The sequence below is a fragment of the Semicossyphus pulcher genome, unplaced genomic scaffold, assembly GCF_022749685.1.
Source record: "Semicossyphus pulcher isolate SPU_LCO1_2020_fin unplaced genomic scaffold, fSemPul1.0.p SCAF_9, whole genome shotgun sequence".
Lineage (NCBI taxonomy): Eukaryota > Metazoa > Chordata > Actinopteri > Labriformes > Labridae > Semicossyphus > Semicossyphus pulcher.
The window spans coordinates 23920694-23988728 of record NW_027211770.1 but is presented as its reverse complement, the minus strand read 5'-3'; the positions used below and the strand labels follow the sequence as shown (position 1 = coordinate 23988728).

Sequence of the window (68035 nt, the reverse complement as noted above, 5' to 3'; positions counted from 1 at the left end):
TGGTTGTTTTCAATGTGCATCTAAAGGGTACTGGGTAGTCAGGGTTCCTTTTTGTGGAGTGTGCTCCCTTCATCTCCGTTCTGTCTAAGGCCAGAGCTAAGCCACTGATAGGCAAATAATGAGGACTGCTGTCTGGGGTATTTTGGCAGGCTCTTGGGGGGATTGAGGACGCTGCACTGGGAGGCCTGGAATCTTTGGGGGATTACTGAGCTCACCATCTTTCTCACCAGCCTCCAAAGAACGGGTCAACCTACTGTCCTGGACTCAACTTACAAGCTAAATTTGAGCATTTCTCACCGGATTCGATTAAAAATGCAGCAGTGAGGTTGTAGCAAGAATCACACATTTGTTTCCGCTCTGAAGACTAAATCGTGCCACAGTGTTTAGTGCGCCAGAGCTCTTAATTACCACTTCATAATTTATTTGATAACAGTAGAGCTCACTAATGAGCAGCAACTGTACACAAATGTTTACATGCTCACATGTATTTCTCACATGCACGCACCAATCAGGTCAGGGCCATTCCCCTCATTACTTCCTTGCACTTACCTCCACATTTATAGTGCAGTAGAATTGTTCAACGTGATCAAATGACAGCACGTTCTTCACATTGCTATCACTCCCCTGACTGCAGACGACACGTTACCGTGTTGGAATTTTACTTGTAATTAAATAGCATCATTACATTTTTGATTACCTCACAGCCTCTCGAGTCGTGTCAGTTTTTGTTTCACATAGTGAGACTGTCATGCACAGATTCATGCAGCTGTTAATCTCATTCACAAAGCTGTCGTATCTGCCTTCCTCAGGAGCATTCAGGAATTTGCTTATCTTCATGACCCTCAGGAGGAGGATGGAATCATCTGACAAGAAATGAAAGGGAAGCCAACAGTCTTATGTTATCTCTCTTGTTCCACTCTTGCTCATTTTAGAATAGAGAATAGCCTGTAAGTAGCCGCTAGTCACAGCTATGATGGTTACAGCTGGAGAGGAATATTCCATCACCAGCCCCGGGGTGTACAGAATTAATCCTGGCTGTAATCCAGGGAGGTTGAATTAAAACAACTAATCTTATCTGTGTGCATGTGTGTGTATACGTTTGTGTGTGACAAAGCTTCAATGGGGCTTGACCTAAAGACCTTTCACCCTTTGTTTATCTCTGTTGTGTTTGTGTCACTGTGACGGCAACCAATCCATAAGACAATGAATCACTGATTTCCATCACAGGCAGAATTATGACCTATAATGACCTTTACAAAAGTGAAAAAAGGAAGTTATGGTATTAGGGCCATTGTATTGAAAGTAGTAATAGTAGTATAGTATATTATTGTATGCATATGAACACAGTTTGTAACAAATATTTTTTGTCTCTTCTAATATGCTGTAATCCAATGTCAATGCTTTTTATAGCTTTATATTCGGTGGTTAATCTTTGCCTGCTTCTTTGTAGCCATGTTAGCAGCTGTTTTTCATGTTTATCATGAAATATCTCAATAACTTATAGGTTGATTGCCATTATATTTTACACAGATATTTATTGTCTAGAGACTTGAGAACTGAGTGAGGTTTATATTTCAGTTTATTTAAGAAATATATCGACAAGTGTTGATTCAGATATTTATGGTTCCCACAAATTCATCTTACTGCCTTTTGTGTCCCTAGATATTTCATTCAGTGCCACCAGCAGGTCAAAAGGTCCGCTTATGGGTGCCGGTTTGGCTCAGCGCTTAGATCGGTGGCCCATGTATAGAGGCTATAGTCCTCGATGGCCCCTTAGCCGCGCACCATCCCCACTCTCTCTTCCCCTGCTTCCAACACTATCCACTGTCCTCTGTCTCTAATAAAGACAATAAAGGCCCCAAAAATAATATGTAAAATGTCCACTTATCCAGTAAAATATCTTATCATCTACTTGAGGAATTGACACAAAATTTCAGACATTCATGGTTCCCAGACATGACTGTTATTACATTACTACTGCCCTACTACAGCCCCATCATCCGGTATGAATTCAAATGAGTTCAATATGTTTGTATGAGAAAATACTTGCACTACTAATGATGTAGCTGCCCTCGGCATCAATGACACAGCGGTAGAGTTTGACTGGTGCTCAATCTTGTCTTTATTTGTCACACCGTGAAACTAAAACATACAAAACATTGTCAATTCATACATACAGTTTCAGTTAAAATTGATCAAACGAACAGCGTCAGTAAGTTACAATGTTAAAACAATTACCTCACTTCGCATGCCAAGGGTGCAAATTTTGAGCTGGCGGAGGTATGCCTCCATTCACTCACTGCTCGCGACCAAATACACAAAACACAAATCAGAAAAGCACAAACAGAGTTAAATCATAACAAAATGATTTAACACCACACACCTTCTGACCTTCCTGCACACGCATACACACGAGCTCCTGGGTTCAATTGAAAAGTTGGCGTGTGACGACACACCTGACCTTTTATACAAGTTCCGGGGCGCGCTGCTCAAACCCTGAAACCTGAATACACTGACCAAATGCCGGTGGCCACCTACAAAAGACAATTAGTGGATATCAACTGTAATTTGTTAGCAAACTTACTTGCTTAAGATAATGGACATGGTAAACATTGTACCCTCTTAATCTCTATTTACACACTCTACATAGAAATGTAGAATCTGTAGGCAGGGACGTGGATTTCCGGGGCGGTAAGTGTTCTGGTTTCCGTTTGTAGTTCGGTTGTAGTCCGAGTACTATTGACCAATCACGTATCAGCAGGCTGCGGCGTATGCAGGAAAAACAGTCCGTGAGGAGAGCAAAAGCGGGCAGAACACAATGCGCCGTAATGACATCCCGGCTCCCATCAGCAGCTATCTGATGATGATTTAGCTTCTTATTAATCTCTATAAACAGACATCTGCATGCTAACAGCTAACAATCTGTTCTAGATCTAAAATTCAACTTGAGATAAATTCCCTTGACGATGTGTCACGAAAGCCGTTCAGCGCTCAAATTTTGCCGGCTACATGCCCCGGTATGTTCACAGGTGTCCCCAGAGGCTATATCATTGTCAGGCTATAGCCGATGGGATCCAAATTGGTACCCTCTAAACGTCAGCTTGCTAGCATTGTCACATTAAGGATGTTAGCATGCTTTGACTGCTTTAGCACATCCCTCACTCAGCTGCTATAATGGCTATCTCTGTTAATTATCTTGTAAAGTTCTTTGTAGCTTAGCTTTTGCTAAGTACTATGCTTAATTAAGTTAACTTGTTCAAGAGGCACTGATGACTGAGCAGGGCTGCTGCTGGTGCTCTCTTGATCAGCCAGTTTAACCTCACTGAAACTTTGGCTGTTATAGTGAACGTTTTCCTCCTTACAAATAGAACCAGGGGTCAAGGCAAGGCACTCCCACCCTCTCATTCACGTTTTTTTCCTGCCTCTGCTATTTTCCTCCCTCTCTCTCTCTCCCTCTCTCTCTCTCTCTCTCCTCATTGTGGGTTGTCATGGAAATGAAAGCACAGGGAGGGGGGACTTCTATTATTGAAGCAGTTGTGGGATTGGTAGTGGGCTGGGAGTTGGGTATAGTGAAATGGAGCGATTCATGCACTCATAAACAGAGAGTGCGATGGAGCAGAAGGGAGGTGGAGGGGCTGTGGGGTCGGGGGAGAGAGAAACAAGGAAAAGGAGAATAGAGAGGGGCCCTGGGGGTGAGCGGAGAGAGGAGCCAACTCCACGTGTTTTGGCCCAGCTTCTAACTGATAGCACGTTTTACACCATTACGTCATGGTCTGCCAGGCTCTGTGCTGTTTGAGACATACTGCTGCGGAATCACATTCCTCATGGAAGACGGCGTAATGAGCCCCTGGTAATGCCACCTGTTGCTGGAGAGGACAGAAAAGGCTGTTCAAGGAAGATCAGCGCATGAGGCGTTTATGACCAGGGTTGTGCTGTGTTTACTTCTGCTTGCCATGTGGGAAACAGTTTAAAGTCATTTAACTTGAAAGAAGACTTCACAGGGCTTCAATAAGGTAGTCTACAAACCTGTGGGTGACGTCACAATGGCAATGTTTTTTATATACAGTCCATGAGCTTATCCTATTCTGTTGCTGAGTACCACTTCAGTCAGTGCTGGGTCAAGTATTTTGATAGAAATAACAACAGGACACAGAAGTGTGATGAGACATCCAGAGTCAGATCAAACTCAGGACTAGCAATCTTTGTTATTAAGTGCAGCCTAGTCAATCTCAACTTTCAATACTTCCTCTACTGTAAAACATTCAAATTAAGTTACTCTTGGATGTTACATTTACAATACACACCTCCCAATGAGAGGCAGACTAAACTCAAATGATTCATAGCAAACAGTGCTCTTTTTCCCAGCACCCCAGAGAGACTCACAAAGAAACAAGGAACTCTCCCACACTCGATCTCTCCCTTCAGCTCCGTCTGCGCTTACACACGCATTTTTCCTGTGTGACATGTGATTCAGCGTCTGATTAAATCGCACTATAGAAAACAAAAGACAACGCCGTCGTAAATTATTTCAATCTAAGCCCCCCCTACAGGTGCAGCTGACCTTTGACCCTGCTGAGTCCAGACAGGGATGAGGAAGCCATCTCAAACCTGAGAGCAACTGTACAAGTAATCCAAACTCTACTGATGACATCATTTGAATGTTATGAGCAAATCTGTCTTTGGTAAATGTCTAAGAAAGAATACATCAAGTAAGTACAACCAAACATATTTCATCCGTTAGTTCATCGTAGTTCATCAGCGTCATATCCACCCTTCCCTCATGCTACCACACCCTTGCTGCTGCTGCGGCTGCCAACTATCATTAACAAAAAGTAGAGATAGTGTATTCAGAAGTCTATAACTACGCTAGGTCTTTACTCTCTGGGGACATTCTGAACATTCCTGCTATTGTTGTTTCATTACCAGGCCGAGGGTTACCCTTGCCATTCACAGTGGCTGACCTCTAGACTCACAGGCGGTGCTGCTGGGGACCATGTTCCTTGGGATTGACGGATCGGAGCTCTTTCTTTAGAAAAAGTGATGGTGCAGAAATGGTATGGTAGGAGCTGGGACTGCTTATGCTTGTGCAATTTGATTGATTTAATAGTACTTTTTTGTGTACGTTCTGAGCCCTTTAGATGCTGGGTGAAGCTTTTGCTCTGGACATCAGCTGCATTTGTAGTAGAACTGATAATACGGACTTTGTTAACTGTCCCGGGACTTCCTCTTTTCTAACTTTATACGTGCTTCCTTTAGATTAGAACAGATTTGACAGATTTCAGTAAAACCGTGTCAATTCACTGCACATACACAACGCCTGCATTTAATTATTGTTACGCCCGTTATACATTAACGTGTCATGATGGCTGCAGACACAGTAACAGTAACAGACACAGCCAAAGCTGTATCGTCCCATTGCTCTTAGAATTTTCACAGCTACAGTCCGTCTCAGTCATCAGTCCTGGCAGCTGTGCAAGAGCTCGGTTAGAGTAATAATCTCGAAGTTCTCAGTTTCGTTCCATTTGGCAGCACCTTATGGCGATAAAAGGCAATTGTGGGTGCTTACGTGCCAGATAATCAGACGTCCACGGTTGGCTCCGGTTGTAACTCTTGATTTTCCTTCCTTTTTAGACTGTTTGCCTTCATCTGAGCGTCAAATTTATATCTTTTCTTTGGATTTTCACTTATTTTTGAAGTTGTACCTGTAGTCATCGATCTTTTCTTTGTTTGTTCAGCCATAGTAGATTATTGTTTACTTGCAACACTCGCAGAGACCAGAAATGCAGCCGCTTAGCTCCGCCTACCCTCTCTGGCAGACCAACCACTGCTGGCTGATGGAAAACGCGTCACTTACTGGGCGCCGCTTGTGATTTTTTCTGCAAATGTCACCACAGACACCCAGTCTGTAATAATACTATATACTGCAAATGCAAAGGCTTTCATCAGTGGGCCACAGGCTCAATCACCATTGTGTTACCTCATTCGGCGACAGCAAGTGACTTAACAGACATTTATTTAAATGAAAATCTTTGAGATTATATCTTTAACTCACTTCACTAGCTTTAATGTTTCAGACCTGTGCATGAGCCAGCAACAACCAGCTGCAATCTACTACTTTATATATAACAGAACATTTACTGGATGGATTGTTATTACATTTTGTTATCACAACCAGGGTCCTCACAGGATGTCCCCTACTGACCTTCCTTTGGTGACACTATGAGATGACATTTCTGGTCTTGAGAAGAGCTCAACTACTGGATGGGTTTCCATCATATTTGGTACAGCCATTAATAGCAACCTCGGGATGAATTCCAATTACCTTGGTAACCCCTTTATCAAAATGTTAATTGATCAGAAGCTTAACCTGAGGACCAAATAGCATATATAATATGTTCAAAAATGGTAAGCTTATTTCTTGAGCAGGATATTGCAGGGCTCTTTCAACTGGAACAACTGGGCTTCATACTGTTTGTTGTTGTATTTAACTTCCTCCTGCATTCAGTTCCTGCTCAAAAAGTACAAAAGGGTTCAAAGAAAGGGAAAAATCAAGCTTCAGACTACTATCCTTAAACGGATAAGCCTTCATCATGAACTCTCCTTTCTTCTGCGGTATCAGTTGTCCCATGTTGTCATGTTCCCAACTTCACCTTTCCTCTTTTGTAGCTTTCCCCCTCTGTTTGTTTCCCCTTTGTTTTAGGATGTTTATTTATTGATTCAATCAAATCCTCTCAGTAGTAATGATTTCTGTTTACTCTTTTATTCCCAGTGTTCTCCGTTAACTGCCTTTTTTCCAGGCATGAAGTGCTTACGGCGATCAATGGCAGTTTAATGAGATGTGTGAGCGTGTCTGTATGGGTGTCTCTGTGTGTGAGGAAGAGGAGTGCAGCTGCAGCTCCAAAATCAAGTCCTTTCTTGAGCACTGAGGGATGGATAGAGGAGGAGGGGTTCCTCCACTTCCTGTGTGTGGTGAGGTCAAACAAATTGTTCGCAAACGGAGATGACACAGGTTCACAGAACTTGGCATAAATTAATGGAGAGAGAGCATAAGGACATCTGCGTCATTCACTTCTGCCTGCATAAGGTAAAAAGACATGCAACAACTCAGCACTGCAGCTCGTGGAGATCAACTGCCTTTTTCCTCTATCTGCATCCACCCTACTTTGAATGGCTCATTAGTACAGCATGGTACAGTGATGTGAGATAAATAGACACTCGCCTCCTGACTCTGAGGTATGCTTTTATCTGGAGCAAGCCCTTTAATTTTCCTATCAGACTGCTGGCTCAAACACCTGGACTACAGCCGAGTGTGCAAGGTTGAATAGTTTAACAATGTCACTTTCTATTCTTAAAAGAGCCACGGTTACCTTGTTTCTGGTAGGATATAAAGTATTAAAAATCTAAATTAAACATATATTTTTTAGTAACTTTGCATATATAAGTACATATTCTGTTTTAGATCTGTGTGATTGCTCAAAAATGAAATAAATAAACCTTTAAAGTTAAATGTTTCTTTTAATTTAAGTCTGCAGACATGTTGCATTGCATGTCTTGCAGAGAGTAAAATCTGAGAGTTATTTCTCCGCAGAAGCCTAATGCGTAGTGCGCAGTATGATTTTATAAATGAAATGGTCACTAGGATCAGTAGGACATAAGATATTGATTCAAGTGTTTCTTTTTCAGAACAGTTTTATTTGTGCGCACAGGTGTTTGTGTGCAAGTGTGTGCATGTGCTGGCTTAAGAGCCGGCTATAGAGATGAGAATGAATGGATGAAAGGAGAGGAGGGTTTCAATACGTTGGCTTAAGAGGAAGCACAAAAGATCTTCAAAACATGCTTCTCTGGAGCACTTGAAATGAAGTTCATGTTTTCAACTTCTCAAGCATTTTGTTTACTTTCCCAATATGTATATGACCTCCAAAATGAATCATTTGCTGTATATTTTCACAAAATATAATGAAAATTATGAAATTCAACTGAGATTTCCTTTTCTACGGACTTTGCTGTATTGTACTTACTTCTCAGACGTGAATCAAAGGAAGTAAACCCTTTACTTCTCTCAACATTTTTAGCTTCTTTAGCTCCAGAGAGTTTATACTGAGCACAAACACAAAGAAATGTATTCATTTGTCCAAAATATTACAATTTAATCTGTATTTTACCATGTATGATGCTGTTGTTTTGTTGCATTATCTGAATTTGCACTATAATGACAGACTTGTCAACAAGTCAACCTTGTAGGCCGAAAGATAATTTCAAGTATATGAGGTCCAGGAAAAGAAGAGGAGGCCTCTATTTTATGTAAATCTGTTATTTTGGTCAGTGATTACATAACCACTAAAAGATATCTCCTCCTCTCCTTCAATCTTTCCTGGACTTTAAAGTAGAGGGAATCTTTTTCTTAATCGCTCCTTTATTTTTATTTATCCTTTATCTATGATTTAATTACAGATATGTGACGAACACTGTAATGACTTTAGGGAGACTGGGCTCTTTGACAAATCATTTCTTTGATGGTGTGAATTCATCAAGGACAATTATATAAAGATTGTTATAACAAGTACAAGTAGACTTTGCACATTAAGCACTCTTTTGGCTTGAATTCTGCCAAACCCATCAACCACACACTCTACAGCACCCCCAACCCCCATTTTATTTAACATCCCCCACTTTCCAGTTGCAGTGACAGGTGGCTCTTGGGGGTTTGGGGGAACACGACTCAACAGCTGCACAAAAGAGCCCCACTGGGGTCCTTTTGAGGGGGTGTCCACTCTCAAGTGTGCCGGTCAGCCCCTGGCCCAGCCCCCACCTTGGCAGATGCTCCAAGAGATCCACAGGTGGTGGACGAGAGGACACGGCAGTTCTTAGAACTGTTATATAACAAAAATCCTTTCTAAGTTTTAGGTTTTAAACTGGGTTGTGTTGCCTCTGCCTCTGACCAAAAATAAAATATATGACAGTGGCTGTATCTTGGGTGGAGTAACTTGTTTAACGCATCAAACATCCATCATCTGAAACAAAACCAGGCTGACAGGAATATCAAGTGTTCTTGTTACGCTGAAATTAGGCTACATGCATGTAAAACTTAACAATTACAACAAACTATTGTCACTACAAATGGAAGAGTCTCAAAAGTTTATTCTGTTTAAATGACTCAAAAAGATGAGTGTCCCAAAAGATTTCAGGGTGATGTTTTCTAGTTTTTTCTAGTGTTTTCTAGCCCTACTTGTATGAGTTAAGAGGAAAGGTAATTCCAATGTTTGGACTATACCTCTCTCTTTTTTCCTGCAAATGTACCAAATGAAGTCAAAATAAGATTGCTGGTTTATTTAGTTGACTGCAGTGAAAGGCTACAGAGATTTTATGTTATTTTAAATAATGGGTTGCCTTCAATTTCTTTACATATTCTAAATTTAAACCAAGTTTTAAAAAGTACTTTGAGACACTAGCCATTGACAAAAACATAGCAGGACATATAGCTGATATGCTGGTCAAAGGTTTTCTAAGGAAAGGGTTTATATTGAATTTGAACTGTGAACTGGTTGGCTGTGATAGCATTAGTTTTGTGGGTGGAGGGACCAATCAGAACGGAGGGGGACAGCTATTTGTTTCACATGACAAAATTAATGACGAAGAGTAAAGTTTGCTTTTAAGATTATTACATAAGTGAACTAAAGCGTAGTTGCTTCCGTATTTTTTTATGTTACGTTAAAACTCGCTAGTATCAAAGGAACAATACACTAGCTAGCAGCCGCACCCCCCTCTCGGCAATGGTACGGTCCGATCCCGAGGCCAGTGAGGGACCATCCGCACGAGCGAAGCATCAGCTGTGGTGTGCCGGAGAGTGAGAAACTTCCCTCACTCCTCCTCCCTTGCTTTCTCTCTCCCAAATTCCCTCAGACACCTTTTAATTTAACTTCTCTCAGCAGCCGCCACCGGTGCCTTCGTTAACAGGCTGGTACTGGCAGGACTTCGTTTTATTTATTTATTTTTTTGGTCCTATTTTTGGTCTTATCAGGACGCTGTGAGGAAGGTTACCTACCCGGTTCATTTAGGACTTCGGGTGCAACTGGAGTGACTCGACCAAGTTTCTCCCCCCCTCCATTCTGCCTGAGGAATGAGAGGAGTGCCGGAGAGGAAGAGCCGAAACTCGCATGATTGAATGAACAAAAGAACAGAAAGCGAGGGTATTGCCGCCGAAATGGAGGAAAATACTCTTCCAGAAGCAACATGTAAGTATTTATTGGCGGTAGTTTAGTCTACCTTAGAGCTGTCTGTGCTATGTCATTCATGTCTTTTGTCACGTTTAAACTAAATGATTTAAAACGTTGTCTCGCTAACTTTATAGTTGCCCACCACGCTCATTTAGGGGCTAAAAAACACTGGTGCAATTAAGGTGAAGCAATACAGAGCGTGGTCTGGAAGAATTGTGTCTGATGAATTATGAATAATCCATTAGGAGGTGCGGATACAGTCACTAAATCATAAAGCTAACGCAACCCTGTTGTTGTCCACAAGCTTAACACCTAAACCTCAAGCCGGATTTTAATCTGATGACAATACAAGATGATTTAACAGATTGCAGACCTTCGGATGAGGAAAACAAACCACCAGAATGACCATCAGATAACTGCTGATCGCTGTCTCTTTAACAATGTGTTGTCTTTTCCCCCTCATAGAGCTCGCAAACAGGGTTATAATAACACAATTTGCGCTAGATGAGGTAATCTGACTAGTACCATCCCATCCCCCTCCGTATGTTATGTTTAGCTCACTACTAACGTGATGCAGTCCTATGAGGCGGTCTGGCATCCTTTTCCTATGTCCCCTCTTTGCTGCTCCCTTAACAGAGGGTGTTTTCCTAATATGTTGTTGTGCACTGCACGCAGGTGAAGTCAAGCCTGCTGGTGCAGAGATGCATCTTTAAAAACTCCTTAGAATCAAGAGCCAAAGTGCAAAATATAGAGTCCACCTAACACTCTGTCTAAGTTACTGTTTATGTGCAATTACACTGTGATCCTGTGATCATGCAGTTCAAGGACAATGTCATGTCTGCTCACTCAGTATCAGTTCAAGATTGAATGTTGGTAACCTGCCAATGTGAAGCTGCAAGACAACCAGTATTGGACTAATCTCCACGCTACAGAATTGTGTATTGACATGTTCCCCTATTCTGGAAATAGAAGGGGACACACAATGTGACCTCTTCCTTCTTGTGACAACAAAAAAACTTCCTTCCTGCCGACAGGGGGCTTCGTGAAGGGAGGTCAGCTTGTTTTGGCTCTGCGTCAAGCAGGAGGAGAGACGTACTCCACCCTAATCGTGGGAATCTTGACCAGCAGAAGAATAGTCCATAAACTGAATAACACGATGTACCTATATAACCATAAAGCTGGGTCAGTCATCGTACGTGTTGTGACTCATAATAGAGCCACTGACATCAGGGCCTCTGTTTTATATGATGTCAGCCAGCTTATATGCTTACTGCTTTGAAAATGAGTCAAAGCTGTTTTTTCAGCTGTTTCTAATAAGTCATCAGTGGTCAAATGTTCACCAGAGCTCCATCACTATTCATGCATAACTCAAAGTTCAACATTAAAGTTGCTCTTAAAGAAGATTTTAATTTTATGATATCAGGACTTATGATCTTATTAAGGGAAGGGAAAGACACTGACTCCTAAGGATATGTCTTTCCCCATGTAGAACATCCTTGAGCAAGATATTTTAACAGCACCTGGAAGCAGCAGGACAATGGGGAAACGTCTCCCTCTTTTGTTGAAAAACAGGCATAAAGAAAGCTCACTTGATCTGTCTTGCTTGAAAACTAGCCCTTAAACCGTAGCCGTTGAAAGCCTGGCCCAGCGTTGTGAAAATCTGCTGTCAGGACTTTTGGAGGAGATCTTCTAATCCCTCTTTTCTTCTCTATGTGCTCTCCGATCCGCCGCTCTCTGACAGTCGGCTCTTTTCGGTCGTCCTCTTTAATCTGCGTACCTGAATAGCTAAGCTGTGACCAGCTGAGATAGAAACTTTTTGCCTTTTATGGCACATTCACTGCCATTTCAGATAACTGTGACCGCCTGTATCTCTAAAATTCTTCCTGAAGGCACACAATGTAAAGGATACAGAAATGTAAATGAGCCATTATGCAAACTTTGCCAAGGAAAAAAAATAAACGCTGCCTTACTACAGCTTTACTGAGGATAAAGAGCCTGAGCAGACTGACAGGGATACAGACTCTTGTCCTTGTTTATCGTATAATAAAGGGGAACCCAGAAGCTTTGGCTGTCAAGCCCCTACTGTAGTGAACAGGATCAGTCAGCCTCACATCTTCAGCTGCAGGAGTTGTTATGTAATCAGGGGAATACGTGCAATCGTGTCCCATTTTTTGGCAAGAGAGCTGCTTTGGTGTCTGTAAATTAGCACTGGGCAGGATCCCATGGGCCCCCCAAGATTCACCGCCTAATAATGGATCCAGATAACAACGGGATCCGCCATTGTTTTTGCTCAGGAATAATTGTGAGCAAGGCAGTGGGGAAGTTTGTGTCATAATGAGGTGTTTTCATGTCTCGGAGGAAATGTGTTTAACTCTGACAACTTAGGCGCATGTATAACGACAAATGTATTTTTCACATCCTTCATCATGTAGAAAAATATAAAGTTTTGACTTTTAGTATTTGTGAAAATGAGAGTAATTTAGTGCCTTGTATTTTTGTGAATGAAATAATGCTGACATCTGTAAAGCTGCTTTCCCACTGGTCAAAAAACCCACTAACACCCGCTAACATCGGCTTTTTTGCTTAGTGGGAAAGGCTACAATCGGCATTCAGACCTGGGTCAAATGCTCTGCAGCAGACACAGGTATTTATCGCCTCAGCTCCGATCGGCAATGGTGGGCAGACCAAACCCATGTCAATACGCTCATCTCCTACCCCTCTCCGCCGCGGTGCTATGCTACGTCGATGACTCCTTGTCATCTCGGCTACAAATTCCACTCATCTCCGTCCGAGCAGCGCTCGAACATCGTTCCAAATTTGTCGCACTGAGTTTAATAAACAGACTGAATGAGCAATAGGTAGAATAAAGACTTAATCACTGTAACATCTTCACTGTTTACTAACCCTGTTTCGGGCGCGTTTGTGATGTCAGACGGTGACGCAGCAGAAAAGAGACCGAAAGGAGTATACTCCACTGGCAATGGGAAAATAGACAATCGGCGCCTATAAGCGGGTCCTCCCAGGTCTGAAAAACCCACGTCAACACGCTAAATGTATAACTACATAGGCTCCATGAGCGATTACGCTTTCTGTATAGGCCAGAAAACAGGCTTAGTTATGCCATTATCTCTTGTAATGTTGTGTCCTGAGAATTTGAAGTTTTCATATTAGAAGGATAAAATATTGTCACAATATAACATTAATCCAACTGTTCTTGCTATTTTTAATCTCATTATTATAACTTGGTGTTGCATACAAAGAGGGCCACATGTGTGGGCTCCATCCTGCATAATCCTTTTAATTCACTGTATGTGGCTGCAATCACAAAAGACTTCAATCAAATGGCTTTTTCAAGGCACGCATGGCTAAAAGGATTAACTGAGAATGATTACACTTTACCACACTCTTTCACCAGAGAGCACTTTTCCCCTTTGGTGTATAGATTAATTGATTGCTCCTCTAAAGCTACTTCAGGTGGTGTTGTTGGTTGAGAGACTGGGAGGGGGGCTTCCCAGTTCCCCACATGTTCAGATATGTTCAAAGCCCACCGCAGAACATTTAGTCGAGGGGACTCAGCCCTGTCCCGATGAAGTCTGGAGGGAGAAAGGGAGAAGAAGAGAAACATCTGAGGACTGACTGAAGTCATGCCAGCACTGTGGCGTTGAGGTCTGCAGTGCAGTTTTTAGACAGTGACACATTTTAAGTGGTTTTGGCTCCACTGTGCTCCGGCACATTGGATTTAAAGTGAAACACCGACGGGGGTGACAGCTTTGAATGTGTTTACAGTATATTGGTTTTGAACAGGGCTGGAATACTGATCTTTTTATTTCAGTCATTGCCTCCTTTCTGAATAACTAAGCATGCCAGTGATGTGGGCTTCATGTCCTATTCTGTTCATCCAGTATGGATTACAGCAGTGCTTCTCAAACTTTCTTCAATAATGTACCCCATTTGAAATGAGTTGCTTTACAACCTTGTAACTGAAAAAATACTTCATGAGTTGCTCTGGCTTCATGAAACTGCTCTAACCCTTTTCCCACATAAAAAGTAAACAGTCTGGGTTTAAAAAGAAAATTAAACATTCTTGATTATGAGCTTTGTTTTTCTCTTCTTTATCTGCAATTCCAGCTGCTACATTTCAACCACAAACCAATTTTTCTTTATTTTCATCTGTCATTCAATATCGAAACTGGCGTTGTACTAGGCCTGTGACGGTAGCCGCATGACCGCAATACAGCGCTTGTTGTGATGCCATCTGCCGGGTGGACCGAGTGACCGCCATCACCGCTTTTTTATTTTTAAATATAGACCCATTGATGTTGCTAGGTACACGTTCAGCGTAAACAAAGTCGTTTTAAAAATCACAGTAATCAGCAAAATAAACCTGGCTGTCTGAGCACCACTGTTTCAACCCTCTACGCTTCTAATCGGTGCAGAGGAACCCGTGTGCAGTATCGAGACATGCCGCTACAACAACAACTAGCCCGTCACCACGGATTTAATCTCAAATAAGGATACGACCTAAGAAGTGATAATAAACTTGCGTTTCCACCACTCATGCTGATTGTGTTAAACTGTCTGGGGGAAGTGCTGTAGTGAAAAAAACGAAACTGTAGGGGGGCGTTGGTGTTTCACCGCGGTCAGAAAAATTCAGTACTGCCACAGCCCTACATTGTACAAATGTAAACATTACAAAAAGCATAAACTAAATCTTGATTGTGTTTACTCTGACAGTTGACACTTATCAGCAGTTAATGATTGAGTTTAAGTTGTAAATTAAATGTACAATGTAGTTAATCAAACCACTTACTTAAAATCTGAAGAACCCCCTGCAGATCTCAAAAATACCGCTTAAAGGTAATAAAACTCCTGTTTGAGAAACACTGGATTACAGCACCAAAACTTGGGTCACTGTCCAAATACTCGACCCTGCATCTAATATGCAAGTGTGACCACATTACCTCCGTGCTGAACATACACGGGAGCTAATTGTCACTTATATAGCAGCTCTTAATGGATTATCCATATAGTTACAAGCCTTTGTACACACGTGTTTTGTGTATGTACAAGAATCAGGATGTGAAGCTAAACCTGTTATTACCAGAGAGCCAGCTCCATGACATTATACATTCACACACAAGAGGGGTCTTAAACTATAAAGTAAAGACAGACAGAAAGCAGGAACAGATGAGACGTGAAGTAATGTGAAAAAGGTGCAAAAACATGATAAAACATCTTCAAATCTTTAGATTTCAACTCCCCACATAGAGGAGGGATCGCGTCAGGATCGCTCTGTAGCGCCCAGATGGTGTAAATCACACCGCCCAGACACTGACCTCTCATCTGGGAATAGAGATAGATCTCTAACCCAGCACTCTGCGAAGGCAAATAATGTCGAAAGCCTTCCCATTTACCAGCACTCAGTGTGTGCAAAGTCTCAACCCCCTGTCTGCAGTATTGGACCAGGAAGTGGCTGTTGAAAGCAGTCAATAGGTGCATGCAGATGTAGTTTAACTTTGATTTTGTGATTATGAAAGACGGACACGGCCTTATTTATTAGGACAGAGAACGTGTTTACTCTGAAAACATGGATTAAGGTAGGATTAGAGTTGAACTTGTCCACCCTTGAGCTACCTCTATAAACAACTAAAACCACAAGAGAGCTCAAACACAACAGATCATGTTTGTGTGGTTTCAGATCATAAATTAATACATGCTCATGTTTACTATGCCATGTGAATGTTGCATAGTGCTGATGATGTCCACAGCTGCATTACATGTGTTTTTGTCACACTTAAGATGACTGGCGATTGATTGATTGATGATTGGCAAAAGATACTCATTACATTTAGCCCCGAGAACCCGTATGTCTTTGAGGTGATGTGTTTGAAGAATAACTTCATGTATAACCTGTCTTCACCTCTTCAGCTCCTTTGGTCTTTTCCTCATAACAAGACCCTTTGATATGGAATACAGTTGATCATTCAGAGAGCTAGGACTTGTCATGGACCACCCGAGTAACTTGGAGCTGATGGAGTTAAAGCAGGATGCATAGCTCAGAATTATTCACTGACTAGTAGATGTGTATGTAGGGGGGGGGGGTACAGGAGAATTATTTGATGCTCAACAACATAACACCCCATTAAGGTCAAATTGCATGATGGTAATAAAAGGAGTACTGTGATATTTTGGGACCTGTTTTATATGAGATATTAGGTGTTACTGAGCTTGACAGATTTGTTTTAGACAGACCCTTGCTAACCTTTAAGATGTGTTTCCAATCTAAGTGAAAAACAAAGGTATCTGGCTTCTCATGCAACCGTCAGTTAGCAATCGAATAAGCATATTTCAAGAAATGACCAGCTTTTCCTTTGAAAATTAAAAAATCGGCAGGCTGCTTCCAAGACGACATTTATAACCCATAATTTAAAGGGCCAGTTTGCCGATTTTCAACCTCATCATGCTATTATGGGGAGCCTGTGCAGTATCTGTGCCTTTGGAGGACGCTATCCGCTTCTCCAATGGACCCTGGAAAACCTCAGCCTGACTACGTAAAACGCGTCATCTGACAGAGGCCAGGGAGCTCGCTAAACTACACTTCCTCAATCTAGGACGCCCGCCTCCGATGTCATGTCTCGTTCAAAATCGCCAGGTTTCAAATGTAGACTGCAGACCTGAAGACTTTTTAGACAATCCACTGCTATTCTCGTCGTATCTCGGATTCTGTATCGCTCTGAGACATTGCCTGCAGTGATCAATGTCCTTGGGCCGTTCCTTTCAGAGGGAGGAGCACAATGCATGCTGGGTGTTGTAGGAATGCAGAATGGGCGAACCCACGAGCTGTTTGGTGCCGATTTCAAATATTATTGCTTCAAACTGACAGTGGCTTTTTCCAGGGGGGGAAATCCTCCTTTAACTGCCCCAGAACACAATGAAACCAGACTGCAGAGATTGTTCGAACTATTGGATCAACGAAAGGCAATGCACAAAAGCAATTCTTGCAACTGCCTTACAAAATGTATTTAAACCAATGATGACTGTTTTGATTCAACAGGACAAAAATCGAGAGGATATAATGTAGGCCAAAGTTTGGTCCTACATGCTGCACAGCTGCAGCAGCTGTGCAGTAATAGAGCGATGGAATGCCAAAGAAACATGATGTTCTTGCTTCTAACCACCTCCTTTAAAAGCAGAAGCACATGAAGAACACACATGTGGAATTTTAGGGGCATCTGCTTTTCCTAACCCCTTTCTGTCCGTCACACTCGGCTGGGACATACAGCGAAAAGGCCGCTGCTGCAGTATTGTGGCCTAAAGTTATAATCAGTCAGCTGTACTGCACTTCTCCTTCGGACATGAGAGGAAGGACAAGGGAAGGGAAGTCTTGATTTGGACTCTGTCGCTTGTTCCTACCACCTCCACCAACTCTGAAAATATCCCAGACGGGCTTCTCTGTGCTCTCCGGTTGTCTGACACTTCCAGTCACCAGACCAATCGGCTAATATTAGACCTGTCCCTGCTCAGCTAAAGGGCACGTTCGTTACACTGTAAACACATGTTGGTTTCCCTACACATTCATTAGCAGATGTCCCATATGTCATCTAGAGCCAATGCTTGACCTATTTTCACAATTATTTACTATTAATTGTTGTGCCTACTTTCTAGGAAGCATTAAAGGAGCAGTTCGCCCCTGGAAAAAGTCACTGTCAGTCAAAGCTGGTGTTCTCTGTAATCGATAGAAGCATATTTGAAATTGGCACCATAGTTGTGGAGAAAGTTGTCCGAACAGCTCGTGGTTTCACTCATTCTACATTCCTACAACACCCAGCGTGCATTGCGCCCCTCCCTCTGAAAGGAACGGCTCAGCGAGAGAGTGAAATGCTTCTGTTTTCGCTGCAGGCAGTGGCTCAGAGCGCTACAGAATCCGAAATATGATGAGAATAAAAAAACTTTGGGACGTCAGTCTACATTCAAACCTGACAATTTTGAACGAGACATGACTCAGTTAGAAATGTGGAATGTCTGGGAGGGAAAACAGGAGGCAGGTGGCGTTTCAAGGCACCTCACGGAAGAAATGATTACACTTTGCGGCGACAGTGTTTGTTTGTTTTTTCACAAAACACTGCTGACATCGGAGGTGAGCATCCTGATGACGAAGTAGGCTGGCGGAGGTTTTACAGGGCCCATACCCAGCGGATAGCATCCTCCAAAGGCACAGAACAAAATTGCATCCCCCCCATAATAGCATGATAGGACTGAGGTGGAAAATCAGCCAACTGGCCCTTTAAGATCATTGCAGTTTGATGATTTTGTTGATGAATTTGGACTTCATCACTGAAGGAGTAGGAGTGAATAATTGGCCTCCTTGTAGTTGCCGGTTATCATGAAACCCATGATTGGGGCCTGTTGCCAGCGGAAAAGTTCTGTCTTTTAGGGAGACAGATCTCCACTTAATGATAACTGTTGGATTTAATTGTATGTTGAACAAGCACAGAATTATGGCCTCAGACAGATTTTGTCCTTAGCTAATGTTTACAAAAACAACCATTTGGAGGAAATGACAAACAACAAGTTTGCGCCCTGCCTTAGATACGGACACACACAGTCACGGCTCTCTCCAAATGTCAACAAGGCTTTCCTGATGAAAAGATGTCACCGGTTATATGACCTGAATCCACTCATTAGTCACAAAGATGCTTTCAGAGCACAAGATTGCAGCAACGTACTCCATTTGCACTGCTTATTGTTTATATTTCCAACATAGTGTTTAGTTCTATAGTTGAGTACAAAAAGGGAAATTAAGCTGCCACAGATAAACTCATTCAGGGGATTACAGATGATATCTCTGCCGTGGCATTAATGATCAGTCACACACAGCTTTGTGAGTGTTTCACTTTGTAACCTCAGGCCATTGAAGCCCATTGCATCAGTTCCAATCATAATATGAGTATTTCAATGTTTCCTTTTAGTCATAGCTAAATGTCCCTTTTACTTTCAGCATTTAGCTAGACATGAGAGGGCCTTGCTATAAAACTCGACCTTGTTTCAAACTGAGCTGCAAAAGCTCTTCCAAAACTGCTATAATGGAATTAAATCCTATTCTGACTAAACTTGCTCCTTAGCTTTGACGGGGGATCTGAAAAGCCTGTTGAGGTTGGTAATAATTAGATCACGCTGTCTCTTCCCAACCCCCAAAAGAGTCGGGAGTGGGTTGCTAGGAACAACTCCCCGGCATGTCGATCCACTGATTCTGAATGGCAGATTGCGCTGCCTCTGATGTCATTGAGGAAGGTTCGAGTTTGGCAGGCCTTGACGCGCTCCTTCACCACTGGTTGGACCGTCGAAGTTACTTATCCACTTCTGTCGGAGCATGTTGGTTGCAGCAGCAGATGCAGGGTCCCCGTGGAGCTGCTTCTAGTTCAGATAAGTGAAGCCTTTCATGGAGCAGGATGGCTTTGGTGCATAAACTGGTGCAGTGGAGAGGAGAAGCAGCAGCAAATAAATGCGAGGGATTGTCCTCAGCCAAGGCCAGGTGATGGGATGAAAGCTGGACTTTAGTATTCACTGACCTGCCTTGACAAAATGCTGCCTTTTGTGTTCAACTCTCCAGACTGGTAGGCAGAAGCACTTTCATCATTATTAGGCCGAGATTAGCTGTAGCCGGGTGAGTGGTTTCATCAGTTTGCATCAGATATATTTGACCTGTTTTTTTGAGCGTGTCGGTCTTGAGAGAAGTCCAAAAATTAGTCTGCAACTATTTTACGTTTAAGTGTTTAGCCTTTGCTGCTTTTTTCACTCATGAAAAAGTCATTTGAGAAAACAATGACATTTGTGTGTCATTAAAAGTTATCGGGGAAAAATACCACAGTTAATCTTTAGTTCCAGCCTTTTTTGATATCATTGTTAATTGGAAATCTTTTTATTTAGGACTGTTGTTTAGCCAAACAAGCACTCTCATCCAAGACACTCACAAACGATGATGAGCTTTTTATTTAACACTTTAAGAGTCATTGTAAACATGTTACATAATAATAAATGAACTTGAAGTTGTCATCTATTGCAGCCCTAGTTAAAAGTATCCTGTTGGTGTTTAAGTGCAGTTTGTTTGCAGAATTACACGATGTTTATCTCCGTTTCCATTTAAAATTGTGTACCTCAATTGTATGCACCATGTAAACTTTGGCCTCTAAACACACACGCAGGGCCTCGTTTGGCACGGAGTCAGTGCTTGTTGTTTACACTGCGCTTCCTGTGTGTCTGGGCCCCCTTGCCCCTCTTACATCACCCCTATTCGGTGCAGGAGGGACACAACGGGGTGAAGGGCCGACGGGTTAGGGGGGGTAAGCGATGAGGTAGTTCATTAGTCCCCTGGCCCATCACAAATGAGATGCAGATCCATTCTCTCAGTGTGTTCACGAGTTCCTGCTTTCTTTATTTGGGTTGCCGCCCTTTTCCTTTTCCAGCCTTTTGATTTCACACTCGGGGTTTGTTTCCTCGCCTCTTGTTTGCATCATTTCCATATTTCAAGAGGATGTGCTGCATTTCCAACCAAGTATTCTTTTAAGATTTCAGGATCTGCAACTTTTCTGTATTGTTGTTTTTTTTTAACTTTCAGTTATTGCAGCCTCTCCTCTTCTTATCCGCCGGCTGGAGACAGAGATTGTTGTGTTTGGCTTCATGAATATTCCATGCCTTGGCCTATATATTTATTCTGAGCAGCGTCTTGAAACGGCCCTGGCCGTGCTCTGGATGTTGCATTGGGAATGAGCAGCAGTTGTAAGTTGCATTTATCATCACTGGTCACCATCTTGTAGTTTACCAATATCATTTTTAAAGCTGCCCATTTCTTCTTTGTATCGCTTGTTTCAGTAACAGTCAGTCTCACATTGCCGTTGCTTTTTACAGCTCTAGTCAACCGAAAGCATCCCTCCCAAAGCTGTTAATGAGCAAACACAGTCATAAGAATGTGCCATCATAGTTTGCTGATTCTGTCATACAGTGAGTCATGTGTTTTGCTGCGTTGTTGAGGACACAAGCTTTTTTTATCCTGTTAAATGTCTCCCATGTGAGGCTGATGAAGTTAAAAAAATAGTGTTGTGGTGTTTAGTCTGTCAGTCTTGTCTGTGCGGAAATGACTTCCATTATAGGACGGACTAATGTTGTCCCAAGGACCACTTCCTCCAGCCTCGGCTTCCTTGTTTTTTTTAAGACATAAATATTCATGTTGTTATTCACATAATTAACTGGAAGAGCGATTTTGCCCTGCAGATTTGGAGGTGACTATCTTAGTCTCTTTAAATGGCACTGGGGCTGCACTGCACGAAGAAGCAGGCTTTGCCTCGGGGTTATTTATAAACTGTGCTAACAAAGTCGTATGCTGTGAAATTGGATTTCTGCTAAATCACATTTTGTGTGGCAGTTATTACCAGCTGTCCCAGTTTTAGCTCGACTCTTAGCTCACAGTGTCATCAGCCGAACTGTAAAGTACAACATTCCTTTGTGGTTGCACTTTGGGAGTAAATGCTTAATGAGCTTTGCAGAGCCTGTGTTACATGTCTCCAAACCAACGCATGAAGTTGCACATATTGTATCCAACCTAACATGCCTTGAACAGGGAAATGGCACAGAGTCTGTGCTAATTACCTGCTGATTCCCAACCTGCCACTCTGCTCCCACACAGTGCTCATGCATGCATGCATACACCCACTTCCGCAGGGGTTCCTTTACCAATTCTGCTGACTTTCACAGATATCTTATTCTATTGTATCTCTTTTTTTTGCATGTAAATGGGGTCAAATGAGTGCCTCAGGCTTTGTTTGACACCAGCAGCTAGAGAGGCCCCATGGGGAGGCATGATGGGGCTAACTGAGCTGTGGTGCAAGGTGACGGTGTGATGTTCAACCAGTGATCACGCACAGCATGCCGCAGATTCCTGAACCTCCTGTGACCCACTTTGTAGGGTCTCATACTGTAGCTGTCGAATACCCTTTTCATAGTCATGGGGAGGGGAAAACAAAGCAGCCGTGACACGACATCACTGCTTTCAAATGCTCTAAAGATTGATTTACTTCCTCCAAATGACTCGGAGATAATACTAATAGAAAAATGCAAATTCCTTGATTTTAAAGTGACGTATCCCTGGAATCACAAGCATACAACCCAACAACTATCATCACATTCTGTCGAGTATTTTTAAGGTTATAGAACATGGATTACAAACCTACGTGAAGAGCCCAAATGAAACACAACAGCATAAATCTTGCATGTGAAAGAAAGGATGTTGGACTGCCTTGCTCATACCGGCATTATGATTTAAACCAAGCTTTTCAGGACCTCTAAAGAGGGACTGCTGGTGCCCAACACACCTTCAACAGAACTGGGATGTTATCAAGCTCTGGAAGTGCTGGCCAAATGTTTGTCCTGTATATTTTTCTCCCTTGCCATCCAGCTCCACCAAAGGGTTTTTCCATGTTCAGACTTGATGGAGTCTCGAGCATCTTGGAGGATGTTGGTGTGCATTGATTTATGACATTGAATAATGTAAGTGATGTCACAAGGGGGCGGTCTAATGGCTTGTGGCTGGAGTCGTCCCCTGGGTGCAGTGCCTCTGGGAAAATGGAGTGTAAATATTGTAAGGAGGCAGTTACTCTCTGAGGATACTCGTGCTCCATTTATTGACCCCCTCTTTTAGGTATTGCTTGAGTATAGTATCAGAAATAAGCTCTGTGTCTGTAATGATTTCACAAATAAGTACAGCACAAAAGAACACTCTAGTCCTATTTGTTTTTGTCTGTGACAACAGCCAGGACACAGAGTTCATTGATTGCTGAACAAATTGTGTCACTGCATTTGGTACACCTGTGTAAATATTACTTCAGCATTCAACCCAAAGCTCCATATGTCCCAGTTTTGTTTGCTGTCAGGGGTCACCAGGCAAAGACGCTTCCAAAATATATCCATGAATATGTCAGCCCAGGACAGGCACAAGTGCTGGAACCAGAGTGGTTGAACTTTGTTCAGTTATAGAAGATTCAGTGTTCCACACAAACATGCTGCATGCTTTTTCCAAGCTGATGTTTCTGAATTGTTTTTAACTTGCATTGTTGAAGTCCATGTTTGTTTGAAGTCTTCTTCACTGCTTCTGTTGGTGCAATTTTATGGATTTCTATAACCAGCTGTTGATCAGTGGACAGAGACAGACTAGTAAAAGACACTCCTCCATTGCACTTCTCGTGGTCAAAAATTCTTTAGGGTAATTTCAAATATTGATTTGTAATGTACTGTATTCTTTATTGATTGATTTTTGGACTTTTGGTGTAGGACTGTGGGATAGAGAAAAGGCAATGTGAAGAAGTCACCTTGGGCTCAGGAAACTTAACTTCAGTACATAAATAAATAATGACAATAGTTGTTACAAAAGGTGATATCTCCGGTAATTGCAGGAGGACACTTCCCAATGTAACCAGACGTCTTCGGTTGGCTCCCTTTGTTACAGGCTTATCTGTTGATTTTCCTCGCTGACGGTCGCTTTCCTTTTTAGACTGTTTGCCTTCATCTGAGCGTCGAGTTTGTTTCTTTTTCTTTGGATTTTCACTTATTTTTGAAGTTGCATCTGTAGTCATTGATCTTGATCTTAGCTCGGCCTACCCTCTCTGGCAGACCAACCACTGCTGGCTGATGGAAAACGCGTCACTAACTGGGCGCCGCTTGTGATTTTTCCGCGAATATCGCCACAGACACCCAGTCTGTAATACTGCAAATCCAAAGGCAATCACCACTGTGTTACCTCATTCGGCGATAGATAGAGACTTAACTGACATTTATTTACAAGAAAATCTTCGAGATTATCACTTTAACAGAGGCCATAGTTTAGACTCTTTCCTTACTCTCTCCTGTTTCCCATCATATTTTTCAGTCATGTTCTCCCAGTAGTCTGGTAGCTCAGAAAGTCAGTTTGCTGCATCAATCAGCCCTTGTTTCAGCCCCTCGCTGTGCGGCAGCAGTCCTCTCCCTCAGCTCCCATCCTCTTTCCCTCCAGAGAGCTTCAGGTTTCATTGGTATTCATTGTCGGTGCCGCCAATATACCAGAGTGTGTTACATTCTCTTTCACCTCATCATTGACGGTATAGATCACACTGATTGTCTGACCAGTCGCCCACAGTCCTGTCAGCTAGCCAGTTCTTTGTGGCTCCAGTTCTCAGGTGTGTGGGGAACTTTCATTGGAATTAAGGCAACACAATACGCTGTCTGTCAAAGCTGCACTTACTATCACTTTGGTAGTCTTACTGTCATGTCTGCCCTGAGGGATCTGTGAGGAACTGGTGTCGGATGGCAAATTTACAGATGAAAGCCATGTGATTCACCTGAGCAGTTACAATCCAACACCTGGGGTTGTGTGTGTGTGTAGCATCATTGTTTGCAAAGATGCTGCAGGGATTGTGATGATGATTGCAGATATTAAGTGACAGAAAGTTTTCTTCCAATACAGCAGCATAGACAAATTAAGGAGGAAAAACCAAGAGCAGGCAGTTTAGCTGGATTTAGTCATTTATAAGGAAGTTGCTTGCAAGCCCCGGGTGCTGCGTTGTCATAAGGCATTGCATTATTTTCGGTAGTGAACAATTTAAATTTTAATCTCTCATCCTCGAATACATTACCGGCTCCAGCGCTCGGCCTTGTTTTTTTCCCACGAAGATGCGTTTTGTTGCTAAATTGCACTGAACAGATTCCAGTGTTCATCTTCCGCTGTCAGTTTATCTCTCGACCATTTCCCCCCCCCCGTCCTCCTCCTCTCTCCTCTCGCTGTCATTGCAATGTTTTGGCCGCTGTCCCGTTGCCATGCAGAGACCACAACAATGGCCCCTCTCTGTCAGAGCACATCGCTGCCCGAGGAATGCTTATTTAAGAGTGGCATGCTTCGGCAGGGGGTGGGGGGGAAACACAATGTCTTGTCTCCCAGCTGAACTCACTTTCATGGACTCGCGCTGCTGTTTTTCGCTCTGGCCATGAGGCATCGTCCAACTCAGGGTCATCAGGAGCTGCCTCCATTTCCCAGAGTGATGACATAGCTTTTTCCATTTGTCCAGCTGAGCAGGGACAATCTTTGCCATGAGGCCTGATATCGCAGAGAATGCTAGTAATCATCTGTAGTTGTAGAAGTGAGAAGTGGACGTGTTTATTTGGCCAACAGCTTTTCATGCAGGCCTTTGTCCGGCCATGTGTCTCTAAGGTTTAGTTGTTATCAGAGTTTTAAGGGAGGAATAAAAAGTTATATGGCTGGTTTTCAAGGCCTAGGAAGCACAATGTACAGTCGCATACTCTATAGAAAGCTATAATCAAGTCTCTTTGAATCTGCACAGCTATCGTCTTGCAGCTCATTGGTTGTCCCCTATGCAAGCCACTGAATAGCACAGCAATTGTAGAGTAAATCTTCAGTGCATTCACTGTCCCAGTGTGACAGCCCCCTACTGTCTGTGTTGTTTTTAGCCAAAGTCTGAATAATTTACAGCATGTTGCCCCAGTGTTTACCTCCAGAGAGACTATGCAGAAGAGACTCTACTCCAACATGGTTCCACAGGGAGCGCAGGGGTACACTGCTGAGTGGACAAAGCCAAGTGTCCCCTCCCATGAGGGTCTTTGTTTGGCCGTCAAAGCCCGGGCAAACTAATGTTTGAGTAGGAGATTCAAGTTCAGCAGCTTGCCAAATGTGAGTCACGGTGCTGTGAGCGAAGCCGCTGTCCCGACAAATCGGCCCGGCTTTTCTTTTAGCGAATAACTTAGAAAATCTCACAGAGCACACATGACTCATGAGGCTGAACTGGTTCCGAGCGAGAATTTTTTTTCAGCAAAAATAAGTTTGGCTTCTTCTTGGGAAGATGATCACTGTGATTCTTTTTTCCTAAGCAATTCATTTCACCTCAGTAGGATCATCAGGATGCCAAAAAGCAATTACTGTGTTTAGTTGTGCCAGGGAGTCGAGCCATTTGCTGAGGCTGCTCTGTCGATAAATCAGTCGTGCAGAGGAGAAATGGTTTTTAGAATCAGAGGTACAGGAGGAACTCGAGACCTAAGATGCAGCAGATAATGTAGCTCCACAAGTGAAAGATGCAGAAGATCTTACAGCGTTTCATTTACATGGTGTTTAGTTTCATTATTTTGTTACAGTGCTGATATGTGAGTTTCCCAAAGAAAACAATCCTCTCCTTACAGCTTTGGACTCCACCCCTCACACTCGCTACATGCAGCTCTGCAGGAAGTTTACGTCACCCACTTCGAATTAGCTCATAGGCCCAGCAGTGAGAGGAATGAAGACCAACTGGTTGAGTGTTATCTCTGAGCTTGTCTTGCCCTTTACCTTGTCATTTGCTCACTTGTTTGTATTCTGTGTCTCTCTCTCCGAAACAGCTCCTCTCTCAGATCTGAAAACAAACGCTACGAGGCCTGACCCAGAGGGCGAGAGCAGCCCCCCGAAGACAGAAAGCATCACCCCGAGGATGGAGTCCCCGGCTAAGAAAGATACAGACCGGAGATTGACTACCCCGACAAAAGCTGACATCATCCCTCGGTCACCGGGGTCGCCTGCGTCACCTCACCCCAGAACGAAAAGGAAGGAAGGTAAAGGAAAACATATCAGTTTAGTTGCTTAAAAGTAAAACTAAATTTAGCCCGACATGAAGCAGCTCTTCTAATGGTACCATTACATCGGCAGTCCGCTGGAGTTCCGTCAGCTCTCTTGAGGCATAATAATGCTTCAGTATCTGACTAAGAGTGACCACATGCTTTCAGACATGCAGCTAAATCCAATAGCGCTGCTGCAGTTTACCTTTAAGTGTCGGAACAAACAGAACAAAAGCTGCTGTGTGGAAACATCTGAGCTTTGCCGTCAAACGATTTCAGGCAGAATTATTGAATTAGTAAAGTAAATATGCCTGTAAAAATGGACAAATGAGCTTACTCGCTAAGTGGCTAGCTAATGCTGATCACTGCCACGCACTGGTCCCTCATGAAAGGTGGGCAAAGGGAACCCGACTAGGAGCGCTATTTCAGGGAGCGATTCCAAGAAGACGTTCGGTTTGACCTGGTACTGTAGATATTTCCACAATGCCACTACTTGAACTCCTTGCAGCCGCTGGCATTAAGCACATGAAAACTCCAAGGAGCATGTTTGAGGGATTTTGGAGTATAAGCCTCTTTTCTCTCTCCCCTTTATTCTTTATCCATTAATCCATTCTCTGTGGTCATGGTCTTTATTCTCTGAGCGTGAGGTGACAGGGATAACCCCCCCCCACTCCCAAACTGCTCCCAGAAGTGTAACAATACTTCCAGTTTTTATCCTTTGTTGTAGCCACATCACTTATATCAAGACTTTTATTGTGTTCTATGTTTGTTTCCCAAAGTCTGGTCTGCTTTGGTGAAATACATAGCTTAGAGTTATTTCTCTCCTTATTCCAAATATGACCCACACTCCCCTTTTGTCCTTCCTTATACGCTGGTTTGGTAAAGCTCATTACTTGAGAGGTTTTGCAGCACACCGAGGAGCATGATGAAGATGAAAAGCACTATGTGGCCCCTTAATTAGTAAAATGAAATGGTTTGGCTTGCAGTTCAGTTGGGAGCTATTGCTTTTGCTCAGCTGTAGTTTGTCACATGTCAAACTTTTTCGTATAAAAGCGGTGATTCACTTCTGTCTAATACCCCTTTCCCACCAAAGTAGTGCGTTCAAGCGGGTTTTCCAGACCCGGGAAGACCCGCTAATAGATGCTGATTGTCTCTGTTCCCATTGCCAGTGAAGTATACTCCTGTCGGTCTCTTTTCTGCTGCGTCACCGTCTGACGTCTCAAACGCACCGGAGACAGGGTTAGTAAACAGTGAAGATGTTACAGTGATTAGGTCTTTATTGTATCTATTACTCATTCAGTGTGTTTATCAGCCTCGGCGCCAACAAATTTGGAACGATGTTCGAGCGCTGCTCGGACGGAGACGGGTGGAATTTGTAGCTGAGGTGACAAGGAGTCGCAGAAGTTTCAGACGGAGCATAGCAGCGTGCCGGAAAGGGGGCGGAGATTAGCGTGTCGACACGGATTTTGTGTTCCCATCAATGCCAATCGGAGCCGAGGCGATAATTATCCAAGTCACTGCAGAGTCATTTGACCCGGGTCTGTATGCCGATTGTAACTTTTCCCATAATCAAAAAAGGCGGGTGTTTTTTGACCAGTGGGAAAGCGGCTCAAGAGAACCTTCCTGTGTAGGTGGTGAGCTAGCTCGTGAAAGAAACCGTTATGTAAACAGTCCTTCTCTTCATTATTATGTGGGATGAATTTGAATAATGCAGGTTGCATTGCATGCTATCTGTGTTTATACCACGCACAACTCCTAATGTATCCTACTTTAGCCGCAAACAAAATAACACAGAGCTGACATTTTAAGAAGATTCCAGTGTGTTTGTGTGCGGAGCTCAAACACAGCAACAAGCGGTATTTTCTGGGCCAGCCTGTTTTTGTCTCTGAAGCTTTGTGCATGTGACGTTATGATTAACACGGTGCTGGCGGTGAGTTGCAAACAGCAGTGCATCACACCTACAGAGGCCGAACACATGGGCTTTACATAGACCTATAAATATCAAAGTGGGTCAGAGGTTTTTTCTTAGAGAAGGCAGATTGTTTCATGTTTATGATTCATGCCTCGCACTGTAAGAGAGCGCTGAAGGTTGAGTTCCTTTGTGTTTGATGCTGAACATCTGGTCTGAGAAGATCGAGGGAGAGGATGTGTCAATAAGACTCAAGAAAGATCAGGAGCATGTTCCAGAGATGGAGAAGTTATTTGTGGTAGTACACACTACAATTATGTATGTATGATTTCACATGGTAGTTGTTTTGGTCAAGAAACATTTCAAGCTGATTTATTTGGATGGGCTGCAGAAATCAGGTGCATATAGGATAAAAATGCCCCTACATAATTTAGCAAATATTCAAATTTGTTAAACTGTTGGAATCGTTGATTATTTCCTATTTCTGCCTAAACAATTAGACAATCAACAATATAGTAAAATGTTCTATCCACCTTTCAAATTATATTTTCATCAAAATATTCTTTGGATGCCATACAAAGATAAATGTTGCCACTGGCAAGTGAGGATGACAACACTTGTTTCCCAGGAAGTAGCACCAGCGATCATGAAAGGACGCAGTTTGCATTCTTGAAATGTCTCGGTGGTTCAGTGTTTGCTTGCATTGCTGTTCCCCTCTGCGTTTTTCTTCACTGAGTGGTTCCCCTGAGGTCTTTGGTAGGAATGTTATGTGCGAGCACACATCAGGGATGTCACAGGGAGAGGAGATATATGTAAGTGCCCCCCTGTAGTCACAACATATCACAGTCAAACATACAAACATGCACCCACATCCAGATGGCAGAGGAGATTTAGTGAGCCTGAAACATGCTGCAGCTTTTATTTGCTTCCATGAAGAGTTTTACTCAAACGTTTGTTCTTTGTGTTTTTTCTCCAGAATATACAGAACATCTCAGCTTTAATTGTTTGTTTAGCATCACTGTTGAAATGTTGGCGTTGCTGGTTTCCTGTCTTTGTGTTGTGGCATGCATTTCCTTGTGGTGACATTTAAAAGTTAAAAGCCTCTTTGAGCCAGTGAGAAACGTTTAGACATATCGGTATATTCATAGTAATCAGAGGGAAGATTCATCACGTTTGCTCAGGTCAGATTTGTGCTGACGGAGGTGGACAGGCAGCTGTCATGATTATTGGGACAAAATATGATTATACAATATGTTGTGAATGAGCAATCTCGGATCCCATCGGCTACAGTCTGACGGCGATATAGCCTCTGGGGACAACGGTGAACATGCCGAACTAGCCAGCGGTTAGCGATAAACGAATTCCAGTCAAGACTTCCTTTTCTGCGTGCTGCATTGTGTACAGAAAAAGATTTTTCTTGTGATTTACTTTAATTACAGGTCTTACCTTTGCCGAAATTTCAACATCATGATGCAGATTAGTAAGAAGTCAAATTGAAGCTTTGTCAGGTCTGTCCTCAAGACGAGAAGAAAACTATTTTAAAATTCTCGTTTGTTTAACAGATGCATTCAAGGAAGTCGGGAAATCTGAACGCTGAACTGCTTTCGTGACACAGCGTCAGGGGAATTAATCTCTAGTTGAATTTTAGATCTGGATCGAATTATTAGCTGAATTTACTGCAGATGTCTGTTTATAGAGATTAATAAGAAGCTAAATCATCGTCAGATAGCCGCTGATGGGAGCGGTGATTTCATTACGGCCCGCCTGCTTCTACTCTCCACATGGACAGTTTTTCCTGCATACGCCGCCGCCTGCTGATACGTGATTGGTCAATATTACTTGGACTACAAAAGTATTAGAAACGGAAACCAGAAAACTTACCGTCCTGGAAATCCACGTCCCTGCCTACTGATTCTACATTTCTGTGTAGAATCTGTAGGGATTAGTGAATGAGTAGTTGTATATGTACAGAATTTTGAATTTAAGGTATTACCAGTCCAGTCTAATCCAGCGTCTTCAGTGCTTTGTTTACAATAAAGACTATTTAAGATGAGATTAATAACAATAAGACCTCCACTGTAGTCTTTTCTGACTGAATTATATTTTCTCTGTAAACACAAGACGTCCTCAAGGAATGATTCTCACTAAGGTGAGCTTGACTAACCAGCTTTTATTGTGTTACTAGTAAAAGCAAATTAACCCTAATTGCTCAATTATATGAAAGAATGTCATGACTCACTTCTAGATTCAAGGCCAAAATAGTTTAAAGGGAAATGTGTCGGTGTTGCTGATCACATGATACTGTTTGTCCTGTAAGAGATGTCAAGTTATAATAGTAATGCTGTTTTCTTGGTCTGATTGAATCTTATATATGTTTACAATAATTCAACCTCTCTGTATTTTCCCCTTCTCATCCTAGACATCATAAAGTCAGACGAGAGGCAGAAGCTTGCCAAGGAGCGGAGAGAGGAAAAGGCCAAATATCTTGGTAAGTGGAAAAAACGAGGGGTGGGAGGACAAGTCCCTTTACACAGGAAGAGAGCTCCCCCTGGTGTTGGGGTGAAAGAGGTTTTTGTTTGCAGTGGGGCTGCTGCTGGTTTGCCTCCGGGCTGCAGATGGCATGCACATGTAGCAAAGGGAGGAGAAAATGGTTGTTTGGGCTTCTGCACAAAAGTGACTGAAATGAGCAAAAGCCAAGACGCTGTTTAATCACAGACGAGCGAGCACTCTCTTTTTCTAAATGCATGCTGAAGGACGCACCAGCTGCGTTACAATATTTGCTTAATATATGTTTGTTTGCTCCCATTTGCACTAAATTTGAAGTAAATAGAGATATTCCTCACGCTGACAGAAAGCAAACGTTGATATAAAAGTGAGCACCTTTTTGCAATGTGATGAATATCTCTTCTGAATTGGCTTATTCTAAACTTCCTCCATGCAACAGCTCTTAGTCATCAAAGCACAAAAACCTTTTACATGTTAGCCCACTCTGAATGAATGCACTTTGATCAATACGTTTAAAACTTCCTCTGTGCTTTTCACTTTTGCTACTTTACAATTGACATGGCTGTACCTTTTTTATGTCGGTTGATGTTTCATCTCCGGGCCTTATTTTTTATTTAACACTCGGCTGTCACATTGGCTACAGGCTGCTTGTTCACTGCTTTGCATGATTGACAGTTGCCTCTGTCTTCTCTCTCACCCTTTACCCCTGCAGAAGAGCTCAGCGTGTTACAAGGTAAGCCACTCACCTACTGTATATACATGTGGTGGTGGTGGTGGTGGTGGTGATAACCCTTTGTGATCATTGTGTTCCATTTTGAAGTCTTGATTTAATGAATATTTGTAGTTACGACTAGAGTTGGGCAATAAACCAAAACTTATCAATCCACAGACATTATCAGTCACTGAACATTCAAGCTAGTGTTGGTCTGTTTGTCAACATCTCTTCCTATCAGAGGAATCAATTCTTAAATATGAAATAGTCACATGCATGCATTTACTGTCAGTTTTGGTTGTTGCCCAGCCATAGAGATGTTTCATTCATTTAATCCCCATGGTGTTCCTTGTTTTAAATCATAGTTTATTTTTTTCTTCATGATAGAAATTGTTTTTTCTCAGAACATCATTTGTTCAGAAATCATGTAGGCATAGACCGATCACCTAACCAATCACTTATAAGTGAATATATGCTACTAATGGTTGTGGAGCAGCAGCACTCAGATTCTCAGTTCTATATAAATGAATATATATGCCCTGAGTTTGAACTTTGTCCTTCCACATGTTGCAGCTGCAGACGCCACAGAGGTTCTTGGATTTTGTATTTAAAGATAACATGTTTGAACCACATGCCACAAAACTGCTATGATTACCGTCGTACTGGAGAAGGTGGAGGTTTAGAGACGCGTGCAGCCAGATTTATCTTGGCTGTGAAACTACATCTGAAATACTTTATTTAGCAACACAAAAACAAAAGTTATATGTAACGTATTTTTTGTTTCTGTGATACAGAAGAAAAAAATCTTTCACAGCTCACAGTAGAATCATGCAATGCCTGATCTTTATTACCTTAGAGCTGGAGAGAATTGGTCGAATAGAGTCTTCACGTCCTAAATTTTAAATATATATTGGGCACAGTTTCCTTCTCAGAGCCATGTTAACGTTTTTGTAAATAAATTTCTGCACAAAGTTTATCCTCATTTGACACTGACATCTTTAAACCATCATACCCGTACTTTTAGTAATGCCATGTTTTCGACAGCAGTAGGATTATTTTGACACACTTTGTAGTGCGGATCAGTCTAATTGGGCGATCACCGTGCATGCCAGATGGCACCGCCCTGATTTAATACTCTCAGTCAGACCTGGATAAAAGATGAGATCCTACCAAAGCTTGTGTACAACATCAGCTTAAAAGAGATCTTATCTACCATCACCAGGAGTATCACTAGTTTTAAAAGGTTCACTCTTTAAACTCCTTGCACACATCACGTCTAAGATGGTGTCTTATTTGCTCCTTGTTACATTTAGGTGACGTTTTGAAAGACTTGCATTGGGGAGTTGGCTGCGACGGCACAGAAGCTTCTCTCCCGCCTTGTCTGTGTTTTGTGGGATACTTTAAATACTTCATGTACCAGAGTTAGAGCAGCTCTGTTCATGATTATTTAATGATTATACTACAGTAGGCCTCGATGCTTCTTGTCAGCACTGATCACTGTCAGGAGAGAGACGAGGAATGCATTTTAAAACAATATAAGCATAAGATATTAAGAAATGGACAACTTTGTAGCACTTAATCACGACACAGATACATAAATGATGGCGAATGTGTGACGTCCATGGTTGGCTCTGGTTGTAACTTTTCCTCGCTAACGGTCGCTTTCCTTTTCAGACTGTTTGCTTCATCTGAGCGTCCAATTTGTTTATTCTTCTTTGGATTTTCACTTATTTTGGAAGTTGTATCTGTAGTCATCGATCTTTTCTTTATTTGTTTAGCCATCAGCACCTGTGCTGTTCAAAAAGCTTCTGCTGAATCAGTTAAATTAAGTGTCCCACAACCTTGCTTTGCTCTGAAACAGTGGCTGCAGTCTCTTTTAATTAAAGCTGTGACCCAAAGTTTTCTCTTGTAAGAAGGGAGGAAAGATTATGGATGTGGAAAACCTCATTCTTTCTCAGCGAGCCTGAGACATTGCATATGTTTGTAGTCGAAGCTGCTTCCTCCTCCCTCTGTTCCCATCACAGCCCAACGAGTGAATTATGAAGCAGTTTCCACTGCACTTAACTTACGGTGCATCTCTACAGATTTGTATCACTGGAAGGTAAAAATACGGCTTCTTTCAAATCGAGGCCACTGAGCTGTGATGAGCGGAGCTACGCACTGCAGCAGATATTCTCTCTGCCGCAAGGTGCTGGCAGGCAGCGCCTCCGTATAACTCAGCTTTCTGTTCCTCACCTCACATGAAAGCCCAACTGTGTGCCTCCCAATAAATGTTAACCCCTCTCGCCTCCAGCCTCTCTGCAATGATCCTTCACCATAATCTGAAATCCACAACCAGTTGATTTTGTTGCATCAAGTGCTTTAGCGAGCTGAGCCTCGCCTCTTTGCAGAGGCTGATTCTTCATGGAGGTTTTCCTTTGTAGTTTAAAGAAATATGGGCAGTTGTGTACACAGAGAGGCAGCTGCTAAAGGCTTCTTTACGCCCGCTTTGAATGGCTCGCGCACAAGGAGACGATTTCCATATCAAAGTGTGTCGTTTATTGAAGCTGACTTGATGCGTTTAGTGTGCCGTAAAAGTGTCACTTCAGAAGTATCGTGTCATGCACTATTCTTTAATTGAATTTAGTTTAGTAACACAAAGCACAAATGAGATGATAGGAAGATTTTAACTTTTTACTTCTGGGATATTTATTTCCAAGCTTCCAATTGGATCTGTCGAGAAATCACACAACCCGTTAAACGATAGTGGCTTTGATCACACCGCTCTTTTAAGTCGCGTACTATACCTACAGTATTCTGAAAGGACAGGGAAGACAGAGAGAGGGCTCTTTTGTCTTTTACTCTCTTGGTAAAATTGTACTCACTTGATAGTATTTGTGTCCCATTTTAGCTGCTAAAAAGTCGCAGTGGCTGGAGAAGGAGGAGAAGGCACGGCAGCTGAGGGATCAGCAGCTGGAGGAGCGCCGCAGGAAGCTCGAGGAACAGCGGATCAAGGCCGAAAAACGGAGAGCGGCCTTGGATGAGAGACAGAAACAGAAGCTGGTGAAGAATAAAGTAGGTTTTGAGGCGAACACCTGCTATATTAAAAAAAAAAAATCAGTTTGAGGTGTTTGCTGCATGGAAATCTTGATATCTGTTCCTGTATCCTTTCCAGGAACGCTATGAAGCAGCCATCCACAGGTCAACCAAGAAGACATGGGCTGAAATCCGCCAGCAAAGATGGTCCTGGGCCGGCGCGCTGAGCCAGAACTCCAGCCAGAAAGAAGGTGAGAACACTAATCCAATCTGCATACCCAAATGAGTCACTTGCGAGCACTAAAGAATCAGATAGCTATATTAGGCAGCTGATGCCTACGTTGTCCTTGCATCAGGGAGACACATGACCCTTTTACGGGCCGTAGATTTTGCCATTTATTCGTCATTATTGGCTCTACTGTTTCTGTGCCGTTAACCTCTGAAGTCCATTAGAGTGAAATAATTTACGCGTTTGTCTTCTGTTGTGTAGCTCACACTTTTCACAGCAGTCTAATGGCCTTGAAGAGTTTTCTTCTGTCTTTGAAGGGAGATTCGGCTGATATGTCAGCTGTTCTGTCAAGGATGTGCTAAGAATGATTATTGATTTATTTCCTGTTAATTTATCATTTTGTCTTAAAGTTATAATCTTGAAATTCTCTTTGGTGTCACCTATGGCCATACAGTAATTTCAGGAGCACACTTCCCAGATATCCAGACAGTGCTGCATGTGCAACGTCCACGGTTGGCTCCGGTTGTAACTCTTGATTTTCCTCGCTGACGGTCGCTTTCCTTTTTCGACGGTCTGCCTTCATCTGAGCGTCCAATTTGTTCCTTTTTCATTGGATTTTCACTTATTTTTGAAGTTGTATCTGTAGTCATCCATCTTTTCTTTGTTTGTTCAGCCATAGTAGATTACTGTTTACTCGCAACACTTACAGAGAGCGGAAAGCAGCCGCTTAGCTCACTGCTTGTGTTTGCAGATGACGCAGGCAGATGCACCTGTGGTTTTGTTTTGTTATCTTTCAGTCTGATGTGCCTTTGCTGCATCATCCGCCTCCTTAACTCACCATCCCCTCAGCTGCCACAGCTCTGTCCTAGCTGTCTGTTTGCCTCTAAAGCTTCAGGGTCATTAGCCCCTGATGATAGCCAGACTGTATTGATCGCCTAAGAGAAAATATATTCAGCTGCTTTATTGCAACAGCTGCAGTATGCAGAATTCTGTCGATAATATAAGAGTCTGCAGAGGCCACATTATATAATAGAAATGATGTTTTAACTGCTTGATGGATGCTCCTGCCTCTTTGTGCCCTCCTCCCGACTCAAAGCTTTAAATCTGAAGAGTCCCGAGTTCTATCCTATGTCATGTAATCGCTCTGCCATATGCCAGGGGAATTATTGACTCTCTAATCAATCTCTCCCTTCCTTCCGCCCTCGCCAGCCTGTCGTGTGTCAGATTAAGGAAGTAAAGAAGCGTCAACAGGCTGCAGTGGAATGGCTGAGAGTTTGTCATGTTATTTAGGAGATGCTCCAAGTACCCATCATGGCGTCTGTCAAAAGAGCACGCTGCCCGATACACCGGACATGTCTGCTTATATCAAGACATTTACATAGACACAAGTCTGCTTTAATACAGTCATGTTTTGTGAATGTTGTTTGACGACATTTTGGAAAGGAGTGTTTGTGTGCAGTGTTACACATGGTGGTTTCAAGGTTTGTCAGTTCAGGTCATCAACCTTGAAAGCAGCAGCATCTTTCATCATAAGTTTGGCTTCTTATGTTTATTCCAAACTGGCTTTTTTTCTTTGCTTGTGTTGGTAGCATTAAACAATTCCTCCTTAGTTAAGTTGATATCCTTTATGGAATTGGATTTGTTGTAAAGAAGACTATTTGCCCTTCATGTGGACATTTCTGCAGCCTCAGAAAAAAGCCTCATAGCACAAAAAAGACAATCATTTTATCCTTTTCCTTAAAGCTCCTGTAAGGAGTTTTTAGCTGGTTATGAAATGTACTGCAGGTTTTACTGATGCCTCTATAAAAGCTACAAAAGCAAACAGGATCATCAGCGACAAGATCGATTATATCTTTATAATTATTTTTAATTAAATAACCGCTGCAGGTGGGTAGGTGTCTGAAGAGGCATAACTTTGAACTGCCAAATCCTTTTTTCTATATTTTTCACAGCAAAGATCCACAGCGATTGATACGTTTGAATGTTAAAAGAAACAAGGACGAGATTTTTTTTGTTTAAAAACACTTCTTACACATGTACAGGACAAGATCAGCAAAGAGATACGAGGTATCAATTTGTTTTAATAACACAAAGCTTTAATGGAGTTGAATGGAATTAAGTTTGGTGTTGCTGTGAGAACCACAGCCTTAATTTGAAATGTATATCAATCAGCAAAAAAACGGTGCCTGGTTACTTTGCATAATGAATGAACATTGATCCCACTGTTTTTTGTGGACAAAGAAAAGTGCAGATTGAACCAGTTGACGGAGCATTAAGTAGATTGTCCTGAGACACGGGGTCACTGTTTCTGGAGAGGTGCTGATGATGAACATTTGTATTTGTATTGTACACAAAAATCTAGTTTTTATCGTCTTTGTTAACAGTTTAAGTGCAATTTAAATTATGTATTTTATTTATTTTATTATATCTCAAAACCTGTGTGAATAAAAACTCTTCCCAAAGCTAAAAAGCTGTTTTATAACATGGGTGAACTGTCCCTTTAAAAACTTTGATGCAAACAGAAACATATCAGTTGTGACAAATGTTTCCTGCCAAGAGATCCCTGTCTGTTGGTATATAAACACACACAGCACACAGGAATGTCCTTTAATCACGGCCACTCAAGTTACCAACATGTTATGGTAGTTTCCTTTCAAGTGTGTGGATGCATGTTTGTAGAGCTGTCATTGGAGCGTAACACGTGACGCCGCAGAAGTTCCTCCCCCTCTTCCTTCTCAACCGTGTGACCTGTGTGAACATCTGTGTGGCGCTCTCTTGGCTTCTTAGGCAGATGCTCTTTGTCAACGGTCAACCTGCCCAAACATGTGGACTCTGTTATAAACAAGCGACTGTCCAAGTCCTCCGCCACGCTCTGGAACTCCCCCAGCAGAAGTAAGGAAACACCTGGAATGACCCCCTCCTCCCGTTTTAAATGTGTCCATCACTCCACTGCCGCCAACACCTCCGAACCCGTCCATCATTCTCCTCTGTTTTTTATTTTTCAGTTCTTCCCCCTTTCTGATTTCAGTCCCTCTCTTGTGCTTGACGGTTGACAGCTGACCCATTTCCATCATCCAAAACCAATATATCTTATTTTTTTATACTTCAGAATCGGGGTCTGGGCTCTGTTGGACATGCTCTGCATGCTCGTGTTTTATGTACGGTGTTCATATTTGGTTTTGTTGTCTTTTACTATCCTTTGGTTGGTTCATTGTGTTGTGATGACATTTCATGTGCATCTTCAAATGCATCTTTTGTGCTCATTTTCATCACAACACACTGGATGTGGGATGTCTTTTTGATTGTCTTGATTGCTTTATTGATTGTTGATAATAGAGGGGAGTGTTGCTTAATAATCTTTCAATCAACCTTTCTTTTTTTAATGCATCTAAATTTAACCAGGTCATGGTGTCCTCCTGCAAAGGATGCGAAACTCCTGAGTTTGAAAAAAAGTTAGTGAGTGAGTCAGCGTTTTTCAGGACATAATGTATTCTGAAAACTCCCTGCAGCAGGTACTCTTCCTGTGCTGCTTGGGAGAAAAAAAAGACAGGTACCGGTAACGTCTCTATCCCTCCTGTCGCTCCCCCCCTCTGCCTCAACATGACTCCACACCCTGTCTTTGAATATTCACTGTCACATCTTCTTCACTCTGCACCTTAAAGCCAGAAAAGAAGGTGTGCCCACCAAACAGAATCCCGACGAGTCTCCGCTTTTCTTCTTCTACTCTGCTTGTAAGCTCAGGGCTGTGGTTATAAATAACTGACTCAGTGTCTAGACAAGCATTTCAAATAACTCTCTAGCTCTCTTGGGTGGTACAACTGCAGCCCAAGGTTATAGCAGACATAGTAACTGAGCTCATTCTCTTTCTCTTATAATCTCTTTGGGTGGCACTGAAGTGTCTAACTGTGATTTTGTGTATTTCATTGGGTCTTTATGGCTGTTTGTCCATGTGAGCTACAACCTGGTTCATTCTCTTTTCCCTTGGTGACAAATTTTAGACTTTTATTTTGGAAATGTCTGAAATCAGTCTTTGCAGAGTTCTCATTTGTTGCCCGAAGTTCTTCTGACCACGGTTAGGGGGGTAATAAATATAGACTTATTGAGCTGTTTCTCCTTCCTGCAGCCCGTGGCCTTGCACTGAGTCCATGGGAGAGCAGCATAGTCGACCGGCTGATGACGCCAACGCTGTCTTTCCTCGCCCGGAGCCGCAGTGCCGCCAGCGTCCTCAGCAATGGCAAAGATGGTCGTAAGTTGAGAGCAAAAAAAAAAAAAGCATCATCCGATCAACATCTGTCAGAATCATCAATAAATATGAGCTTCATGTCTACGTCGCTTTTATGCCTCAGACTCTCCTCTCTGCCCCCGTTCGGCCTCAGCCAGTCCCCTCACCTTGTGCGCCCACCAGCCCCACCACCGCTGCTCCGACCGCTGGAGAGTGACGTCCAGCACGCCGGATATCACCCAGCGCCAACACAGACGGAGCTCCACACCCGTAAGTTGGCCTGATTAGCCCGTTGGCTTTCCTCTGACAATCGAGACTTGTCAAATTCTTCAGAAAGTTACGACAGGGTTTAACTACCAACAGACGTTTTACAGTGATCCATTTTTCAGAACAAGAGCGAAGCTAAACGACCTTATAATGTGTAACAGCTGATTCTATTTCTACGAGTGGATCTACCTCTCTGTGGGAACCGATTTAAAACCTGCTCCCTGATAACACTTCCCCTTTTCCTGCACTTTATGTATACAAATCATTATGTAGTCCTCTCGCCTGTTTTATTTTAATGTAATGTCTTTTGAAATGAAGATAATTTAATTTGTTAACCTTATATTTCATGTCATCGTCATACAGATGGATAAAAACAAGAAAGAAAAGAAGGACAAGGAACGGGAGAATGAGAAGGAGAAAAGTGCCCTCAGTAAAGAGAAGGTGCTAAAGAAGAGACAGTCTCTACCCAGCATGAAACACAGACCTGATCCCAGGTAAACACACAGTTTAGACTTTATTTTCTATATTTTAACTGTCACTTTAAAATGGGTAACTTCATTTTGATTTTATTCATGATTTGTAAATTGAAAAACATTTTGCCAATACCCGTTTCTTTATGAATGCCATAATTTGCACCTGCCTGGTTAGTGATTTCATCCACCAGAACTCTAATTATTATCATAAATTGTCTATTTACACATTTAACAAAGCCTGTTAAAGACGACCACTGTTGATGTTAGTTAGCCACCATTTTCCTCACAATGATTTCACTAATTATTCAAGTAAAGAATGCAAACTGTCTGGTTCCAGCTTCTCGCATGTAAGGATTTTCTGCTTTTTTCAGTTCTGTTGATTGACATTTATTTTGTAAAAGCAACCATCAATCAAAATTCAAACATATTCAATGTACGAGTGGAAAAATATAAGCATTATTCCATATTTTGACATTGTTGTAGCTTAGTCTAACCACTCTCTTTAGTGAATTAAAAGGGGAGTACACATGTTAGCTTGAGAGTACAGCTTGCTGGTAACAACAAAGTTTTTCTAACTTCTCCACATTGCCTCTTTGTTTCCGCCATGGCATTATGGGTAATGAAGTCCTTGAAACATAACGTAAGGCATCTGGCCTCTGAATTATCTGAATTAACGCAATACTTAAAACTCACATTTACTGTTTTACATGAATTATTAACTTATTATTAACCCTTGTAAATACACCAAATAAAGTGACAACAGACATGTTATGTACAGCAGACATGTTATGTACAGTACTAAACTATTTTTTGGGAAAATAATAAAAAATATAATTATTGCATTAACACATAGTGATTATACTGTATATGCACCCAGTTACCCCAGTTACCATTTGAAAAATCTGACACAGGATAATCTGTAGGAAATTTGTACAGACTAAAACCAGACTGTAAACAAGGTTCACCTCACATCCCCCTGACCTGTTTATGATCTACGCTGGGTTAGCGAGGACGACCATGTTTACGTCTGCTTTATAATGGCCGTATATGTCATGCTCTGATTGAGTGAAGGATCTCTCTCATCCCTAGGCCACTGAAATAAATGACATTCCATGACATTAAGGAACAGGAAAAAAACAAGCTTTTTGACTCTCCAAAAACGCAACAGAGAGCTCGGCAGAGCTGTCAGTGCCAGAGGGCCTCTTCAGCATAATGGATGTTTTTCCTCCAAGTGTTGCATTGCCTGTAAACAGCTGACCGATAATGCACTTTAAAGATGATGCAATGTTTGAGTGCTTTGTCTGCTGTGAAGCTATTGGCTCAAGTCTTTTTAAACAAACATTTGAGCCCAGGTCTAAAATAACAAAGTGGTATATAAAAGAGTCACTGCTGACATAGTGTTCTTCAGTCTTATATTTTAACCCTGTGTTTTTCTGTATTCCAGCCCCAGTCCTTTATCAAGACAACGGCCGTCATCGCCAGCCACGCCTAAGGGCAGAACTGCGTCCCCGAGCCCTGCTGCCTCCCCGAAGCCTCCATCGACACGTGGAAGCCCGTCGACCCCGAAAAGTCGGCCCAAAAGAGCCAGGACCCCTGCAAGGATAGACCACCGCACATCCTCCCCTGTCCCTCTCGAAAGAGTGAAGGAGTCCCGCAGGCCTTCAACCCCCGAAGAGAGAAGAGGTAACAGTTTAGATAATGATCACTCATGCACTGAGTAATATAATTTTTAAGACCACTGCACAGTAATCTGCTTTTTGTCTCAACTTCTGATCTCCACTGTGGGATAAACTGTCCTATTTGGCCGGTGCTGTGATTCAGTGGTAGTTTTCGGCTGAGTCATACTGTATTATGTTTTTCTATTATGAGAACTCTTCACTGTCTGGCTTGCTCTCTTCCTGTGACTGGCCAGACAAAAGGATCTAATGGAAAAAGTGAACAAGCCTCTGGAAAATCTGTGTCTCTTTCAAGAAGCCAATAGGCAGAGATTACATCAAGCCTAATTAGCCATGAAAACACAGCGAATGTATTTAGTGAGCCACACACAGCTCCATGGCCTGCGTCTTGTCACACTCAGCTCCAAGAGGCTGCACTAATCAGCCTTAATTATGTAATCACTGACTTTTTAGGCTGAAGCTACGGCTGTTTACAATTTCCTGCTGCTGATGGCAGAATGTTTCAGAGTGCATGTGGAGAGAAAAGGCTGCTGTTGAACGTTTTATTAATAATCATTGACTTTAAAAGTCATTACTCAGACACGCAGCACAGGATCTGTGTGTTCTCGACTTTAACAGCTGTTTCCCATGCTTTAGGTTCTCCCCTGGTTCCTGCCGTCTCAGTATCCTCAGCTGCCGCCTCCACCCATAGGTCGAGCACGCCAGTTAGCACAGCAGCTTCCCCTTCACCTGAGCCGGTCCATTCAGCATCACCTGCACCCTCTCCATCATCTAAGCCCATGGCAGGCACTAATGACCCGGAGGAGGCGGGTCGCATCCTGGCAGAGAGACGCAAGCAGGCAAGAGAGCAGAGGGAGAGGGAGGAGCAGGAGCGACGCGAACAGGAGGAGAAGGAGAGGTCAGTGGGTTTCTAATACGCCTCATTGCACAATCAGAGAGGCACAGTTATTCACAAGCTGTGATCCCACTCAGAAAAAGAAGCTATAGCTTGTATAAAAACCAAACCTGTCAGCTGTGTCATTTATTGAACTGAAGGTCATAAAGAAGGGAGCACAAGAGCCATCATTTTAATGCTTATTTACAACCTCAGGCTTATATGTAACATTTGAATTAAAGGGCCAGTTCGCCGATTTTCAACCTCAGTTCTGTCATGCTGTTATGGGGAGCTAATGCCTTGATGGTAGAAAACAAACACAATTTGGCTCTGTGCCTTTGGAGGACGCTATCTGCTTCTCCAATGGACCTCAAAAACCTCCGCCAGACTACAGAGGCCAGGATGCTCGCTAAACTACACTTCCTCAATCTAGGACGCCCGCCTCTGATGTCTCGTTCAAAATCGTCAGGTTTGAAATGTCGCTACAGACCTGAAGATTTTTTAGATGATCCATCGGTGTATTCTCGTTGTATTTCGGATTCTGTACCGCTTTGAGCAATTGCCTACAGCGAAAACGGTAGTATTTCACTCCAGTGTCTCTCGTTATGCCGTTTCTTTCAGAGGGAGGGGCGCAATGCACGCTGGGTGTTGTAGGAATGTAGAATGGCCAAAACCACGAGCTGTTTCGTCACAGCTATGGTGCCAATTTCAAATATTATTGCTTCTATCGATTGCAGAGAACACCAGCTCTGGCTGACAGTGGCTTTTTCCAGGGGCGAACTGCTCCTTTAATGCAAAAGTATTACAGAACAGTAAAATGTCTTTTCATAAGTGTGCCTTTATTCATGAAATGTCATGGTGAAATATACGCAGTAGAATATGCTGGGTTTGCTTATTTTATGCTGCTAAACTTCGCTGACGACATTTAGGTATTTCCTGAGTAATAAATGGAACATCATCCATTAAACTAAACAGGATGACTGCATGCATCATTACAGATGTGTCTGAATGAGACCTCACTCGTCACTGGCTGTGATGTGTGTAAGCATTCAGAATTTGATAGCCTGTTGACTGATTGTTACCACAGCATGTCACTATTTACAGCTTGGGAATTTATGTGCTCTCTCGTTGACACTCATACTTCCAATTGTTTCCATTCGCTTAAATACTTTCTTGTTGTTTCTGCCTCAATGTCAACTCAGCAGAGATCGTTCAACTATCGTATTACTATCATAAAAAAGGGAATGGAATGTCAACAGACTGTTTGCAATGTTCAAAGAGTTTGGCACATGATTTTGTAGAGAATACATATCCTCAGAACTATGCCTGCACTTTGTAGGATCCTGAGAGAGGAGCGGATAGCGAGGGAGGCGGAAGAGAGGCGAGTCCGGGAGGAAGAGGCCCGAGCCATGGCTGAGGAGCAGCGGAAGAGAGACGAAGCCCAGCGCCTGCAGGAGGAGAAGGAAGCCGAGGAGAGGGCCAAAGCGGAGCAGGAGGAGAACCTACGCCTGCAGAAACAGGTATGCTGACTTTCATGTTCAGCGTGCAGGGGAAGCAAGTAAAAAGGAAGCTGTAAGCAAGGTTGGGTGTTAATGAGGTTCAGTGGTCACCTGATCGTCGGATAAGGGCATAGGCGGCGATAGCACGGAGATTGCCGAGCAACCGCTGGCGCCAAACTCTACCAGGGTTTCCCACACATGCTCGGGCCCTAAAGCACCCACGAGATCAGCGCCTTTGGTCGTAGTATAGGCTATTTCACGACACATTTCCGCCCTCCGCGATTGATTAGGGCACTGGGCAATCTCCCCTCGCTCTAGCCCCTCCCCACATGTTTGTTCTGATATTGTGGGGAGGCTTCACCTAGCCTACTGAAAGTCACACATGCTCTGCAGACTTGAAATAGAGAGAGACGTACGACTGCTTAAGGCTGACCCAATTTGCGTTAAAGCCATCGGCAGAAACATGAATCGGCGCCTGTGGATAAAGGTGAAAGGAACTCATAAAACCCTAAGTCTTTTTACTGCAGCTAAAAGTGCCCCAATTCTTTTTTTTCTTTTTTTAATCAGCGTGAACAGCAAAAAGTTGCATGATGTCGCATTTTTTTAAATTCGGAACTAGGCTATTTGAATATGTGGTACTAAATCAGAATCCAAAACAGGCGACCTGCATGCGACTTGTATTCGAACACTAGAATTGGTCCGCGTTGTCTTGGTAATACGCACATTTCCAGGAGTGATTCTAAAAAAGAAGAAGACTGTAGAGGACAACGACCCACAGCAGTGGAGAGACGGCGAAATAGCAGATTTAAGATTTGCTATTTCAGGAGGTGCTTCCATCAATCAAAACTAGAAGGCTCATACCGGAGAAATTTGCCGCTCGTCTGTTTCGCCCGCCTCTGATGAAGATGTCGCTTACTTGCACAAAAGTTTCTGCACATCCAAAGTCCCAATGCCCGAGAGCCATCCATGTTTTACAGTGACCCCAAAAAGAATCTAAATTGAGCATGAAGGCCTGCAGTGTGGATGCAGCTTTAATCTGTCGCAGTGAAAAGCCCCATAAAGCAGCAGTGTGATCGTCATTGCTGCCTTTTGTGCAAAGGTCAAGACACATGTTCACTCACTGCAGCCACACATCATCCCCAGGCACCACAAACTGAAGCAAACAATCTGTTTGTGGCATCTTTTTAATGTTACTAGTTTACTTTAGCTCAGCTGCTCACACTGACCTTTGTAATAACAGGCTTGTTCAAGAGCGAAATGCAGTATTTTCTACATCAGTGGATGATGCTGTCCACTGGAAAATATTAATCAAAATTGGCGTTGCCCTATTTTTTACCCTTTTTCCATTATTGTAAATTGAAAAATGAGGGAATAATTGACTCGTTCTGTGTTGGTGGATGTTGCCGGAGATAATGATGCCTGATTAGTAGAAACCAATTAAAACAGGAAATGCAGCCAGTCATTACAGCGTTTGTTTATCCTGTAAATCTGCACCATGATGAGCCCTGGCACCGTCTTATCTCTGTGCATCCAGCTCTTGCACTTTGCCACCCCCCTGTGGTCTTTCACAGAATTGGCACTGTGGTTGCATATGATCCAGTGCAACTACGCAAAGGCATAATTAAGCAAGTATTGTATTTCGCTTTGAGTGGTCCTCGCGAGGCTGTAAATTTTCAAAATAGATCCTTTTGGCTCTAAAAAAAAACCCATCTTCCTTTTGTGGCTGTAAACAATAATTGCACGGAGCGACCACGCCCTTGTTACGTGAAAGGCATGTTATTTTTGGCTGAGTATTTTTTCCCCCCTCTTTCTGCTGGCATTAAAGTTGTGGTTGGATTCTCGCCTGTGTGTGTTTTTCAGAAAGAGGAGGCTGAGGCTAAAGCTCGGGAGGAGGCGGAGAAGCAGCGTCTGGAGAGGGAGAAACACTTCCAGAAGGAGGAGCAGGAGAGGCTGGAGAGGAAAAGGGTAGGGCAACACATCTGTCCTCCCATCATTGTTTCCTTCGGCCAGGTTTTAAAGGCACCTTTTTCAAACCTCATTCTTTTTTAATAGACCTTGCCTGGGTATTTTAGGAATAAAAATGTCCGACAGTCCCAGGTCTGCCCTCAGCATACATCAGCAAAACTAAATCTACATTCATTTCACAATAAGCTCCCCTTGCTCAATGGATGTATCATATTCTGGGCTACATTAATCTGTGGTCTGCCGCCCGACATGACAAAAGCAGGCTTGAAAGTTGACTCCTCAAAACCAGGATGAATGATGTTTTTGGCTTATCCAGGATTGGCCGTCTGCATGCCATGATTTAATAGGGCTTAGACTGTGTGCGAGCATGGAGCTATATATAAACAGTAATAATAGAGGCCTTGCTGTGCCAATCATCTGTGTGTTGATGTGTGCGTGTGTTCTGTGACTGTGACCATCTACTCTAGTAAACCACCCACATCTGCCTCTGTGTTCTAGCTGAGCCTTTCTTTCCCTCTCTCTTCATCTTAGCTCTTAGGCTCTTATCTAGGTGCACCAGGCCTGGTTCAGGCAGCCCGAGCCCGGCTCTGTGCTGGAATCAGCCCCCGGGAACAGCATGTCCTCTGCCCCAAACACAACAGGCTGTCACAGACTGAATTACTTCTACCGAAACTGACTTGTAAACTCTTCAAGAGGTGTCTGTGGCCAGAAGGAACACTGTTAAATCCATCCTGATGGGCAACAAAGCAACATGTTAGACGAACAAGAATCTGTAGTCCTGAGGCGGAAGTTTAGCAGACAAACTAGATACCAAAGCCATGAGTGTGAAAGCTGTCCATGAATAATCTTGGATCTTATAAATGCTTTTATGAGTGGCAGCTGCACTGATGGCCTTCCTGTCTCTGGTTAGCAGTGTCCTCAGATGAAGGTCGTCATCGCCTGTGCATACAAAGTAGCTTCACATCAGTTTTGTGTTTTAGCACCGCACAGGCGTATCGCCTAGCTCACTGTTCATTGTTCGGCCATCCTACGCTGGTGTTCCAGCTGAATACACTCATCACTATTGACACAGCCCTCCACCTGGAAGCACGAGGGCCTCAGTTTGACCTGGTACATTAATAGCCTTGGATACAAGAGACAGGGAGACCCCTTTTCACCGGTGTAGAGAGGGAATGAACAGTGAAATGTGAAATCAGAGTCTGCGAGGTGTGTGGGCTCAGTCGAACCCACTGTGCATAACCCTAATCTAATTTCCAACTAAGTTAAGTAACACTAGTTAGTAGTACAGGCCGTATTAATAAGTTAAATTTCTGAATGTTATGAGAACTGAAACATTTGTTTCTGATCTTTATAAACACATCTGACCTGATCCTGTACTGTGTTGAAGTGGAAAATCTACGAACAAACACTAAACAAGTTCAGTTATTGGCATTTCCTTTCTCTTATTCCTTTCTTTCTTTCTTTTCTCAGCGTCTGGATGAGATCATGAAGCGGACACGCAAGACAGATGGAGGCGACAAGGTACATTTGCTGTTCAGTTTTAACTAGAGCAACGAGACAAATCTGAACCTGCCAACAAAAGTGACTTAAATTATCTCCCGTCTTCACAGAAGGAGACCAAGTCCTCCCCGCCCACGAACGGCAATGACAAAGAGGCAGAGAGCAGCAAAGGTAAGCAGAACATCAGCCTGAACTCGTCTGTCATTTGATGGAGGAAAGTCATTACCAGCTACAAGCCTTTAATCTGCAGGGATCCTGTAGGGTAATAGTCTTAATTGGTCTCCCATTTACGTGTCTGGGTACACACTGCAAGATAATCGGGCCGATTTTGTGCGCGATTCCCGCCCAGATTTTTTGATGGTTCTAAAGATTATCTCTCCAGATGTTCCTGTGGTGAGCGCTATGTTAAGAGTGATTTTACTTCCCCCGATCTGTTCGGAAGGCCGTCGTGGCCGCACAGATTTCAAATCCTAAAACATGTTAAACATTTACGATCTGTTACCCTGTGTGGGGGGAACCCCGATGACAGCTGAGCATGCAGTCTGTGCATTGTCACATGGAGCGAAACAGCAGCCAATGGGGAAGCAAGCTGACTGAAGAAGGAAGCACAACAACCGCAGCCATGGCGACAAAAGCAAACGGGGAGCATAAAGTACAGCCATTATCGACAGTTTCTTCTTTTTTTCAGTAAAAAGTCCAAAAACTATCGTCGCCAAATCTTCCTGCCCGTCGTCCGCCATGTTTGTTTACTCTAAAGTCTCGTTTAACCGCGAGAGTTTTGCGAGATTCACAGTTTTGAGAGTCGGACTCTGGTTGTTGGCGAATGTGGTGTGCTGTTTTGGCGTAATCGCTGCTCTCCACACACTATAGGAGCTAAACTGTTAAATCTATGATTGTATATTGTCATGTGTGAGCTCTCTTAAATCCTTTAGTGTGGGCCAGGCATAAGACTTGAATAAAAGCTTGCACTGCTTCAATTAGCAACTTGAACGACATGTTAGACAGTGACTCATGTTGTTGCAGATGAACTGATTTTAATTATTAAACCTTCAGGCTGATAATGTGATGGTCCATAACTGGCCCATCTCTCCTCTTCTTATGTAACGTCTTCCATATGTGAGATTAAACAGTCACAGGTATTTGTTGCACTTTTTTTTCATTTCCCCCTGAGTCAGCCTCCCTTTGGAGGATTTTGTATGAAGGGTTATTAGATTATATATCTCCGCCTCACATCCTGTACAGCTGCAGTTTGACTACTTCTCAGTAGAATAGGACCCATGTGTGCTTGCCTGTTGTCCAAGCTCTGGGACTTAGAGAGGAAGAGCCTGCAGCCTTTATCAGACATTAACTGTTGACACAGTAATAATATAAAAGCACTTGTGTTATTATAAAGGCCTTACACATATCCTCTCTCTCCACAACTTCTAAATATGGAAAAATATTCTTAACACAATTGTTTAAAAAAAAAAAAGCATCAAACTTGCTGACGCTCTTTGTCTAAGCTTCCACGTCATATACAATAGATGAGTGAGACGAAGGGGATCAATGTGGTCGGGGAGATTTGCTGTTCGAGGCCAAGTTCCCCAACGCAGGCAAACATAAGCCAGCCGCTGATGTGGTCGGAGGTCTGGCAGGCGTGCGTTCATTGTAAGCGGGTGCGTAGAGATCTGTTTCAACCACAGCCATGTCCTCAGCAGAGCCGAGTGACGGGGGGACTACACAGGAAGGATGCCCCAGGAGAATGTGGCCTCCTGTTCCCGTCACAAAAAAATAGCATGACATGGTTGATCATTAATGGGGTCACCCTTTATGATGTTGATAGCGTACGATGATCATGTTGCTGTGATTGTTTTACGCTGGATTAATGGTTGTTTCTCTTTGTCTCCTCTAGCATCTGCTGAATATCAGCCAAAGCCAGAGGCCAACCTGCCCAATCACAAGACGGAAAATGGACAGACTAATGGCAAAGAAAGGTAAAACTATTGCTCCCTTTTAAGTTGATGTGAAACTTTCTTTGTGCTCGTGTTGATGCAAAACTTGTGTGGCAGAAATAACAAGTCAATTGTTGAACTGAAAGCTAAACGAGAACACGGCGAGCCAAACAATCGAACAACTGAAATACTGTGAGAAAGATTTTGTTTCCTGAAATGTTTACGTTCTGAATTTGAAGATTCTTCATGGGGTAGATTGAAAAAAAACCTTCTGTAATTGGGCAACACTGGGATGACTCATGTTTTGTATGACTCACTCCGTCCTACCGAACGTAACTACAACCATATTCTGCTTTGTGTTTCCCCTCTCCAGCAGCCCCTCAGTCCCAGTGGTCAACGGGGTCCAGCCAATAAGACATGAGAACGGACTATCCACTAGAGGAGACACTGCCCACTTTGGGGATATCATCCATCTTGCAAATCATGGCAACACAACCAACGGAGCGCGGGATAACTCTGAGAGCAGCATGGACACCGAGCCGATCCTTACGTTCGATAGTGAGGATTCATTCATGAAAAAGACCGGCCCCCTGAAGCCTCAGCATGTTGCAGGTACACAGTTACAGACTGCTTTACAAAACACAAGACGTGATGTTGAAGACTTGAGACCAAGACTCCATTATCCAGAAGTAAAAAAAAAAAAATGAACAACATTCCAAGAAACTTAGCTTAGCATAAAGACTGGAAGGAGTGGAAAACAGCTCAGCTGCCAGCACTTAAAGCTTACTCATTTATAACTTGTTTGTTAATCCATACAAAAACAGAAGTGTATCTATCCTTCACATGTTAAAGACCCCCTCCAGTGAACATCAAGTGTTTAACCTTGTAAACATCTCCGTGTTCTTCATGTGCTACAAGACATATCAGGAACAACATAAGCAGTCATCTCCATGGCTGGGCCTGTCTGCTTTTAAACTGCAGCGTACCAAGGACAGGCTGAACAACACGTTTTCAGATTGGCAGGTTTGAGACGTCACAAACCTAAGGAGCCAATCCCGTTAATGGACGGGGTGACGCTATGCATATCATTATGGCAACCATGTGTTAGCGTTACGACTACTAATTACTACATTTCGAGCTAGCTAAGTTTCAACAAGTCGCCACTAAACGATGGCAGAGACGTGTTTTGTTTTCATGACGGATGGGGCGGTTGGAAATGTGCATAGTGGGCGGGGCTTATGCAGATTCAGGAATTTTTAATGAGGGAGAAGGAGGAGATGCCTTGGGAGGATTTTTACAAAAACATATCAGACACAATTTATCATTCCAAGGAGAGGATTTAATATGACCATGACTGGGCTGCTCTTTAACTGTAACATTTAAAAGGGAAATTGATTTGAAAATTCAAAGCCAACCAGTGCAGAAAATAAATTATAGGTTGTCTCTTGTTTTAGTTAAAAATCTAGTGTCAGCTTTTTGGATGAACTACAGGGACATTTACTTTTAACTGAGCTGTAAATAAAGTTCAGTTAGTGGTCTCAGAGGAGATTAAGACATGGAAACGTTGGTTTGGCTTAAAGGGTTTAATTCTGCCTAAGGTCCAAAGGTTGAGGCAACTCTAGATAAGTCTTTGTTGATCCCTGGAGGGAGAATTTCATGGAAACATCTTTAGATGCTTATAAAAGAAAGATTAAAATAACAGATAACACCAGACTAAAGACAACATCCTGAAGAAAATAAAAGAACGATTAAAACAGATATTATTTATGTTTTTGTATTAAATGGTATTGCCATAATAACATAGTGCATGCTGGTACTTGATTAGTGTAAGACAGGAGACATCCAGCAATAATAATTCAAACAGAAACACCTTATAATTTAGCAAAATCCAACTTTTATGACGGACCAGATGTGCCATTGTAAACATGTGCTCCTCCAGGATCTGGTTAAGCAAAGAGCACCAATATTCCAGCTCCATTTTTTTCCTCATCTGTCCCTCGTAAAAAATCAGCAAACTGAGCCATGGTTAGTTTGTGACAAGCTTGTGAGCTTATTTGTACTGAGCCTGATTTACACTCATCCAAGTTCACATTACCCAATAAAGACTGCAGCACAAGAGACCATCGTAAGTGCTGCTGCCGATGGCAGACACCAACCACGAGCCTGAACTTGCACTTCACCTAATGCGCAGGTCATCTCTTCCTGAGAGAGGATGGTGTGGAGGGTGAGGAGACTCCACTTACACCTACGGAGTTGTAGAGCCGGGATCTGGAAGAAATCGTGTAGGGAAGGGGTGAAGAGGAGCAGGGTATCTTTATACTGATGACAGCTTTTACTCAGCAGCTCTCTGACAGGGGCCTGTGAGGAATCCCCAGTATGGCCGAGGTGATGAGGAGACCCTATCCACAAGTGTGGCGCTGCCAGGGGTTAGAAACAGGACCTCACGCAATTAAGCACCAGATCACCCCTCACTCAACCCGCACTCTGCAGCAACGTCAGCAGCACCCTACTCTCCCCTTCCTGCGAGATCTTAACCTTCACCCGATAGCCAGCAGTCGTAAATATTACAGAAAGCAAACAGCCTTTCACGTTTTTATCGCATTTTAATTAATACTCTACTTCGTTCTTCCAACACCTCGAGCTTTTAACTCCCAGATATAAAAAGTCAACATTCTCTCTTCTCGTTTTCACTCTTGTAAATGTCGATACATGAGACACCTTTTACCAGGCAGGATATTTATGAAGAGGGCTGCAATCGGGAGGATTGATATGTGAGACTAATTGAATGTTATAATGTAACTTCAGAGGACGGAGGCATTCTTCCAGGGTTTATTTGAATGTTAATACTTTTTTAGAGTAGGCACACGTGGCATAGTCAGTCAGATTATTTGGCATTACGACAATTACAAACCTGTTTCACATGTTGGCTGCATCTGGCTGAAACACGGTTTTTATTTGAGTTAAGGTATTTTCAATATCCTCTCGTTCAAACAACAGTAAAGGTTTATGGGCTCTCGATGCTGCGATTTCTTGTGTTTCGTACTGTCACCAGGTTAAAGGAGAAATTCTCCCTGGAAAAAGCCACCCTCAGTCAAAGCTGGTGTTCTCTGTAATCCATAGAAGCAATAATATTTGCAATTGGCGCCATAGCTGTGGAGAAAGTTGTACAAACAGCTCGTGGTTTCGCCTATTCTACATTCCTACAACACCCAGCGTGCATTGTGCCACTCCCTCTGAAAGGAACGGCCCAGTGAGAGATGCTGGAATTAAATACTACCGTTTCGCTGCAGGCAATGGCTCGGAGTGGTACAGAATCTGAAAATATACCAGTGGATCGTCTAAAAAAATCTTCAGGTCTGCAGTCTACATTTCAAATCTGACGATTTTGAAAGAGACATCGGAGGCAGGCGTCATAGATTGAGGAAAAGTAGGGTAGCAAGCTCCCATGGCAGTGTCCATTGGAGAAGTGGATAGCGTCCTCTAAAGGCACAGAGCAAAATTGCTTTTTTAATGGCGTTAGCTCCCCGTAATAGCATGATCGGACTGAGGTTGAAAATCGGCGAACTGGCCCTTTAAAGATTCTCAGATCAAAGAGGTTGACCCTGTTTTGGCTACGAACTTCATTTTGTCTGTAAGCATGTGTTGATGAATATCAATGGTTGCTGACCTTTAACCCTTTGCTCTCCCTCACAGAGGTCCTGTGACATGTTCCAGTGTTGAAGTGATCGTCGCTTGAGGTCACGACCTTTCCCAGCCCTGCCAAACGCTCGCATGGGGACTCCGGTGACCTGTGCCAATCAACACCCTTTTTTTTCCCTCAGCCCCTGAAAGCAAACGTGCTTCCCTCTGAGGGCTGCAGAAGATGACACCCAAGCATCAGGACAGAAGCAAGAAGACAACACAGGATGGAAGGTGTTCCCACCTACGAGACAGGTGCATCAAAATGTGTAAAAATCTATAAAACACACCCACGCACCTCAATAACCGACGGTATCATCCTTTGTACATTACAGTCCAGCTGAGTAATTATTACGATAAGCTGAAGTGTTTGTTTTACTTTATTCTTTAGTTATTTAACTGAAAGAGAAATATAAAAAGACTGGGTACATTTTTGTGAATAATGTAAATTAACTTTGTGATGGAGAGAGGAGCGGCGGGCCTACACTTGTATGAAAGGGAGTCATTTTATGCTACTCTGCTCTGAGTAGAAAACCAGGTTTTATACTTCCTGGTTTGTATAAAGCTACCTGTAACAGTTTTTGTAAACTGAGAAATCTGGAAAGAGATTTAAAAATGTAAGTTCACATGCAGCAGCTTCTTACTGTGTGTACTGTCTGTTCAAACCTCAGCTTTGATTGATTGTATGCAGAACTGGATGTAAAAAATAAGCGTGCACCCTCGACGATAAAGAAACCAGGAAACATTGAAGGTCAAATCCCTAAAAGCAGACGTACTCCACTGTGTAACAGTTGTTTTTATTTCACATGTGCGAGCATGACACTGTTTTCTCTCATTTGCATTGAGATTCCATGGACTCATATGTGTTTGAAATGCTGGTGCGTGTATATGCTATAATTATTTTGATGTGCGTTACAAGGTCAGTGGGAGTATCTAAAGTCTTATTAAAGACAAGCTGTCCAGTCTCTGGTCTCTGCTTCTATTTTCTCTTGAAAAACTGGATCTGATGAAATGAGGGGATTTTGTGGGAAGAGGGGAAAAGGATGCAGATGTTAAATCTTATAAAACATTGCCAGTTCATTCATCTAAAACAGACGTAGAAATTGCTAATGTTACTAATTTGACAGTTTTGGTATATTTTGTTTTTTAGTTTGCCTTGTTTACTCTTGAAGCTCAACAATAGTTTGACTTTCGAGGGGAAGAACCCACTCCCACTGAGAGTCGTGAAAGACAGGCTGCACGCTCACCGCAGGAAAACAGATTTAGAGATGGTACCAGAGCGCAGTTGATATACAAGGCATTCGACTTGGCTCAGCTGTCCATTTCAGTTTGGGTCTCCTTTTACAAAATCCCCACAGGGGGTACATGCCGCTCTATCTGCAGCCCCTCCTTTCAGTATAGTTTGGTGGCCAGTGGGAGTCCTGGCACACACTGTTTCCAACCACCAAGGCAGCTGAAGTGTACTGAAAACACAATTTATGTCCCACGAAGGTATGCCTCACTGATCATCGTGTAGGACTGATGTGATGTAAATGACTTATAGCTGCTTGTAGTGGAGCCCAGTAGTATGAGGGAGTGCAGTTTGTTAACTTGAACCTGTGATGCACGGATGGCCTTCTTACCTCCCAGCGGGCTTCATATTATTTCATCACCATGCAATGGAAAGCTCTTAGCAATGCATGCAGAGCCTTTTTTAACTAAGTGTCTTGTAGAGGAATGTTTCACCAAAATGAAACCCAAAGAAGGACAAGATTTGTCATGAAGGAGACCCAACATGCATGTGACCAAGATTTAAAGTAAGTGAGAACTGTCTTTTTAAAGCTGTTAACATGATTTCAATGCCATTATTACTATAAATCATCAGACAAATATAAGCTTTTGCCGGAGCACCAAACTTCCTTAAGAGTCACAAAGGCATCACCTCATAGAGCAGTCAGATCCTGCAACCGCCAGCTGGCTTCCCGAGCTTCCTTAAGAAAGATGTAAACTCCTGCCGACACTTAAGTGTGAGTTTTGACAACATGATCTCACTGGTTTCTTAAGTTGCCACCGCAGTTGTCTGTGAAAAGCCGTATTCATCAACCCCAGCAGAGGGTGCAGCACTGCAGCACGGAGGTGACAGACAGCAGATAACATTTCTCTGGATTCAGGCCTGCTCTAGAGTTTGATACGACAGCGTGTCAACAGGGACATTGCTCTCTTGCAGACATCATCTAGATGTCTACATTAAAAAAAAGGCAGACATTTTTTTAAAAATTCACAAGTGCTTTAGGACGCAGTACATCTGCTAGTCAATCCTTGGTAATGTGCTGTGCTTCTTAGAGGGGGACCAGAGGATTAGTGGGCACTATTTTTAGGGAGGTGTCAGCGAGGCAGTGCACAGTTACAGGATGAGTAGTGCCAAGTCTCTGAATAAATTCACACAGAATGAGGATTTAAAAGAAGGATAATATAAGAGAAGAATTATGGGATGGGGAGGATGATTGAAAAGCTACCTATTGCTATTTAAAGGTGCAGCTGTAAGTCAGATAGTCATGGAAAAGCCTTGCTAGCTGGCATGTTGCATTGCCCCTCATGTTCCTGCCACTTTGATTGATGGGGTATTATCTCCTCGGCCTGTAAGTGCGCTGATGGGTGCACTGGAGGTGTCACTATCCATGGCTGGATAGTAATTACCCTCCTCTCTAGGCCAGGATGAATGTAAAAAAAAGAACAAAAGCCCTAACTACATTGTGTCGCGTGTGAGGAGGACTTTATGGGCACGTTGTCAGACCTTTATGTCGGTGCTGCTCTGTGCCGAGCATGCAGCCAGCATACTTTTACAACACGAGCTCACTGTTGTATCAGACATAAATCTCTGCACTTGAAGACCGTGACGAATCTCGCAAATGCTTCAGGACGGCAAGTGTGCCCGCTCGGCCTCCATTCTGAACAAGATAGAGGGGGTCAGCTCGAGGTCACACCACTCCAGATAAGACCACCAGTGCTAAAGTTATTCATACAGCACAACCATCAACGCCCTAACCTTTTCCAGCGTATGCTCACGCCCCCTCCTTCTCTCACGTTGAACCGTCTTTATCTGCTCAGCAACAGCTTCTCTTCACACAGCTGCTCTCAGATGGCAGACCGTTAATGAAAGGCCACAGGACGGCCAGCAATCACAGCGAGCCTGCGTCTTGATCCCTGTAGGAACCGGTCCGAGCATGGCAACCTTTCAGCTATGTCGACGAGAGAGGGCAAGATTTAAGAGCGACCCCCCCCATTAGACCCCTGCAGGGGCTCGATACCTTGGAGCAGCCCTTAGAAGTTGCACCTTCGGCCTTACATTAGGGTGGTCGCTGGCGACAGGGAGCAGCTGAGTCTAAATAGGCAGCTGCTGGATCATTGTCACAACTTGTCAGATATGGAAGCGTCCCTCCTGAGTGTCCGATGTTCCACCAACCCTCAAGTATTTAAGAGTCTGACCTTAGTGGCACACTCTGCATTCACAGTATTATGGTGTTTTCTTTGGTTACATGTGAACGCATGCATGCTCAAATAAAGTGGGAACAGCTTTATTGGACAGGACGGCGCTTACTTCATGGGTGAATCTGCTTGGCAGTTGATCTGTACTGAGATTCCTTTGTTTAACAGCTTTGGCAAAATGTCATCTGAAGAACTGTTGTTAACAAAAGTTGGACCTGCATCACAACAAATACTTTAACTACGGTTATTGATGTATCTCTGATAATTGCGTACCTCTCATTTGAGTAATGCCAACAAAGTTACACACATAGAAACGTGTAAACACAAACACACATAAAAAAACAGACGACGAGTCTAGCCATGCTCTAAGTGTAGCCTATTTTAACCAGCACTTAAAGTCGAGCTGAAACGGCATTTCGAGAGTATCTAGCTTCCGTATGGTGACGTATTTCTGAGTGAAACAGGACGTGCAGGCGGGACATAACATTAGAGGGATTTGATTTGATCGTTGAGAAGTGGGCGTAGACAGACGTTCTCGCAGCGCAGTAGCTAGCTAACGGACCGAACGTTCTTGGTGCTCTGCGGCTAAATGTTGCAGATTGATTGGTTGAAATTGTTTGGTTCTAGCCTATGTAAGCACACGGGATATATTTTTTTTACAGGGAGAAAAAATGATCGGATTTTGATATAAGAATACGAAGAAATGGATTTTCTGTATTTTTTTTGGCCTATATTGTGAAATAGATGCACGATATTACCGGGGATGTGATCTAAAAGGATTAAAATGACATTTTTCATTTCACCTCGACTTTAAGAGCAAAATGCTACTGTACTGATAATGTCACTGTGCTAGTATTTGGCAGGTACGGCATTTAAAATGGGCACCATTTTTGTTAGCATGCTAACATTTGCTAGTCAGCACTAAAACCTGACAAAGCTGAAGCTAAGAGAATATATGAGCATATTCAGACCAAAGAACAAAGTACTGGACATATATATATATTGAAGTGTTGGCACAGGAAACACTTAGAACAGAAGAGCAAAATGCTAACATACACATGTAACAAGACCAAAATGCTGATCCTAGCATGCTAGTTTTTCCAGCTATAATAATAACAACTTTTTTTTACCATTTTTGTAAGCATGCAACATTTAGTACAGTTAGTCAAAACTAACACAAAGTACAGCCAAGGCCCAAAGGCATGTAGGTATTTGCGGTCAAAAAACAAGTTACTGAACAAATGAGCAAGCGCAAAATGCTACTGAAATGATACTGTCACCATGCTAGTATTTGCAGGTATAGTATTTACATTGTTCCCTACTTATTTTTGTCAGCATGCTAACATTTGCAAGTCAGAACTAAAAACCATGTAGCCTAGAGCGAAGACTAAAAGAATGTATTTGTGTATATCCAGTCAAAAGGACAACGTGCTGGACATATTGAATTGTTGGCACCGGAAAAAGTTGCACAGAAGAGCAAAATGCTAACATCCACATGTAACACGCCCAAAATGCCAATCCTACCATGCTAGTTTTTGGATGCTATAATAGTAACAATTTTCACCAGTTTTGTCAGCTTGCAACATTTTCTAGTCGAAACTAAACACCAAGTACCGCTGAAGCCCAAAGGCATGTAGGGTAACAAATTGTTGGTGGCACTAGAAATACCTGCACGCAAGAGCAAAATGCTACTATCCATATGCTAGCTAGCTCGTTACCATGCCAGTGTTTGGCAGGTATAACATTTACAATGTTCACCATTTTTGGCAAAAATCATGGAAATCCAACTGATTGTCTTTAAATAATTTCACGGAAAACCAAAATGTCAGCGTCATAGTAGTGCTAAGGGAAAAAGCCAGCGGATCTCTTACGCCATTAGGCTTCATAACCTGGAGACCATGAATGTCTGGGCAATCCATCCAAAAGTCAAGGCGATATTTCCGTCTGGGCCAAACAGGTGGCAAAACACACCACCTGACTAGCCAACATGGCCGTCCCAAGAGCCACGCCACTAGTGGCTAAAAGACGGTGTAACAAACTCCCCAGAGGTTTCACATTTAGACATCGATCCGTTGTCTCTTCATCTCGGAGCTGACAGTTTTACAGCATCACTGCCAATCAGCACACAGAGGACAAGCGGCTTCAATTTTGCCAGCTTGCAAGCTTGGTTATTTTCAGTTCATGGGATAACTGAGAATTAATCCCCTGTTGCACACTCGCTGCCAGCTTCAGCGAGGGCCTTTGGATCACTCAGTTTTCTTTTTGTTCCATTTGGAAGGAAAACTCTGAAACGGGGGCTCGCGAGGAGGAGCGGAAGCCAAATACGTTTAATGTAGAAACTGGATCCTCCCTGGTGTCGCTCTGTGTTTGCATTGGCTCAGTGAAGAAGAAACCCTATAGACCACTTCTCTAGCTGTTGGACTGGCACCCCTGTAGTGTCTGATGACTCTCTGAAGTTTATATTCACTCTACTGATATGTTGTGTCTTGGTTGCTGTGACACTGTGGAACATTACAACCACAGAAGTCATCAGATGGAGCCGTGCTCACTTGTTTGTTTTTCCACTGGGAATTTCTGTCTGTTTGATTTAATGTTGGGAGATTTTCTCAGATTTTAACTAGCTTTGGAATCAGAACCTGCTTTGTCACATTTCCTGCTCGACAAAAGTTAAAACCAGCATAAAAAGGACTTAAAATATTATTTCAAAATAACAACTCAACTCTCAGAAAGTCCCTGTCAGTCAAATAAATGTTGCAAAGGCCCTAAATCTTCTTCTTTATTTTTCTTGCTAGGAAAAAAAGTACGTTGAGGGTTTGTCATTTCAGTATAGCATACACTTATTGTCACAAGGTTAACAAGGGGTTGTACGGGGGGGTCCGGATGTCTGTCTGTGTGTGTGAGAGAGAGAATACAGAGACAGAATGTGTGTGAATTTTTGTTTGCATTCCCACAATTCTGTTGGTGTGTGGTTTTATGTATGTGTGCGCATACTGCAAAGTGTGGGAGTGTCTGTAAGGCAAGTGAGTGTGTTTGCATGACACGTGAGAGCAGCCGTCCGGAGACCCTGGAGAGCACAGGGAGAGTTCACAAGAGGGGGGGGGCTGAAACTACCATCCGCCCGGCGACAGTGGCCCTGAGTTGTCAGCGCTGTCAGACTGAAAGCATTCATGTAGTGGAAGGAAAGTTTAAAAAAAAACAGTGACACATTTCTGTTTCACACCACACTGGGACAAAGATCAGGCCTGCTTTGACAAAGCGACGGCAATGTGAAAAAGAGACTGAAAATTGAAAGATATTTACATGAACTGCCTTGAAACACCAGGTGAGCAGTCACTGATGTAGAGGAGGAAATAAGCAACACCTGCTTTTGACTTTTGTCCTGTTCACATGGTGAGACCTTTGATTTCTACATCTAGTTTATTCTTGCAATGGCCTTCTCCATATGCAGCAAATCTGTTTAAGTTAGTATGCTTGCAAAGTAAAGGATAAAGTACCTCTTCAAAATTGCACACATAGTATTTTCATAATTAGAATTACTGTATTGATGTGGCCAAATTTGAAGATTTTCCCTTCAGGTGTTCCTCTGATACAAATTTGGGAGTAATGGCTGGAGGGGAAGCTTTTCTCCACATTTTGATGTCACAGTGAAGTTGACATTTGACCTTTTAGGCACAAGAAGTCCTCACATCATCATTTAATCCTATTAGCCAGTTGTGCCAAATTGTGTCACCACCAGGGTTGCCATGTCTGCGGTTTTCCCGCGGCATTGGGCTACTTTTGAAGTGTTGCTGCGGGTGGAAATTTTTGGTCTCTGGTTAGGTAGACCAATTTTGCATGCAAATTACATGAATGTAATAGGCTGCGGTGGTGCTCCTTCTTGCAGGGCGGGTGTAGCTTTCTGCTGCTGAAGGAGCTGCTTAAGGCCCCCACAGTTTCATGCAGGGGGTGAGAGGAGTTGTCCATGATGGATGCCAGTTTTGATAACATCCTCTCACCCACCTCTATGACCGTCTGAGTTTAATCAATCGGTGTATTTTATAATGCATTTGGCAATGATATCAATACTGTTGGACTTTAAAAGCAGTGTATAAGGTTTGGCAGGGGTATATTTTGAGTTCTAGTATTGGGCTGGTTTTATTGGCCGTTGCTTTTGTCACACAGACCTGGAAACCCATATGCATTTTAAAGTTACTGCCAAAAATGTTCTTCAGTTTGTGTGATCCGAATCAAAGACCAAATTGTTTCAATGTTGCATTTTCCCTTGAGTTTGGTTTGTGTTCACCCGGCAGCTTTTATCAGCCGATTAAAAGTTTTGATGCACAAGGGCTTTCTGATTGGTCAGAAATTCCACATGGGAAAACTCCCTGAAGTAAACAAAGAGAGAGAGCACACTCCTGTTCATCTAAAAGAACGATAAATCATCATCAAGTCATCGTAGTACGGAAATGTATCCCAATCCTCTGCCGAGCTAACACTTCTCAGCAGAGAATCCTGAACTTTGTTTCGTTGTTGTTTTACTTTTAACCGACGTTATTCCACAGTTCGACTGTTCTCCTTTAGTTTTTCACTTAACAGTTTCAATACCTCAGTATTCTTGTGCGTTTGGTCCTCCCATATTTCTATTGGAGCCCCCTCCTCGTCATTCCTACACGTTTGTCCTCTACTCATCTAGCTGTCTGGCTGCCTGTGCAATTGTCAACGGTCATTATAAACCCACAATGCAGTGTTTTGGTTCGCTTCCTATAATAGGGCCTACTTTAAGTCTGTTTATGTTCTCAGCTGAATTGAACCGGACCGTGGTTTATTTTGAAACGAACCGAGTCCCATCTTTTCTGGTGAAAGACATGAACGACATGCCTATGAACCATATGTACCAAAGCTGAATTCACTCTCAAAGATTACAGCGAGCTTGACCTTTGACCACCAAATTGTTAACAGTTCTTCCTTGAATCCAAATTGAATTTGAATTTGAATTTTTTTCCAAATTGTGCCACATTTGAAGATATTCCCTCAAAAAGTTCTGGACGTATTGCGTTCACAACAAAGGGACGGACAGATGGATCACCTAAAAACATACTGCCTCTAAACATGGTGGTCGTAGGCACAAAGGCAAATAACACTTGTTTAGATATGACCGGATTCCAAACAGTTTCCTGCAAAAATTTTGTTTTGGGAGGATTTCCCGTAAACACTTATGTCCAAAAATCGTAGCAAAGATTAAAAAAAGTAAGCCAGAACAGGAAACAGACAATAAACGTATAACAAGAAAGATAGATATCAACGTTCCTTGCTTTTAAAGGTAGGCTTCAGTTTTATGATTTGCTTTCTGGACTCTCCTGGGAGGATTTAGGACCTGTGAGGTATGTAGGAAGGTACTGATATATTCCTTCATTCTTTAAACTATGCTCCCTGCAAAACACAGGAAACAGCTCCCAGCTGTGTTTCTGTGAGACTAATAAAAATAAAAGGTATGTCTACCTATGCTTGTAATTCAACTGCAGCCATCGAATGGTAACAGGGCCAGTTGGATCAAGTTAATATACTTCTAACAAATACAAAACATCTCTTAATCTTATGGAGATGCTAGCAAGATATTAGACAAACTTAGCAGCACTGTTGTCAGAAAACTCTTTCTAGTCCAATGATCTGTGGAGCGACCAATCATGGTCGTTATTTACTGGCCTTTTTTTGTCCACTCTCCCAGTAGGGAAATCAAGCACAGCTGGTTTTCACTCTGAGAAGTGGAAAATCCCCTCTTGTGCATCATTGTACCATCCCTTTTTTTCAGTTTCTTACTCCCTTCTCACATGTGGGAGGAAGCCAGCTCGCCAGCAGTGTCATCTGTCTGACTCTTTGGTTTGGTGCTGCGGAGTGTGACGTGGCTGGGACATTTTTCTGCCAAATTTGTCTCTTTGCAGATAGCTCAAGATGACTAACGGTGTCTCGGAGGTGGCGGCCACTGACCCCCATCGCCTCTTACATGTCAAAGGCTTCTTTCAAGAAGACAGAAAGTTGGGAAAAGATTTGTTAAACTGCATCATGTTTGTGTATCTCAAATGTAAACCAATAGAAGTATTTCAAGACGGACTGAATTTGAAATTCTATTAAAAACAGATGCAATATGCATTCCCTATTCCTGTGCAAACTCACTGTGAAAGTCCCCTCACAGTATGGGTCAAGGTTTAGGAATGGAGGAAAAGGAAATCCAGATAAGATAAACTGGTTGAAGCTTGAACGAGGACCTCCTTTGAACTCCGACACAACTGTTATATTGAATTTTAAACATAGTGAACATACAAGACACATGGACACAATGTATACAGTTACCATAACCACATGGTGCTGATCAGTGAAACGCCTGAAACATATAGGCTGTCATGTTTTCTCCCATGTAGCCCAGCTGCATGGGATATATTTAAGTGAGGTTATCCACATTGCCGGTAGCATGTATAGAAATGCCTCGGATAGTGGAGTCAGAGGAGTTAGAGCTCTTCAGAGGAGACAAAGCTACTTCTCGGGAAAAGTTGAGGTTACTTTTCTTCTCCATCCCCTAAGACCAGCACTAATTAAAAATAAACAGCAGCTGCCTGCAGGACGCCCACCAGCCTTGTGGTTCTTGAGGCCACAAGATCAGTTTCTGGACTGATGAAGGAAACAGAATGCCTGCACCATCTTTCTGTGAGGCCTGTATTTTAAAAGAAACTCCACAGCAGGACTCTGACCTGAAGTCATCTGTTTGGTCACTGCCTGTGTCTTGAGTTTCCCATTTCAGAGGGGTTTGCTCAGCGGCATGGCAGCTGACATAAAGTGTTCAGAAGCCCACCACTTCTTCTCCAACACCAGACTCCGTTGTGCATAGTAAGGTAGTGTCTGTTTCCACGTTACCTAATCACATCAAGTGGCTCCAGACTTCTTGGGTTTAAGAGTCCTGCAGAAGGTTTTTGTCTGCCCACTGATATTTCCAAACAAGGAAATATTTTTCTCATGGTTGGCATCGGTATGCAGCGTGGTTGGCATGGAGGGCAGTAAGCTGGTCCTGGTTAAAATTACTTTGGACTCATTTGAATTCATGAACTTGCGTAACTCAGAGCCAAAAAACAATCAGTGCAGCCAAGATAGGCAGCAGGGAGCCAAGGAACTGGTGCTTGTAGACGATGCTACAATCATACACACTGCATATATAGTAGTAGTAGTGGTAGTTTCTTTGCACATCACTAGAGACATGCTGCAAGAAAAGCTTATTGAAGTGTCAGGTCTTGCGTAAATGTTTGGGTTTTGCTTTGAGGAGATAGAAAGAGGCAATGGGTGCACTTCAGGGTGTGTTGAGGAGGAGCACAGTGCGTTCTCATGTGTATCTGATTCTCCCATATGAAACCAACACTGAATCACTTAGAGAACAAGAAGAAGCTGATTATAGGTTCTGCAAGCTTGGAGCGTTTTCTTACTTTGGGCTTAAAGAGATCCAAATGTGCAGAAATAAGGAACAATAATTTATTTTCAGCTGAATAACTAACTCACACATCAAAGTCATAAGGATTTCGTCATGAGACAGCCTTGTTATTTGGCACCCTGTTGTGTTTCTCAGGAAGCAGTCCAAAAAAACTTTATGGTTGTTTGTTTGTTCTCAATGCAAATTGTTGGTGAAGTTTTTGCACCCTTTTGCACAAAAAGAGAATTGTCCTCTGTTCTTCCCTTTTTCCATAAAAAAGCAGTGGAAAAAGGAACACCAGAACCAAAAGTTCTCTACATGTGTTCTTCATCTGGTGTGAAAGGCACTAAATCAACGTCCTGTATAAAAAAATAAAAAAGACTGTAGGTCTGTGGGAGCCATGGGGTGGATGAATAGAAATATTGATGAGAAACAGTTTGATGGGGATGAGATCTGGAGGTTTAGTGCCAGGGCACTTCCTCATTATAGCGTTCCCCTTGCAAAGCTCAGCATCTTCGCACACAACGATCATAAAGTAGACATTTCCCAACAACTGGCCGTGCATAATGCGTAGACAAACGCGAAGATGATGTCCAATTTGTGCAACATCTTGGGTTTCAGCAGGACTGAGGGCAGTGAGGTTTCATGACTGGAGAAAGACCGCAATCGTTTTGATCTACCTCTTTTACAAAACCAGAAGTCTCAGATACTTTCACAGTGATGGTTTGAAAGTGTGGTTGAGATGCACGGGAGAGAAGGTCATTGCATGTTCTGGCTGCTCTTGGCCCTAATTTGATTATACATGGTTACATAATATTATAAAACTCAAAGATTCCATGACTGTAGCTCACAGACTGTAGACTAAAAGTAGACACGGTGCTGCAACCATTTGTTTGTAGACTACAGTTTTACAGCCTTGAATTTGGCAGTCTCACCAACTTGTTCTTTTGGAGCCAGAAGTGACCGTACTTGGTGGATATGCATCACGATGCCCCATGCGGATTGAAAGGACGCTAATGTAGTGACTTGTTTGCACTATTGCAAAGTAGCCACACCCCAAAGCATGCCCTGCTTTATCTCTAAATGGGACCTAATGTTGCATTAAAGAAGGATCAAAACTAGCGAATGGGACCCTTAGGAAAAGTTCACTGATGTAATAATCAACTGAGAAGTAGGGTCAATGTCTCATAAGCCAACCTACGATTGGACTTTGTTTTGCAAGCGTGCAGTCGCCCCCTGCTGGCTGTTAAAAAGAATGTAGGTTTAAGGCACTTCCACATTGGCTTCTCTTTACAAACCTATTGGCTACATCCTCGCCTTATATGCACTCCATGCTTGAGCTATAGAAATATTACATGAAGGCCTTACTTACGGCGCTCATGAACTTGTGCAATAGTTTACAGTTCTTAAGTGTCGCTTTGAGGTCTAAGAAAAAACGATTTAATAGGTGCGGGAGTGAGACAATTTAAGCGGAGGTCAAGTTTGTACCCTCCCCATGAACCTGATATGATTTCATCATTTAAAGCTTGGGCTTGTTTATGAGAGGAACAAATTCAGAATGCCTTGCGAGTTTACAAAGGTGCAGTGTGTCGCCATAGCTATTCCTGAAAGCCAAAAGCTCTCTGAGCCCTACAGCCTTGGATGTAATGCTGACAGGCTCCCTCTGCCCCCCAACAGGAACTGAAGCAGCAGCAGGGAAACTGTGACTGCCACTGTTGTGGAAAATAAAATGTGTTAGCTGGAAGATGTTGTGTGTCAACATCAAGGAGCGATTGATGGAACATGTGTGACAACGTGGCTGCTCTCTGCATTATGTGTGAAAGCCAGTGTGTGTACAGTGTGCATGCGTCTGCAGCACAGATCAGACACACAAGGGGGAAAAGGGGGGAAATACCGCTTAAGCTGAGCCTTGGCGAGAAACCAAAAGCCACAGAAGTAGCTCTGGATCCAGCATCCCTGAGCCCTGCAGAGACGTCTAGCAGGACAGAACAGAGCAGAACAGTAGTTCTATTCAAACCAAACCATTTTTCCCTGGCAGCAGTTTGAATGGGTATAAAATGAGATCACTCGTTTTTGCCATCACAGAAATGAGAGAAAAAATGTAAATCAGACAGAAAAGAAAGCATTTTTCCTTTTTCCGAAACTGCAGCTGAGCCCTTATATGTCTCGTAGCTAAATTCAATCAGTTTCATAATATAGCTACTATAGGTGGAACACCAACAATGTTTGGATTGAAGCTGATGGGGCCTCATTTTTTCCTGGTTGACTTGTTTCTTTTCGGAAGTGGACAGGACTGGAAATGTTTGCCTTACTGGAGTAAGAGCAGAAGAATAACTTTACAGTATGATTCCACTTTGACCCTATTTACTTTTCTGCCACTCCTGTTTTTGTTTCTTTCCCACCAAATGATTGTCACATTTAATTTCTAAGAAAATAAGCTTGGCCAGATTCATACACCTCAGAGACAAAAGAAAAAGCAACCTCTGAGGAAGCCTGACAAGCACGTTTTCCTGATTACAGCTATCCCACGAGAGAAAACAGGTGGGTTGGCTCATCACAACTTTCGCATACTCAGTCATCTTAGTCACAGGCTGGATCGCCTTCAAGGTGTTCAGGCTAATCATGATGCATTAAAAAGCCAGAATAAAATGTAAAGGATTTTATTTGTATTCAGAAAACAAACAAAACCGCATTTAACATACATTACACCATAAACACATCTACTGTGCATTCTGTACTTTCAGTCACATTGTAATTTAGATGGGACATTAAATCTTACTATGTTAAGCGATGTGCTACAACCTAAATAAAGATCTTGACAAAACCCATTGAGAGAGGGAGAGTATACTGCGTCTCTCTTTGGTGCCATTAAATGAACTATATGCATAGAACTAAGTGTCATCAGCATATTGAGAGATGTTTGTATAGTTCCCGCTGTAGTGTTTGCTACATTTTACATTTGCATCCACACAGAGATGCAAAAAAGAATGGAATATGTCGCACATAATCAGCAGATTTTATCTCATGACTAACGAAACCTAATCAAAACAGCATGATGAGCTAACAGACTTGGCAAAATAGGAGCAGGGAAAAGCTGAGACAATGAGCTGTTGTTTTGTTTAAATACTGAAATGCATTAGTGTATTTTTTGTTGTTGTGTATATGTGTCATTTTATCATAATGTGCTACAACCTAATGAAGTTCTGGACAAAATCCACTGAGAGGGGTATTCAGTGTCTGTCTTTGGTGCCATTAAAGCAATTACATACATAAAACAAGGAGTCATCAGCATCCTGAGAGATGTATAGTATAGTTCCCACTGTAGGGTTTGCTACATTCAGGAAAGAGCACACATAGATGCGAATGAGAATGAAACCTGCCCCACATGATCCACAGATTTTGTCTTATGACAAACAGCATGTAATCAAAACAGCATGATGAGCCTAATCTGTTGTAAAAGGCCACTGACTTGCCAAAATAGGAGCAGCAAACGCTGCGTCAGGGAACTGTTATACTGTTAAAATTCTGAACTGCATTACTCTCTTTTTTGTTTCGTGTTTATGTGTCATACTCTTACACAAGTATACTTAAGTAATACGAAAGGGGTATTCAGTGTCTTTCTTTGGTGCCTTTAAAGCAATTACATACATAGAACAAAGTGTCATCAGCATATCAAGAGATGTATGTATAGTTCCAACTGTAGTACTTGTTGCATTCAGGAAAGAGCACACAGAGATGCAAATGAGAATGACACATATAATCCACAGATTACATTATCAACACACCATTGTGAGCCTGTTTTAACCAACCAGAGGCTTGGCAAAATAGGAGCAGTAAAAGCTGAGACAATGAGCT

At 42.7% G+C, this 68035-nt stretch overlaps 1 protein-coding gene across 6 annotated transcripts; it reads left to right on the top strand.

Annotated features, from left to right (window-relative positions):
* Positions 1-9842: 9842 nt before the first annotated feature.
* Positions 9843-54251, top strand: map7d1a (MAP7 domain containing 1a). Of its 6 annotated transcripts, none has more exons than XM_069656541.1 (19): positions 9843-10232; positions 26619-26828; positions 31160-31228; positions 31958-31978; positions 34848-35011; positions 35112-35223; positions 37989-38093; positions 39325-39447; positions 39578-39693; positions 40054-40184; positions 41608-41846; positions 42476-42737; positions 44053-44233; positions 46073-46177; positions 47648-47698; positions 47788-47848; positions 49569-49650; positions 49982-50220; positions 53302-54251. In XM_069656541.1, the coding sequence occupies exons 1-19, from the start codon at positions 10163-10165 to the stop codon at positions 53310-53312; spliced, it is 2352 nt and encodes a 783-aa protein (XP_069512642.1). In that variant the 5' UTR covers positions 9843-10162; the 3' UTR covers positions 53313-54251. The 6 variants fall into 6 exon arrangements, with proteins under 6 accessions (XP_069512642.1, XP_069512640.1, XP_069512639.1 ...); XM_069656539.1 differs by having other exon boundaries at positions 39548-39693; positions 49985-50220; XM_069656538.1 differs by having other exon boundaries at positions 39548-39693.
* Positions 54252-68035: the final 13784 nt, after the last annotated feature.

Excerpts from the sequence above, each read along its gene's own strand:
- map7d1a (XM_069656538.1), top strand. The coding sequence starts at position 10,163 with ATGAACAAAAGAACAGAAAGCGAGGGTATTGCCGCCGAAATGGAGGAA. Across the intron at positions 31,979-34,847 it reads AGAGCTCAGCGTGTTACAAG|CTGCTAAAAAGTCGCAGTGG; the intron begins GTAAGCCACTCA and ends GTCCCATTTTAG. Across the intron at positions 35,224-37,988 it reads GAACTCCAGCCAGAAAGAAG|GCAGATGCTCTTTGTCAACG; the intron begins GTGAGAACACTA and ends TTGGCTTCTTAG.